Source organism: Ranitomeya imitator, chromosome 1 (assembly GCF_032444005.1).
Source record: "Ranitomeya imitator isolate aRanImi1 chromosome 1, aRanImi1.pri, whole genome shotgun sequence".
In the NCBI taxonomy this organism is placed as follows: domain Eukaryota; kingdom Metazoa; phylum Chordata; class Amphibia; order Anura; family Dendrobatidae; genus Ranitomeya; species Ranitomeya imitator.
The window spans coordinates 627,964-681,142 of record NC_091282.1 but is presented as its reverse complement, the minus strand read 5'-3'; the positions used below and the strand labels follow the sequence as shown (position 1 = coordinate 681,142).

Below are 53,179 nucleotides of genomic sequence, written 5' to 3'. Positions count from 1 at the left end.
TGCGGGTGCCGGGCTCAGGCGTGTGGGTGCGCTCCATCCCCGGCATCCTGCACCGCTCTCAGCGCGTGCTGGAGCATTTCCGGGTGCAGTGACATAAGGGGGCGGGGTTAGCGGCCGCTTCCGGGTCGCCGGACGTCTGCGCATGCGCAGTCGTTCCAAGATGGCGGCGCCCATCGCGTCTGTGTGCCGGTTTTGACCGCAAGATCTCCTGCCCTCTGCTGTATTCTGGACCAATAGGGACAGCGCTGGCCCATCTGCTGACCGGATCCAAGGGGTATTTATGCATGTGGAGATGTTAGATCCCTGCTTTTGGTCGCATTTCGTCATGGAGAGTGGTGGTGAGCAGCAGCAGCTGCCAGACGAGGTACGTCAGAAGCCCAAACAGAGAGGCGACTGTTAAAAATCGTTATTTAGCAAAAATATCTAATCAAGACTTAAGCAGGTGCATTATTCTTAAAAGAAAAATGTCATGATATTCTGACAAAAGTATAGTGGTTTATTGAGTTATCCACCATCGCAGCAAAAACATAAAAGGTAGATGAAACAATTACAAACAGAGTGTCCATGTGTAAATATCAGCGCTTGTCTTGTTACTCATCATTCCCAAGGTCCTGAATGGTAAAAGTCATCTGTCTGTGTGAAGTCTGAATTCATCATGGCATGGAGTAGCTAACAACTGTTGTTCCTCGTGTCTTGTCTCATGTCCATGGAGAATGATGGTGAAGGAAGGGAGGTGACCGTCCCACGTGACAAAAGCCCCCACGCCCTCCTAAGAGACGTTTATATATGTTCAACACTGATCACGTGTCCTCTGTATATGGAGTTAACGTATACTCTGAGCTACATACACAGAAATAGCTTTTCATAGTGTCAGCAAGAAGCAATGTGCTCGGTACAGAATAAAAATAAGAATAATTAATATTTAACAATTCCCCCTTTTGAGGGTGACAGACATTGATTGGAACCCTCAAATTAAAAATATTAATTAGATCTACTTTCTTCTTTAGCAAAATGATATAATAAATAATATCAATAATAATATTGTTTTATGTTCTCAATAATATAATGATATGTAAATTCATGTTATAGTAAGCCGTGATTAATATTTATATAAAATATATATATTATACTTCCCTATATCTACTTGAAGCATCTCAGGTCTGATGTCATCTGGTCTTCATATTGATGTCTTCTTGGTTCTTTTAAAACAATCTTTATTATAAGTCTTTTGAAATAGATGATAGCATGTAGATATGTAGAGACTGTGTGTCGTGTCAATCAAAGTCCATAAAATCAAATGTTGATAAGAAAACAAAGTCCATAGATGAAATGTCGCTTTAATATCTGTGCAGTGTCACCTTTAGAGACCTGGACTTACATTGGCTCGCCTTGGAAATCATCTGGAATCCTCATATCATCCGCACTGGTCTTGGGACACGTGTGACGTCTTTGGTCAGCACAGCAAGGGTTACATTGACTCTTCCTTGCTAAACATAGCACCATAACCAGTCCTTAGTGCACAGGACACATGTCAGGGTTATTACCTGAGTGTTCACCAGCTTTCATGGAAGTCTTATAGGTGATAGGAAACCACTGGATCGTGATAAGAACGTAATAACACAGTTCATCTTTGATACTGTACTCATAGTCAGTGATGGATGCTGTAGTTGTGAATGGTGACATGAATTGTATTTGACACAGTCTATTATTACTCAGAAATCAGAGCATTGTTACCTTGTGGAACTTCTGGATAACGGCTTTTCTTCTTGTAACTTTTAAGAATCAATTGAATTTAGAAAAATATAAAATCTTTATTAACGTCTTTAGTATCTTGATTGAAGTCTTCATTCCCTATTCTATACCAAATCTGGTAATTTCCCTAACTTATAATATCACAGCATACCATAGCAATCAATAATATCCATATAATTATTAAATGATATTAAAATGGAGTTTATATTTGGAAAAATAATAATAATAATAAATGATAGTATATTATTAACCATATTCTTCATGTGATTGGACATTTTTATGTCATAGGTGTAATTTCTTTTTGAACCCATAGATGTCAGTATGTCTTTTATGTAACAAGTGCTGATATTTAGTATTAAAACTTTATTAATTTATGTTCAGTAGACCAATAATATGTAAGTATGTATAGCCATGAACCAAAATAAGTATATATATATATATATATATATATGAATGAGTGAAAGAATTGTTGTATTTAACTCAGAATTGAAATTTTCTTATATAATGAAACCATATGATCACTATATTTGATAAAGCAATATGCTTGTAGACATTACTCTATTAAATATTGATTTTTCCTTGATGAAAAATAAGAATGAAAAATAAAAATTGAAAGAAAAGTGGAAAAAATGAAAAATAAAAATGAGAATAAAAAATAAAAATAAGGCCTTTATATGTTGATGACAAATGCTGAGATTATGTTTCAGTAACACATTCCCTTAATACTTCCTCATGTAGATGTTGTCATAACCTTGGATCACCAAAATATTGAAATTATGCAACTTTGCATATAATACCCTTCATAAGAGAAAAAAAATGACTTTTATAATATTTATTGTTATTGTACCCAATAATACCTTATTAATATTTCTTCTTTATTAAAATGTGTGAAGAAGAGGTATTGATGAAATGTGATGATGTGATCAAGATCAAAAACACATTTCCCCCTTAATATCAAAAAATATTATTTTATGAAAAAATTAATTTGTAAAAACCCAAGTGAAAAATCATTATTTTTATAACTGTGATATCAGCTTTATGACTTATATTTGTTTGAAGATGTGTACTCATCTATGTAACTATTAAAAAACACTGAATATCATAAAATTATCATTTGGGAAATGTTATTGTACTTATTCACTAATAATCACTAAAGAAATATATGTTGAATAATAATATTTAAATATATCTTAATATTCTAATAATTTAACTGAATCTTATTTTCTCATTAACACAAGGTGTTTTTTTTTTTTCTTTTTCTTTCAAACATACCATAAATCATGAGGCCTCAGTCAAACTGTGCATCCACATTCCACGCTCTGGTCACTCTTACATTACACACTTAGCAGCTGCCCATATTCTCTGTTACCTGTCACTCAAACTGTGACACACATAGACGTTCACAATACATTTCACATACAAAGAATAAAAAACATGTATATTAACCCAAAATATTGTATCCTAATTATCAATCAATGCGCATTATAATCTATTAAATTTAGTATTCTAATATTCCTTTGAATATTCCCCAAATATTATCTAACAGTATGTTTTAACCTATAGAAAGGACTGGACCCATTTACAAGAAACCCGAGTTGAATGTTCCAACGCTATTTCGGTACAGGAATCCATTTGCAAGTAAAGCTGAGGAAAATTCCTAAAACTAAAAAACAAGGCTATATGATATCCCTTAACTCACAGCTGTCACGTCATGCACCATGCAGTGGAAAAACATAATGTTACAGAAAAACTTGTAGTACACACATTTTTAGGTTATTAGATATATTATTTATTTTTAAGTGTTAAATATATATATATATATATATATATATATATATATCATGCAGTTAATATAGCTTCCTGTGTGAATAGGACATAAATTCATGAAACAGGTGTTTTTTTGTTCAATCCTTGCTTTGAAAGTAAAATTCTAAGGGAAAATGAAAGATAAAGGTTAATTTTATATTTATTTCAAAACAAAATAATTTAGATATCTTATACATATGTATATATTTAATAAATGTATTTAAAATGTAATTCTAAATATTTTTTACTGGAGTAAATTTTAATTATTTCACTATATATATAAAAATGCAGTTAATATAATCTCTACTTATACAAATATGCTACAGTATTTACTGTATATTATATTAATATATGTAACTGCAGAATTATATAGAATAAAATAATTACATTAATAAATAATACATTGTATAACTCATCATATAATATACCAGTAATTACATTTTTAGCCAATCCATATCCCAAAATTTACCTCTCTGTTGATAATTTGTTGAAAACCTAAAACTGCCATTTTTAGTCTTATGAGCTGTGAAAACGGAGTGTTCAGCTCGCTCCCTATGCTGTTGCACACCTGCTTCCATCTGTCAATTTCCGACAGATCTGAGCCTTCAGATTTTAACCCTTTCAAAGGAATTTCTTTAATAGATTCCTGAATCGTTTCATAGGGTTTGTAGCAAATATGTAATTTTCTTCGTACTTCATAGATTTGATTTTGGATCAGATTTGAAGATTTTGATTTTGGCTTTTGATAAGATTGAATTCTGCCTGGTTTCAAAAACTTAGTAAAATGTGTTTTCCTTTCAAGATTCTCGTGTTTTCTAGAAAAATCAAGGGATTTTGCGCATTCGTATAAAGAATCTTTCTGTGAAGCAATTATACGAGATACAGGATTTAAGAATTTAAACTTGTTTACAAAACAATTTATCATGGATTGTTGATTCAAATTCGTACAGACCAATTTATAAATCCTTTCAAAAATGGCCATAAAAGTAAACGTACATTCTTCCCGGCCAATCTTCAATTTTAGAAGAATATCAAGATCTGGATAATTTTCTTTCAATCCACAGAAAATCAAAATTCTTAATCTTTCTACATCAGTCATCTTTTCGTGGAACTCATCAGTCTGAATTTTTAATGAGTCTTCTGGAGAAGATTACCGGAAGCCAAATTTTAAACAAATTATTTCTCTGCACATTAGTCAAATCAAACTTATCAGCAAAACTCTCAAATATCTCTGAATTTCTGCACACATGGATTTTGTCATCATATGCAGGAATGATTTTGCATAATTTTAGCAGGATTTTCCTAGATTTAAGTTGGAGTTGGGCCTCTGAGTCGTCTATTTTTAGTGGCCCTTGTATATCTGTCCCTCGTAGATCATCTTTGTCAATTGTCATGACTTCTACACTTCCTCCATCTTGTTTTTCATCTTGTGTCACAAAGTCAATGTCACTTTGGGTGGTCATCGTCATTACAGATACGTGTGTCACATCTTCCTCACTCTTCCCATTACAGTCAATCTTGGGAACATCATTAGTTTCCTTAGAAATTCTTTCTACACTGTCTTTTTTGGACTTCTCTGTCACAAACTCGTTAAATACATAAACCATATGTAAAATATTTTTCAGTTGCTCTTTTTCTTTTTTCTTAGACATTAGCTTAGAATCTAATTTCAAATTCGCTATTCTGCATTCTGCAAATAAATTAGACCAAAATATTTCTAAGCTAGATCCGTACAAACTTACAAATTCTATCTGACTTGATTTAGCATATGAATTAATCAAATCCATTTGTCTTACCTTGAAATCTCAGCTTGTAATCCCTTTGCTTTTACAACGCTGGGCTCCGGACTTCAGCACGGCTATTTTCAGCACATCTATCTTCAGCACTACCAGTGCTTGCTGTCAATCTGTCTGACACCTGTTAAAGTCTCCGTAATTCGTAGGTTCTTGTATGAGTTCTTTGTGACTTGAAGTTTTGAAGTGGAATTCCTGAATACTTGCACAATCTAGCGGAACTCTTCTGTCTTCCCCCGTGTGCAAGAAGAAGGAAATTCACGCAAAAATGGCACAAAAAATCAAAACTGGCTGGCTAGGCCAATGTTAAAAATCGTTATTTAGCAAAAATATCTAATCAAGACTTAACCAGGTGCATTATTCTTAAAAGAAAAATGTCATGATATTCTGACGAAAGTATAGTGGTTTATTGAGTTATCCATCATCGCAGCAAAAACATAAAAGGTAGATGAAACAATTACAAACAGAGTGTCCATGTGTAAATATCAGCGCTTGTCTTGTTACTCATCTTTCCCAAGGTCCTGAATGGTAAAAGTCATCTGTCTGTGTGAAGTCTGAATTCATCATGGCATGGAGTAGCTAACAACTGTTGTTCCTCGTGTCTTGTCTCATGTCCATGGAGAATGATGGTGAAGGAAGGGAGGTGACCGTCCCACGTGACAAAAGCCCCCACACCCTCCTAAGAGACGTTTATATATGTTCAACACAGATCACGTGTCTTCTGTATATGGAGTTAACTTATACTCTGAGCTACATACACAGAAATAGCTTTTGATAGTGTCAGCAAGAAACCATGTGCTCGGTACAGAATAAAAATAAGAATAATTAATATTTAACAGCGACCAGCCCAGTCGTAAGAGCTCTTCCGAACAAGGATCCAGAGCTTCGACTAGCAAAGAACCCCCTCGGATTCCGGTACTTTACTTTGGCGCACGGGTAAGTGATCTACGTGAAAGTTCACTCTGTGACGCGGGCCCCTTATACTTTATCATTCCAGGGGAAGTAGAGTACGGGAAAGTCAAAACATAAGGAATGTGCCCTCTGTGGAGTCCCTCTACCTGACTCTTGTTCAAAAAAATTATGTGCCCCCTGTATACAGCAGACGGTGAGGTCTACAGGAGCGGGTTGGTGGTAGTGACATTAGGTCAGATATTAGTTATCTCCTATATTGTCCTCCCCTAGGTAGCAGAAGAGTCCGTAACTCCGGCAAATCTGAGGGAAATGATCCGGCTGGAAGTAAGGGAATCACTTCGGTCCCTATCCCAAGCGGAAGGCTCAAAGCATAGGACTCTCTTGGACTCTACTTCTTCAGAGGAAGAAAGAGAGGAAAATTCCTATCTCTCCAGTCCTCTCTCCTCTTCATCAGATGAGGAGTCAGGACGATTCTGTCTACCCTTGGATAAAATCGACAAAGTTGTCAAATCAGTTAGAGGCACCATGGGTATAGATGAACCTAAATCACAACCCTCAAAACAGGAGATGATGTTTAGCGGTCTTGATCGTAAAAAACATAGATCTTTTCCGGTAAACGAAAAGATTCAGGACTTGATCCTTAGAGAATGGAAGAAACCAGAAAAAAAAGGGGGCCTTACCACCAGCATTAAAACGCAGGTATCCCTTTGACGATCCGGTTGTGGATACATGGGATAAAGCTCCTAAATTGGACGCGGCTGTTGCAAAGGCGTCAAAGAAAGCCTCATTACCCTTTGAGGATATGGGGACCCTCAAGGATCCTCTGGACAGAAAGGCAGATATATTCCTTAAAGGTACCTGGGAGATGGCGGCTGGATCTCTCAGACCAGCCGTGGCGGCACTATTCTGAAGGCTCTACCGACCATCCAGAATGCCGCAGCCTTCCTATCGGACGCATCTGTGGACTCTGTCAGAATGGCGGCTAGAGCGGCAGGACTATCCAACGCGGCTCGCAGAGCCTTGTGGCTGAAATGTTGGTCAGGTGACATTCAGTCTAGAACCAAGCTCTGCCCCATTCCGTGTGAAGGACAATACCTCTTCGGTCCAACTCTGGACGAGTTATTGGAAAAAGCAGGGGATGACAAAAAGAAATTCCCCAATCTATATTCATCTTACCGCCGGCCCTTCAATCGAAGGAGGTTTGGTCGCGGGAAGAAACGCGGTTCCTCTCCCACTAGAGAAAGTTTCAGATGGGAAGACAGACGCGGTAGAGGTAACATAGTAACATAGTAACATAGTTAGTAAGGCCGAAAAAAGACATTTGTCCATCCAGTTCAGCCTATATTCCATCATAATAAATACCCAGATCTACGTCCTTCTACAGAACCTAATAATTGTATGATACAATATTGTTCTGCTCCAGGAAGACATCCAGGCCTCTCTTGAACCCCTCGACTGAGTTCGCCATCACCACCTCCTCAGGCAAGCAATTCCAGATTCTCACTGCCCTAACAGTAAAGAATCCTCTTCTATGTTGGTGGAAAAACCTTCTCTCCTCCAGACGCAAAGAATGCCCCCTTGTGCCCGTCACCTTCCTTGGTATAAACAGATCCTCAGCGAGATATTTGTATTGTCCCCTTATATACTTATACATGGTTATTAGATCTCCCCTCAGTCGTCTTTTTTCTAGACTAAATAATCCTAATTTCGCTAATCTATCTGGGTATTGTAGTTCTCCCATCCCCTTTATTAATTTTGTTGCCCTCCTTTGTACTCTCTCTAGTTCCATTATATCCTTCCTGAGCACCGGTGCCCAAAACTGGACACAGTACTCCATGTGCGGTCTCACTAGGGATTTGTACAGAGGCAGTATAATGCTCTCATCATGTGTATCCAGACCTCTTTTAATGCACCCCATGATCCTGTTTGCCTTGGCAGCTGCTGCCTGGCACTGGCTGCTCCAGGTAAGTTTATCATTAACTAGGATCCCCAAGTCCTTCTCCCTGTCAGATTTACCCAGTGGTTTCCCGTTCAGTGTGTAATGGTGACATTGATTCCTTCTTCCCATGTGTATAACCTTACATTTATCATTGTTAAACCTCATCTGCCACCTTTCAGCCCAAGTTTCCAACTTATCTAGATCCATCTGTAGCAGAATACTATCTTCTCTTGTATTAACTGCTTTACATAGTTTTGTATCATCTGCAAATATCGATATTTTACTGTGTAAACCTTCTACCAGATCATTAATGAATATGTTGAAGAGAACAGGTCCCAATACTGACCCCTGCGGTACCCCACTGGTCACAGCGACCCAGTTAGAGACTATACCATTTATAACCACCCTCTGCTTTCTATCACTAAGCCAGTTACTAACCCATTTACACACATTTTCCCCCAGACCAAGCATTCTCATTTTGTGTACCAACCTCTTGTGCGGCACGGTATCAAACGCTTTGGAAAAATCGAGATATACCATGTCCAATGACTCACCGTGGTCCAGTCTATAGCTTACCTCTTCATAAAAACTGATTAGATTGGTTTGACAGGAGCGATTTCTCATAAACCCATGCTGATATGGAGTTAAACAGTTATTCTCATTGAGATAATCCAGAATAACATCCCTCAGAAACCCTTCAAATATTTTACCAACAATAGAGGTTAGACTTACTGGCCTATAATTTCCAGGTTCACTTTTAGAGCCCTTTTTGAATATTGGCACCACATTTGCTATGCGCCAGTCCTGCGGAACAGACCCTGTCGCTATAGAGTCACTAAAAATAAGAAATAATGGTTTATCTATTACATTACTTAGTTCCCTTAGTACTCGTGGGTGTATGCCATCCGGACCCGGAGATTTATCTATTTTAATCTTATTTAGCCGGTTTCGCACCTCTTCTTGGGTTAGATTGGTGACCCTTAATATAGGGTTTTCATTGTTTCTTGGGATTTCACCTAGCATTTCATTTTCCACCGTGAATACCGTGGAGAAGAAGGTGTTTAATATGTTAGCTTTTTCCTCGTCATCTACAACCATTCTTTCCTCACTATTTTTTAAGGGGCCTACATTTTCAGTTTTTATTCTTTTACTATTGATATAGTTGAAGAACAGTTTGGGATTAGTTTTACTCTCCTTAGCAATGTGCTTCTCTGTTTCCTTTTTGGCAGCTTTAATTAGTTTTTTAGATAAAGTATTTTTCTCCCTATAGTTTTTTAGAGCTTCAATGGTGCCATCCTGCTTTAGTAGTGCAAATGCTTTCTTTTTACTGTTAATTGCCTGTCTTACTTCTTTGTTTAGCCACATTGGGTTTTTCCTATTTCTAGTCCTTTTATTCCCACAAGGTATAAACCGCTTACACTGCCTATTTAGGATGTTCTTAAACATTTCCCATTTATTATCTGTATTCTTATTTCTGAGGATATTGTCCCAGTCTACCAGATTAAGGGCATCTCTAAGCTGTTCAAACTTTGCCTTCCTAAAGTTCAATGTTTTTGTGACTCCCTGACAAGTCCCCCTAGTGAAAGACAGGTGAAACTGCACAATATTGTGGTCGCTATTTCCTAGATGCCCGACCACCTGCAGATTTGTTATTCTGTCAGGTCTATTAGATAGTATTAGGTCTAAAAGTGCTGCTCCTCTGGTTGGATTCTGCACCAATTGTGAAAGATAATTTTTCTTGGTTATTAGCAGAAACCTGTTGCCTTTATGGGTTTCACAGGTTTCTGTTTCCCAGTTAATATCCGGGTAGTTAAAGTCCCCCATAACCAGGACCTCATTATGGGTTGCAGCTTCATCTATCTGCTTTAGAAGTAGACTTTCCATGCTTTCTGTTATATTTGGGGGTTTGTAACAGACCCCAATGAGAATTTTGTTACCATTTTTCCCTCCATGAATTTCAACCCATATGGACTCGACATCCTCATTCCCTTCGCTAATATCCTCCCTTAAAGTGGACTTTAGACAAGACTTTACATAGAGACAAACCCCTCCTCCTCTCCGATTTTTACGATCCTTTCTAAACAGACTGTAACCCTGTAAGTTAACTGCCCAGTCATAGCTTTCATCTAACCATGTCTCGGTTATTCCCACTATGTCAAAGTTACTTGTAGATATTTCTGCTTCTAGTTCTTCCATCTTGTTTGTCAGGCTTCTGGCGTTTGCGAGCATGCAGTTTAGAGGATTTTGTTTTGTTCCAATCTCCTCACTGTGGATTGTTTTAGAAATGTTCTTACCTCCCTTCTGAGTATGTTTTCCTGGGTCGTCTTTGTTCGAGTCTAATGTTTTTCTTCCCGTCCCCTCTTCTTCTAGTTTAACGCCCTCCTGATGAGTGTAGCGAGTCTTCTGGCGAATGTGTGTTTCCCAGGTTTGTTGAGGTGTAGTCCGTCTCTGGCGAGGAGTCCATCATACCAGTAATTCACACCGTGGTCCAGGAATCCAAATCCTTGTTGTCTGCACCATCGTCTTAGCCAGTTGTTTGCATCAAGGATCCTGTTCCATCTCCTGGTGCCATGCCCGTCTACTGGAAGGATAGAAGAAAAAACTACCTGTGCATCCAGTTCCTTTACTTTCTTCCCCAACTCTTCAAAGTCCTTGCAGATTGTCGGTAGGTCCTTCCTTGCCGTGTCATTGGTGCCAACATGTATAAGAAGAAATGGGTGGACGTCCTTGGAGCTGAAGAGCTTTGGTATCCTATCGGTCACATCCTTGATCATCGCACCTGGAAGGCAGCATACTTCTCTTGCAGTTATGTCCGGTCTGCAGATGGCTGCTTCGGTGTCTCTCAGTAGTGAGTCTCCCACCACCACCACTCTTCGTTGCTTCTTGGCTGTACTTTTTGCTGTCACTTGTTGCTGTGTGCCCTTTTCTTTTTTGCTTGCTGATATTGCTTCATTCTTAGGTGTGCCATCTTCATCCTCTACAAAGATTTGATATCGGTTCTTCAGTTGTGTGGTTGGTGATTTCTCCATGGTCTTCTTGCTTCTTTTGGTCACATGCTTCCACTCATCTGCTTTTGGAGGTTCTCTGACACTTTTTGCACCTTCTGTGACCAGTAGAGATGCTTCTGTTCTGTCTAGAAAGTCTTCATTCTCTTTGATGAGTTTCAAAGTTGCTATTCTTTCTTCCAGACCCCGCACCTTTTCTTCTAAAAGGGCCACTAGTCTACACTTCTGACAGGTGAAATTGGATTCTTCTTCTGGTCGATCTGTGAACATGTAGCACATGCTGCAGCTAACCATGTAGGTTGTCACATCTGCCATGTTGCTCCTAGATCCTGCTGACTTGCTGTGTGTTTGACTTCTTGTGTAATCTACTCAGCCAAGCTCTCTTGCAATAATGTCCTACAGGCAAAAATTCACCGTAAGGCGCGCGGTTTGGTGATGCTTTCGAAGCAGCTGGTCCCGGCTGTACCCAACGATCTTCTAGCTTAGGGAGACTTCGCTTCTCCCAGAAGGCACCTGGAATATGCAAATTAGCCTCCTGAAGCTTGAATCCCTGGTTTGGTGATGCTTTCGAAGCAGCTGGTCCCGGCTGTACCCAACGATCTAGCTTAGGGAGACTTCGCTTCTCCCAGAAGGCACCTGGAATATGCAAATTAGCCTCCTGAAGCTTGAATCCCTGGTTTGGTGATGCTTTCGAAGCAGCTGGTCCCGGCTGTACCCAACGATCTTCTAGCTTAGGGAGACTTCGCTTCTCCCAGAAGGCACCTGGAATATGCAAATTAGCCTCCTGAAGCTTGAATCCCTGGTACGGGCTATATGTTTCGCCGTTCCTCAAAGGATCAGAAAAATCCGGACCAATGACTAGCGATCCCTGTGGGGGGTAGACTGTCAGCATTCTCTTCAGCTTGGCTGGACATTACAAACAGTAAATGGGTCAGAGGCATCATTACTGAAGGTCTAAAACTGGACTTCAATCACTGGCCTCGTGAAAAATGTAAATTAACCCCTTTACGTTCCTCCCCCCTTGAGCAAACAGCCCTGGAAGCAGAGGTTATCAACTTATGTTCCAAGAACGTGCTGATTGAAATTCCGGAATTAGAAAGAGGAAGGAGATTTTATTCTCTTTTTCTGATTAAGAAACCAGACGGATCCTTTAGAACGATCATTAATCTCAAATGTCTTAATGAGTTCCTGGTCAATGAATCATTTAAAATGGAAACAATCAATTCAGCAATAAAAATGTTGTTTAATCACTGTTTCATGGTAGTTGTAGATCTAAAAGATGCATACTATCATGTTCCAATACATGAACACTTCCAGAGATTCCTGAGAGTAGCTGTGTCAATGGGGGCCAGATTCGCCATTTCCAGTTCAGAGCTCTTCCCTTCGGCTTATCAGCAGCTCCTAGGGTGTTTACAAAGTTAGTGGCCGAAGTCATGGCGCACTTACGAGAGTCTGACATCCTAATTATTCCCTACTTGGATGACTTTCTTATAGTAGGGAGCTCTGCAGACCATTGCCGTTCTCAGCTAGAGACAGCCACATCCAAACTTGAGCATCTGGGGTGGATCGTAAATTATGAAAAATCTCGTTTACAGCCCCAGAAAATACAAAGATTTTTGGGACTATTGTTAAACTCAGAATCCCAACAGTGTTGTCTTCCACCCGACAAGTTGTTACATATCCAACAACAGGTGTCTAGGGCAATTGATAAACCATCCATGACCCTTAGACAGGCTATGTCACTATTGGGTTCTTTAACCTCTTGCATTCCCGCTGTCCGTTGGGCCCAATTCCACACCAGACCGTTACAATCTGAGGTGCTGGTTAATGATAGAATCTTACAAGGGTCCCTGCAGAATCAGATTACCTTAGGTCCAAAAGCACTCACATCTCTTAGGTGGTGGCTAGACAGTGAAAACTTATCAGCGGGAGTCCCCTCAACATGTACGGCCAGATCATTAATGGTCTGGCTAGATCAGTTAGAATCTCAGCTTAAGGACGGTGCATCCAGGGGGTGTCACAGGTAACACGTGTTGTAACAACGGATGCTAGCCCTTCGGGTTGGGGAGCACACATGGATGACATGATGGTTCAGGGTCTATAGTCCCCTCCCCTAACATCAGCCTCCTCCAACCAGAAAGAGTTAATGGCAGTAGAGCTTTCAGTGAAAAAATTCCTCATATCTGCAGGGTCATCATGTCAAGATCCTATCGGACAACCAGGTGGCAGTCGCATACATAAATCATCAGGGTGGAACTCATTCCGAGTCACTGATGAGAGTGGCGGATCGTCTGTTCCAGACAGCAGAAAATCACTTCTTATCCCTAACCGCTCTACACATAAGAGGAAAAGAAAACATCAAGGCGGACTTTCTAAGCCGCAACACCTTGAGACAAGGGGAGTGGTCCCTAAACAATTGCGTGTTCGATCAGATCGTCCACAAATGGGGACATCCAGAAGTAGATTTATTTGCTACCAGGGACAACCGGAAGACAACAAAATTTTGTTCCCTAAATCCCAGGGAAGATCCTCTGACGGTAGACGCCTTTCTGATCAAATGGGATTTTCAACTGACGTATGCATTTCCTCCACTAGGCCTGTTACCCTTAGTAGTCAGGAAGATAAGGGAAGATCGAGCCAGAGTTATATTGATTGCCCCATTCTGGCCCAGAAGGGCCTGGTTCACTTGGCTCAGGATCATGTCAGTGGAGGACCCCTGGGTACTTCCGGACATTCCAGATCTGCTCTACCAGGGTCCGAACAGTCATCCTCAAGTAAAGAATCTCCATTTAACGGCATGGATTTTGAAAGGGCGTTGCTAAAAAGCAAAGGGTTCTCCCCGAGTCTAATTGAAACCCTTATGAAAAGTAGAAAGCAAATAACCACAACAATTTACGCTAGAACCTGGCGGAAATTTCTGGCCTCTTCTGATTTTAATTTAGAAGAGGGATTACCTATAAAACAAATCTTAGAATTTCTGCAAAAAGGCTTAGAGCTAGATCTATCCACTAGTACTCTAAGGGTACAGGTCTCGGCCCTAGGGGCTCTATTTTCATGTAACATCGCCAATAATTATTGGATCTCAAGGTTCATTAAAGCATCTATTAGATCTAGACCCATACATAAAGATAGATCTATGCCTTGGGATCTCAACCTAGTATTGTCAGCATTGACTAGAGAGCCGTTTGAACCATTACAATCAGCTTCAATTAAGGACCTATCTCCTAAGACAGCTTTTCTTGTGGCAATTACATCTGCCCGTAGAGTGGGGGACATACAAGCGCTCTCCAGGGTATCCCCTTATACAGAATTTCTACCAGACAGAGTAATCCTCAGACCGGACCCAGCCTATTTACCAAAAGTGTCATCACGGTTTCACAGGACACAGGAGATAGTTTTACCATCCTTCCTTCCCAATCCCTCCAACCCTAAAGAAGAACTACTCCATACATTAGACGTTAGGAGATGCCTGCTAGAATACATCTCTATTACTGACACATGGAAGAAAGATGATGCGTTGTTTTTATCTTTCCAAAACCCTAGAAAGGGACTTAGGGTATCAAAGTACACACTAGCAAAGTGGATTAGGGAGGCTATCTCTTTGGCTTACACTGCAGGTGGAGGTCCGGCTCCGCAGAATCTGAGGGCGCATTCCACCAGGGCCATGGCTACATCCTGGGCGGAAAAGTCTGGAGTATCAATCGACCAGATATGTAAGGCGGCCACATGGTCATCCCCGTCCACCTTCTTTAAGCACTATAGGTTGGATTTGGGGGCTTCCTCTGATCTCACATTCGGGTTAAGGGTGCTACAGGCCATAGTCCCTCCCTAAGGTAGCTTACATCTCTGTAATTCTCTCGTTGTGCTGTCATGGGAGTCCGAGTAAAGCATTAAGCTACTTACTGGTAGCGGCATTTCTCGGAGGCCCATGACAGCACCCTTAGTTCCCTCCCTATTCACTGGGGGTTGCACTTCCTATAAATGTATATATTTCACAATACGATACCAGTTCCAATAGATGTCTGATATTTTGTACATAATCTGTATATAGTGTATATTTTTGTGTACCACTAACCGCGGTAGTCCTCTCAAGACTCTGAAATACAACTGAGGCAAGGGAGAGGTACCGCCCTTTTGTATCTGTAGGTTTCCTGTTCCTAATGGGCGGATCCCCTCTCTCGTCGTGCTGTCATGGGCCTCCGAGAAATGCCGCTACCAATAAGTAGCTTAATGCTTTTCGTGATCTGGAGTCAGGTGAGGGCTTATTTATTACGTGCTGAGCTGATGTTTTTAGTGATACCATTTTGGTGCAGATACATTCATTTGATCGCCCGTTATTACATTTTAATGCAATGTCGCAGAGACCAAAAAAAGTCATTCTGGCGTTTTGAATTTTTTTCTCGCTATGTTGTTTAGTGATCAGGTTAATGCTTTTTTTTATTGATAGATCGGGCGATTCTGATCGCGGCGATACAAAATATGTGTATATTTGATTTTTTTTTTTTATTGTTTTATTTTGAATGGGCCGAAAGGGGGGTGATTTAAACTTTTTTATTTTTTTCATATTTTTTAAAACCTTTTTTTCCATTCATTTTTGCCATGCTTTAATAGTCTCCACGGTAAGCTAGAAGCTGCCATAGCCTGATCGGCTCTGCTACATAGGAGCGAAGCTCAGATCGCTCCTATGTAGTAGAATTGCTGCATTGCTATGAGCGCCGACCACAGGGTGGCTCTCACAGCAATCCGGCATCAACAACCATAGAGGTCTTCAATAGACCTCTGGTTGTCATGCCGACGCATCGCTGACCCCTGATCACGTGACGGGGGTCGGCGATGAGCGCATTTCCGGCCCGGTTTATGGCCGGAAGTGCTAGTTAAATGCCGCTTTCAGCGTTTGACAGCGGCATTTAACTAGTTAATAGCGGCGGGTGAATCGTCATTCCACCCACCGCTATTGCGGGCACATGTCAGGTGTACAAAACAGCTGACATGTCCTGGCTTTGATGCGGGCTCATCGCTGGAGCTCGCATCAAAGCAGGGGATCTGACCTTGGACTTAGTATCCCGTCCGAGGTCAGAAAGGGGTTAAGTCGTAATCCGTTCCTCCGTTTCTGCTAGGCGCTGCTCTTAGAAAACACTGGGTGATGGCCCGGCCAATGCAGAGGCCAAAAATGTATTTGTCCTGCTTCCAGACCTAAGCTGCGCAATTATATACCAGTTTAAGAGAACATAGGGAATTCCCCCCCACCGTGCTCTTACACAAAGCGGAGAAGGCCTGCTCCCAGCACACTGGTTTCACATTACAGCTGTAATGGAGGAAGGGGGTCGGAAAAGCCCACAGCGTGTGTCTGTACTCAGCTCTTGGATGTAGCAGAGCTCAGTGTGCGTGATAATAGACAATCAATACATCATATTCCTGACACCATAGTACCAGTGTACTGTATGCATGTGAATCAAGATAACGAAGTGCAGTTTATAATTATTAGTGCCTAGGGTGGATCTCAATAAAGTCAATAGATATAAATACAAGTTTAAAGGAATTAGTTTTACCTAGAAGGGCATCCACAGATAACGAAAGTCTTGCATCCCTCCACCCCGACAAGTGTTTCGCTCTGCTTTTTCTGGGGGCATCATTATGGTCATTATGTATTAATTTTTGATGAAGTGTTACCCTCCGATTGGTTTGGGTTTTCTTTAGAGAGTTCTGATTATTAACCCCTCTGTGACCTTAGACGTACTATCCCGTCGAGGTGCCCTGGGCTTATCTGACCCTGGACGGGATAGTACGTCATAGCCGATCGGCCGCGCTCACGGGGGGAGCGCGGCCGATCGCGGCCGGGTGTCAGCTGCTTATCGCAGCTGACATCCGGCACTATGTGCCAGGAGCGGTCACGGACCGCCCCCGGCACATTAACCCCTGGCACACCGCGATCAAAGATGATCGCGATGTGCCGGCGGTACAGGGAAGCACCGCGCAGGGAGGGGGCTCCCTGCGGGCTTCCCTGAGCCCCCCGCAGCAACGCGATGTGATCGCGTTGCTGCGAGGGTCTCCTCACCTCCCTCCCTGCTCGAGCCCCGGATCCAAGATGGCCGCGGATCCGGGTCCTGCAGGGAGGGAGGTGGCTTCACAGAGCCTGCTTAGAGCAGGCACTGTGAAGGCTGCAGCGCTGCATGTCAGATCAGTGATCTGACAGAGTGCTGTGCAAACTGTCAGATCACTGATCTGTGATGTCCCCCCCTGGGACAAAGTAAAAAAGTTAAAAAAAAAATTTCCAAATGTGTAAAAAAAATTAAAAAAAATATTCCAAAATAATGAAAAAAAAAAAAAAATATTATTCCCATAAATACATTTCTTCATCTAAATAAAAAAAAAAAAACAATAAAAGTACACATATTTAGTATCGCCGCGTCCGTAACGACCCGACCTATAAAACTGTCCCACTAGTTAACCCCTTCAGTAAACACCGTAAGAAAAAAAAAAAAAAAACGAGGCAAAAAACAACGCTTTATTATCATACCGCCGAACAAAAAGTGGAATAACACGCGATCAAAAGGACAGATATAAATAACCATGGTACCGCTGAAAGCGTCATATTGTCCCGCAAAAAAAGAGCCGCCATACAGCATCATCAGCAAAAAAATAAAAAAGTTATAGTCCTGAGAATAAAGCGATGCAAAAATAATTATTTTTTCTGTAAAATAGTTTTTATCGTATAAAAGCACCAAACCATAAAAAAATGATATAAATGAGGTATCGCTGTAATCGTACTGACCCGAAGAATAAAACTGATTTATCAATTTTACCAAACGCGGAACGGTATAAACGCCTCCCCCAATAGAAATTCATGAATAGCTGGCTTTTGGTCATTCTTCCTCACAAAAATCGGAATAAAAAGCGATAAAAAAAGTCACGTGCCCAAAAATGTTTTCAATAAAAACGTCATCTCGTCCCGCAAAAAACAAGACCTCACATGACTCTGTGGACCAAAATATGGAAAAATTATAGCTCTCAAAATGTGGTATTGCAAAAAATATTTTTTGCAATAAAAAGGGTCTTTCAGTGTGTGACGGCTGCCAATCATAAAAATCCGCTAAAAAACTCGCTATAAAAGTAAATCAAACCCCCCTTCATCACCCCCTTAGTTAGGGAAAAATAAAAAAAAATGTATTTATTTCCATTTTCCCATTAGGGCTAGGGTTAGGGCTAGGGCTAGGGTTAGGGCTAGGGTTAGGGCTAGGGCTAGGGTTAGGGCTAGGGTTAGGGCTAGGGCTAGGGTTAGGGTTAGGGCTAGGGTTAGGGCTAGGGTTAGGGCTAGGGTTAGGGTTAGGGTTGGGGCTACAGTTAGGGTTGGGGCTAAAGTTAGGGTTAGGGTTTAGATTACATTTACAGTTGGGAATAGGGTTGGGATTAGGGTTAGGGGTGTGTCAGGGTTAGAGGTGTGGTTAGGGTTACCGTTGGAATTAGGGTTAGGGGTGTGTTTAGATTAGGGTTTCAGTTATAATTGGGGGGTTTCCACTGTTTCGGCACATCAGGGGCTCTCCAAACACGACATGGCGTCCGATCTCAATTCCAGCCAATTCTGCGTTGAAAAAGTAAAACAGTGCTCCTTCCCTTCCGAGCTCTCCTGTGTGCCCAAACAGGGGTTTACCCCAACATATGGGGTATCAGCGTACTCAGGACAAATTGGACAACAACTTTTGTGGACCAATTTCTCCTGTTACCCTTGGGAAAATACAAAACTGGGGGCTAAAAAATAATTTTTGTGGGAAAACAAAAAGATTTTTTATTTTCACGGCTCTGCGTTATAAACTGTAGTGAAACACTTGGGGGTTCAAAGTTCTCACAACACATCTAGATAAGTTCATTGAGGGGTCTAGTTTCCAATATGGGGTCACTTGTGGGGGGTTTCTACTGTTTAGGTACATTAGGGGCTCTGCAAACGCAATGTGACGCCTGCAGACCAATCCATCTAAGTCTGCATTCCAAATGATGCTCCTTCCCTTCCGACCCCTCCCATGCGCCCAAACGGTGGTTCCCCCCCACATATCGGGTATCAGCGTACTCAGGACAAATTGGACAACAACATTTAGGGTCCAATTTCTCCTGCTAACCTTGGAAAAATACAAAACTGGGGGCTAAAATATAATTTTTGTGGAAAAAAAAATATTTTTTATTTGCATGGCTCTGCGTTATAAACTGTAGTGAAATACTTGGGGGTTCAAAGCTCTCACAACACATCAAGATGAGTTCCTTAGGGGGTCTACTTTCCAAAATGGTGTCACTTGTGGGGGGTTTCTACTGTTTAGGTACATTAGGGGCTCTGCAAACGCAATGTGACGCCTGCAGACCATTCCATCTAAGTCTGCATTCCAAATGGCGCTCCTTCCCTTCCGAACCCTCCCATGCGCCCAAACGGTGGTTCCCCCCCACATATGGGGTATCAGCGTACTCAGGACAAATTGGACAACAACTTTTGGGGTCCAATTTCTCCTGTTACCCTAGGGAAAATACAAAACTGGGGGCTAAAAAATAATTTTTGTGGGAAAAAAATTTTGTTTTATTTTTATGGCTCTGCATTATAAACTTCTGTGAAGCCCTTGGTGGGTCAAAGTGCTCACCACACATCCAGATAAGTTCCTTAGGGGGTCTACTTTCCAAAATGGTGTCACTTGTGGGGGGTTTCAATGTTTAGGCACATCAGGGGCTCTCCAAACGCAACATGGCGTCCCATCTCAATTCCTGTCAATTTTGCATTGAAAAGTCAAACGGCGCTCCTTCCCTTCCGAGCTCTCCCATGCGCCCAAACAGTGGTTTACTGCCACATATGGGGTATCAGCGTACTCGGGACAAATTGGACAACAACTTTTGAGGTCCAATTTCTTCTCTTACCCTTGGAAAAATAAAAAATTGGGGGCAAAAATATAATTTTTGTGAAAAAATATGATTTTTTATTTTTACGGTTCTGCATTATAAACTTCTGTGAAGCACTTGGTGGGTCAAAGTGCTCACCACACCTCTAGATAAGTTCCTTAGGGGGTCTACTTTCCAAAATGGTGTCACTTGTGGGGGGTTTCAATGTTTAGGCACATCAGTGGCTCTCCAAACGCAACATGGCGTCCCATCTCAATTTCTGTCAATTTTGCATTGAAAAGTCAAATAGCGCTCCTTCCCTTCCGAGCTCTCCCATGCGCCCAAACAGTGGTTTACTGCCACATATGGGGTATCAGCGTACTCAGGACAAATTGGACAACAACTTTTGAGGTCCAATTTCTTCTCTTACCCTTGGAAAAATAAAAAATTGGGGGCAAAAATATAATTTTTGTGAAAAAATATGATTTTTTATTTTTACGGTTCTGCATTATAAACTTCTGTGAAGCATTTGGTGGGTCAAAGTGCTCACCACACATCCAGATAAGTTCCTTAGGGGGTCTACTTTCCAAAATGGTGTCACTTGTGGGGGGTTTCAATGTTTAGGCACATCAGTGGCTCTCCAAACGCAACATGGCGTCCCATCTCAATTCCTGTCAATTTTGCATTGAAAAGTCAAATAGCGCTCCTTCCCTTCCGAGCTCTCCCATGCGCCCAAACAGTGGTTTACTGCCACATATGGGGTATCAGCGTACTCAGGACAAATTGGACAACAACTTTTTGGGTCCAATTTCTCCTGTTACCCTTGGTAAAATATAACAAATTGGAGCTGAAGTAAATTTTTTGTGTAAAAAAGTTAAATGTTCATTTTTATTTAAACATTCCAAAAATTCCTATTAAACACCTGAAGGGTTAATAAACTTCTTGAATGTGGTTTTGAGCACCTTGAGGGGTGCAGTTTTTAGAATGGTGTCACACTTGGGCATTTTCTATCATATAGACCCCTCAAAATGACTTCAAATGAGACGTGGTCCCTAAAAAAAAATGGTGTTGTAAAAATGAGAAATTGCTGGTCAACTTTTCACCCTTATAACTCCCTAACAAAAAAAAAAATTGGTTCCAAAATTATGCTGATGTAAAGTAGACATGTGGGAAATGTTACTTATTAAGTATTTTGTGTGACATATCTCTGTGATTTAATTGCATAAAAATTCAAAGTTTGAAAATTGCGAAATTTTCAAAATTTTCGCCAAATTTCCGTTTTTTTCACAAATAAACACAGGTACTATCAAAGAAATTTTACCACTATCATGAAGTACAATATGTCACGAGAAAACAATGTCAGAATCACCAGGATCCGTTGAAGCGTTTCGGAGTTATAACCTCATAAAGGGACAGTGGTCAGAATTGTAAAAATTGGCCTGGTCATTAACGTGCAAACCACCCTTGGGGGTAAAGGGGTTAATTATATATAATTTAGATTGTGAGCCCCATTGGGGACAGCGATGATAATGTGTGTAAAGAGCTGCGGAATAAGATCGCGCCATATAACAAAAGCATAGTAATAAATCAAATCTTGTTAGACAAGAGAAGTCACACAGGCAAGAAACTGTAGTTATGTTCACTGTGCTTCATAAACTTTAATAAACCGTGTTAGGCATAAATGAGTACACCCACTGTGATAAGTACGATTTTAATACCTCACTGAACACTTTCTACAATGCTGCCAGTACGGAGTAGAACATTTTTATTAACCAATAACATGAAAGTTTAATCATATAACTCTCATTACAGAATCTTCAGTTTTACTCCAATAAGTTGATGCAAACAGGAGTCCACCCCACATCAATCACTGCTACAGCTAGTATTTTGTATGGCCGCCATGATTTTTAACCCCTTCATGACCAGAGGTATTTTAGTTTTTGCTATTCGCTCCCTTTTGTCCCATAGAAATAACTTTTCTATTTTTCCGTCACTATGGCCATGTGAGGTCTTTTTTGCGGTACAAGTTGTGCTTTTGAACGACATCATTGTTTTTAACATATCGTTTACTGGAAAAGGGGAAAAAATTCCAAGTGCGGTGAAACTGCCAAAAAAAAGTGCAATTCCACAGGTTTTTTTATTTATATTTTTACCATGTTCACTAGATGCTACATCTGACCTGCCATTGTGATTCTCCAGGTCATAGACACCAAACATGTCTAGGTTCTTTTATATTTAAGCGGTGAAAAAAAATTCCAAACTTTTCTAAAAAAAAAAAAAAGCGCCATTTCCCGAGACCTGTAACGTCTCCATTTTTCATGATCTTGGGCTGGGTGAGGGCTTATTTTTTGCGTGCGGAGCTGGCGTTTTTATTGATAGGTGTGTAGCAACTGGATAAAAAATAACCTTTAATGGATATATATAAAAAGCCCTAAGGCCTATGAATAAAAAACACTATACACACCAACAAAAAAAATGCAAACCTAGTGTGATTTGAGCCCTATACCAACACAGAATGGAGAACCACATACAAGACACACAACATACAATATCTTGGCCAGCACTGACAGTGTTGGTATTGCTGACAAACTAAATGTTTGTATTGACCCAAATGGGTATATACAACCCAGTAATAAGACCCTAGAAGAGTATGGGTGCATCGGTGTATGTTTCACCCATTGGCATATGTTCACAATCTACAATTCAGTCTTACCAACTTCATGTGTACCTACTTAGGTTTATGAGTTTTTTAGGCAACAAATCTGTGAGTGCCTACCCATTAATGCTCTTCTGTTCATGTGACCCATCCAAAAGTCACCAATATGTGCTTTGGAGCTCTGTCAGTGCAAGCACACAGCACCTATCTAGCGTTCCACAATGCCACATGCATATACATATCCATCCATGTAGCTCTGGGATACAGTTTGCTCATTTACATCATATGAGTGTTCCCCATGGATTCAATTATGGCATATTATATTCAAAGGCCAACCACAATGGGTTAATACATTTGGAAGCTGCGATACTTGAGACCAAATATATTATATGCTCTGGTGCATTTGGATAGATCTCACCACGTTATGGTCATCATCAGCCATTCCTCTGTCTCTGTACCCTCTGAGCCGTGCCCTTGTATGGAAGCTTGGTGCTGTGGAAAGCGTCTCCCGACGCGTTTCTTCCTCATGGATTCATCAGGGGAGAATGCTAGTCCTGTCCGCTGCTATCGCGGGTCGCCCCCCTCTGTGGTGTTTATAGATTCCGCTCGGTGCTGCGTTGAATAAGCTCCACCCCTTGGCGTGTGACGCGCACCATGAGCTTACACTCCACTTCCGGTCCCATGGAGACGCTCTCTAGACCAGGGGTGTCAAACTGCATTCCTCGAGGGCTGCAAGCAGGTCATGTTTTCAGGATTTCGTTGTACTGCACAGGTGATAATTTAATCACCAACTCATTATCTGTGTAGGTGATTAAATTATCACCTGTGCAGTACAAGGAAATCCTGAAAACATGACCTGTTTGCAGCCCTCGAGGAATGCAGTTTGACACCTCTGATCTAGACCTTTCAAGCGCTGGGATTCCCTACCATGTGGCGCATGCGCCCCACACTCCTGGGACATAGCGCAATACTAGACATATGAGCTAACTCCTACCGGACATCATCAAATAACGGGGCGCGAATACATCTGTGGATGCACAAGCGTCCCCCCAAAAGTCTTGCTGCTGCGGCCCAAGTTTGTTTATTGTGCTGCATATACAACAGACCTCCTGGAAACAGGGAAGTTGGTATAATTCCAACATGATCCTGCTCACTAATTGGTATGATTCATAAATCTCTCAGCACAATATCAAGACCACCTGTGTGGTATCACCGAGACCAGTTATTATCCTGCCATGACTCGACAGATTACCCGTATGTTGATAGAGCGAGGAGAGCGAACAGGGACAAGAGAGACATGGGAAAATAATGGTACTTATGGGAAAAGGAATAGAGTTCCAATATGCGGGACAGCACATTACACCATAAACGTGGGAAACAGTGACCCTATGGATGCCCTACTTACAAAAGTATATACTCTCTTTTTACCTACCTATCGCGGAGGTTGGCGCCCTAAGGAGAATCGGGTGCAAGTGGCGCCCCCACTCAACGTAGGCTGTCCCTACATGGCTTTCCCTATTAAATCCTCAAACCTACAAAGGACAGCTAGAAAAAAAGCCTTATATACAAAAGCTGGAGTTGGATAAATGATCAAAATGGATAGGGATGGTCTTAGTTAATCAACAAAATGTATGTCCCTGTTTGGGTAATCCTGCCTGTCGTGGGGGTTGGCGCCCTGAAATCCTGCGCCCATGGCGCCCCCACTCAACGGAGGCTATCCCTGAAAAACACACACGAAATTTCAGCTCACCCTTCTTGAATAATCTCCATGGGTTTTAATCAATCCGAGCACGGAAAGGGCTTCTGCCAAAGCTCTCTGGGAACGGTGAAAGTAGGAAAAGAATCCAGCTCAGGAAAATGTATAAAATCGAAAATTCTTTATTCCAAATAATTTTTAAAATGAGAAGAAACACTGCATGTCAAAGATCAACAATATCCAAAAAATGGAAGGACAACCATGGTACAGCTGAACGCGTTTCGAACACTAAGGGTATGTGCACACGATGCAGATTTAGTGCAGAAAAATCTGCAGTTCTGCACTAAATCTGCATCTCCTGGCAGAATCTACAGGTGCGTTTTTGATGCGTTTATTGAGCACAAATCTGCACAAAAAACGCATGAAAAATGCATCAAAAACGCATGAAAAACGCATCAAAAACGCACCTGCAGATTTCTATAATGGAGGGGTGCAGAAACGCTGCAGAACTGCACTCCTTTGAAAACTGCAGCGTTTCTGCGCAGATTTTTCTGCACCATGTGCACTGCTTTTTTTTTTTTCACATTGATTTATAATGTACTGTGATCACAGTGCAGTTCTGCAGCGTTTCTGCTGCAGAAAAATCTGCAGTTCTGCACTAAATCTGCATCGTGTGCACATACCCTTAGTGTTCTTAGTCCACAGCAAGTGATCCAAGTGAGCGCTTCGTATATAAAAGCATCCATCACAGGTGAAATGAATACAAGATATAATTAGAGAAACCGCACCTACTGCAATACAGAAAATTGTATATATGATACAAAAAAATACAAATAAATGACAATCACAAAAGCAGATATGGATGTAATGTGATATAACTAAAAATTATATATATAATACAAAAAAAAAGCAAAGAAAAAAATATAATTAAGCGACATACAATCACAAAAGCGAAAATAAACATGATATATTATGACTATAAATATGACTATATAAACACATAAATATAACTGTAACTTAGATGAAAAATAAATATATCAACATAATTTCTCTTTTAAGGTTTAAACCCATAGGAGTACGTGTGTCAAGTAAATAAATCCAGAATGCTTCTTTGTCTCGCAGTTTTTTTCCCTATCTCCTCCTCGTATATCCCTATGGACTTGTTCAATGGCATATACTCTTAAATGTGTAGTTTGTCTATTATGTACATTGATAAAATGATGTGAAACATTAGAAATATGACGTAAAGTAGGCTGAACAATGTCATTAAGATGCTCCCGAAATCTTTCTTTTAAATTTCTAATAGTGGAACCAACATACAACAAACTGCAGTGTATGCATTCAATGATATAGACCACATGATCAGAGTTGCAATTCATAAAATTCTTTATGGAGAAAATCCTTGAGTCATTAGAACCGCAAAATGTTGATGTTTTTTTCACATATGTACATGTTTTACAAGGATATGTACCACATTTGAAAAAAACCTTTTGTAAGTAACCAATTTGAAGAATTTGCATATTTTTTAGAATGCACAAAATTCGGAGAAAGAATATTGCCCAAAGTTGGAGCACGTCTCGGTACAATGCGGACCCCGTTTTGAAGAATTGTGTCCATAATGTGATCATCACGTAAAATATTGAGATTTTTTGACACTTTGAGACAGAGTTGAAGTGAGTGCTATATGTAAGCACTAATACTGGTTTATCCAAAGCATTGCGATCTGAATTTTGTGATGTATAGTTGAAATGAGGTGACTAAATAAGATCTAATCTAGACCTGTTGTGCGCTATATCAAAATGTCCATTCCACCCCAGATTGCATTGCATGCAGTACACCATCATCTCAAAAATTATAGTTCCTGTTCGAATGATTTAGTCTTTCATTATTTCAGTTCTATCTTTTTTGTTGTCACATAATTATTTCATGTTTGAAAACAAATTTTTTTTGCAAAAAAGTGGAGTTTCAATGGGGGCCAAATTCTCACCTTCTGTAGCCAACTTAGTTATGTCTTGGTGGGAAGAACAATATATTTTTTGTGCAGATAATCCTTTTTCTAAACATATTCAATTATTCTTTAGATATATTGATGATTTACTACTGGTGTGGAATGGAGATCAGGATTCTATTGTACAATTTTTATCTTACATGAATAATAATCCCTTTAATCTTAAATTCACTTTTTTTCTGATTATAATTCTATATCTTTTTTAGATTTAATTCTTACGGGATTACCACATCAAATTGTTCAAAGTCGCACATACCGCAAACCGGGTGCTGGGAATACTATCCTACATGCTCAGAGTTTCCACCCATCCCACACAATTCATGCTATAACAGTGGGAGAGGCTATTAGAGCCAGAAGAAACTGCAGCAATGATTTAGCATTTGAACAGGAAAAACATGTCATTAAAAAACGTTTGAGAAACAGAAACTATCCAAATTGGTCTCTGGACCGAGCTTTTGATATAGCGCACAACAGGTCTAGATTAGATCTTATTCAGTCCCCTCATTTCAACTATACATCTGCATAGAAAAATTATTCTACAAGTTCTGCACAATAAACCACAAGCCACCCCTTTTTTGGACCAGACTGAGCAGAATGTATTTCAAGATCTCATGGATTTGCTCAACGAAGGACAGAGTGCCACAGGTAGGTCCAAATTCCGCATAGGAACAAATCTCTTGTCTCGCCACCTCTCTCTATTGTCCCTGCGGTCAGGATATTCTTTGAAATGACCAAAAGGGACATTGAGGCATTGCCTGCCAAGATCCCTGTGATTAGCAACCTGACATTGCTTGAGAAACGTGCCTTATCTGATCTTAAAGCCAATAACGAGTTTTTGATTTGTGAGGCTGACAAGGGGGCAAACATTGTCCTCTGGCCCCACGACCTCTATGTGGAAGAAGCATGCAGACAATTGGATAATACAAGATATTATCACAAACTTCCATCAGACCCTACGGGTGTTTACTCGACCAAATTGAGAGCGTTAATTGATAGAGCCCTGGAATTGGGTATCATCAATACAGGAGAACAGGACTTTATTTGGGTTAAACAGCCTACCACGTCAACGTTCTATATGTTGCCCAAATTGCACAAAGACATCCACAAGCCACCCGGACGCCCTATTGTTTCCAGCATAGGGAGCCTGTGCGAGAAAGCTTGTACATACATTGACTTTTTTTACAGCCCTTGGTTTTGGAACTCCCTTCGACCACCCTGGCCCAAGGTGAAATCATGGTCACATGTGATGTTGAGTCTCTATACTCAAATATTGACCATGATCATGGCCTACAAGCTGTCTTGTTTTTCCTAGATCTAAAACAACATTCAGACAGGTTGCACGACTCCTTCATTGTGGATTTGCTTGACTTCATTCTCAAGCATAATTTCTTCTTATTTGACAGAAATTTTTACCTCCAAGTCTCCGGTGTGGCAATGGGGGCCCGCTGTGCCCCAGTTCTGGCTAATCTTTTTCTAGGGTGGTGGGAGTCTACGATCGTCTACAATTCCACGTGGTTTAAATCTAAGGTACGCTGTTGGTACAGATATATTGACGACGTGTTTTTTATCTGGTCAGGCTCCCAGGAGGAAGTTGGGACCTTTATAAACTCGCTCAACGACAATCTGTTCAACATTTTCTTGACCTTTTCGTATTCTCCCTCCTCGGTGAGTTTCCTGGACCTCAACGTCATGTGTCATAATGGCAATTTGACAACTTGCCTATATCGCAAACCCACAGCCACTAATAATCTTTTGGAATTCCGCAGTTTCCATCCATTCCACACCAAAAAGGGGGTCCCCATTGGGCAGTTCCTTAGATCCAGGAGGAACTGCACACTCGATGATGACTTTCAAAAAGAAGCACAAGATCTGACCAGAAGATTTAAAAGAAGGACTTATCCCAAAAGATGTATTTCTCAAGCGTACCGGAGAGCCAAGTGTCAGTCGCAGGTTTCCCTGTTGGAGCCAAAGAAGAAACCACCGGACAAATTCATCCATTTCATTACTGGATACAACACCCATTGGTCCAAGGTAAGAGACATCTTACAGAAATACTGGGGCATCCTCACTACAGATTTAGTAACATCGCAAATTGTCAGCGAACGGCCACTAATCACTGCGAGGAGGGCACCGAATCTGAGAGATATTCTCACACGGAGCCATTACACCAGGCCTACTACCAGACTAAATCGCGGCATCATATTGAGGGGCTCCTTCCCGTGTGGAGATTGCAACATCTGCCAATATATGCATCCAGTCAGAGATTGTTTCTGTAACCCTACTGACGGCATTAAGCATGGGCTAAAATCATACATTAACTGTAAGACTACCAATGTCATATATGCAATCGTCTGCCCATGCCCACTCATATATGTGGGACAAACATCCCAAGAGCTGCGCCGACGCATGCAGAAACATCTACCATCAATACTGCGTCGGCTGATGCTCGTAGGGAGAAACTTCTCACTACAGTGGCTTCTCATTTTTTATCACACCATGCAGGCAGACATACAGGCACCAAGATTGTGGGTTTGGAACATGTCAGGAGTTCGGGCAGAGGGGAATCCCTTGAACGAAAACTTTTGCAAGCTGAAGCCCGTTGGATTTTCCTACTACACTCTGCTGCACCTCTAGGTATTAATGAGGACCTCCTCTTTACGGGCTTCTTAGGCTGAACAACTCTGTTACCATATGTTTTGTATGTCCTCTTCCAGGTTGGTCCAGCATTACTTGGTTATTTATATGCCTTTTGGACAATATACAGCAGTTTCGAAATAGGGACTCAAGCATGATCTGGTTTTTACATACACGCTTCAACATTTATCTTTGCCAATTTGGAGAGAGGACCATCGGTGATGAGGAATTATGAAGATATGGACCAAATACCAAACGTCTGTACATTGCGAATGGATACACCAGCCGGACTACGTATGCCTACTTTATGTAGAGCCTCATTAGCAAGGAGACATTCTGTCGCCCCACTCGGTGTAACATGGATTTATGTGCGCTATAAATATTGTACAACTGTCTCTTTTTAAGTACATTAATCCCATTGAGCTCTATTGTCAGAACTTTCTAAGGTAGCTGGCGATTCACAACTATTACACTGTTATAGGACCTCTGTATATTTCTTCAATTTTGGTGCCCCTGTTATAAGTGCCCACTTATCCATTACCTCTATGGATCATTACTATTTTTCTCTTGCATTGTCTATCTTCCATAGCCCTGTCTCTGTAGGTCAGTACCTGTATGTCTCAGCTTGGTGCTATCGGTTTCGGTATGCAGGATTCGTGAAATTATTCCTTGGACTCGTATGCCTTTATTGTTCTGCTTATCACTATTTAGATATACCTGGTCGAATCTTCCCCAGACCGTTTTTACGCTTTGGTCAACATCATTAGCCATTGGGAATTGGATTAAGTTGTGAGACAGGTCCTTTTTATCTTATCAGATATATATATCTGTACGACTAGTAATGTCTCTCCTTTCATGCATTCCTCTGTCCTTTGAACCTTCTAGGTATGTTGCTAATCAATAAACATATTTTTCAGTAGGCATGGTGGTTTTGTTGTTTATTTAAGCTGCTTTACCTTATAGCTTTTTTCATTCACAGATCCTATTGTCCGTTGTCCTTATCTTCTATCCCTTTTGTGTCCATTCATGTTTATTTATGTTTGTCTGCTGTTACTTTAGACTGTCAGGTTTTCCTGTAGTGGCTGTGAGTGGGGTACATCCCCTTCATATACCACATCCATTGGTGTACATATTTTTCCATCCGTGGCTCCTTGTTTTATTGTGCACAATGCGCTGCACTGTAAATTTCGGGCGCATGCGCATTGCGCAGTATTGGCAGAGACGTCTGCCGTTCATGTTCTTCCGCCCTCATCGTGCGTCAGTTCCGGTCTCCGGCGTTCCTCGCCCAATTCCTGTCACAACTAAAAGGTATTTAAGCGGACATTGATGGTTGGTTCAGCACCCTTCCCCTGACGAAGCCGTCCCTGTAACGGCGATACGTGTGGGGTCTCTCCCCGCTCTGATCCCTGCCTCCTCACACATTGTTTTCCTGGCGGTTTTGCTCTGATAGCTCCGTATGGCTGGGCCTAGGACCTTCATGTATATTTCGGGTATATGGCCATTGCAGCCCCAGATGTAGAGTACCTGGCACATCCGCCTTTTCCTCTTGTACCCTGTTCTTTGACTTTGGTCGATTGGACTTTTTGCTGACATACAGGTATTGATCATTTCTGCCATCTTTTTCTATACCTTTGGATAGGGTCTGTGTTCTTACCCGGACGTTTATGAACATTACATATATTTTCCATTCAGGGAACTTTGTGTTCATCTAAGAGGCGCAGCTATACAGGGCCACCCTTATGCTTTGTATTTAGTGTATGTTCATTATATTGACTTGTTATTTAGATATACATATTGCTTAGGTTATGTGATACTTTACCTCTGCATTACTTGCAGGGTATATGCCCCTGTTTGGCCACCGCTACTTTTACGGATCATTGTGGGGACTTTTCGGTGTGTTCACTTGTTTTTAATGTTTTTATCTTTGCATCAATAAAGTTTGGCTTTTTTATATATTTCAATACCCATTGTGGTGTGCAGTGTTTTAGAGTGGTTCTTTTTTCCTCTTTTTTCTTCATTGTCATTATATTACCACTCTTCTGTACCCCTCTTTATTCGATGCACAGTATTAGTAGTGCGCTGGTGCCCTAAATTCTGTCAAGTTGTACTTTTGAACGACATCATTGGTTTTAGCATGCCATGTACTAGAAAACGGGAAAAAAATTCCAAGTGCGGTGAAATTGCAAAGAAAGTGCAATCCCACACTGGTTTTGTGTTTGGCTTTTTTGCTAGGTTCATTAAATGCTAAAACTGAGCGGCCATTTTGATTCTCCAGGTCATTACAAGTTCATAGACCCAAACATGACTAGGTTACATTTTATCTAAGTGGTGAAAAAAAATTACAAAATTTTTCGTGATCTGGAGTCAGGTGAGGGCTTATTTATTGCGTGCTGAGCTGACGTTTTTAGTGATACTATTTTGGTGCAGATACGTTCATTTGATCGCCCGTTATTGCATTTTAATGCAATGTCGCGGAGACCAAAAAACGTAATTCTGGCGTTTTGAATTTTTTTCTTGCTATGTTGTTTACTGATCAGGTTGATCCTTTTTTTTATTGATAGATCGGGCAATTCTGAACGCGGCTATACAATATACGTGTATATTTTATTTATTTTTTTTATTGTTTTATTTTGAATGGGCCGAAACGAGGGTGATTTAAACTTTTATATATATTTTTTTTTTTTCATATTTTTTAAAACATTTTTATTTTATTTTTGCCATGCTTCAATAGTCTCCATGGGAGGCTAGAAGCTGGCATAGCCTGATCGGCTCTGCTACATAGGAGCGAAGCTCAGATCACTCCTATGTAGTAGAATTGCTGCATTGCTATGAGCCCCGACCACAGGGTGGCTCTCACAGCAATCCGGCATCAACACCCATAGAGGTCTTCAATAGACCTCTGGTTGTCATGCCGACGCATCGCTGACCCCCGATCACGTGATGGGGTCAGCGATGCGCGCATTTCCGGCCGATGGCCGGAAGCGCTAGTTAAATGCCGTTGTCAGCGTTTGACAGCGGCATTTAACTAGTTAATAGCAGCGGATGAATCACGATTCCACCCACCGCTATTGCGGGCACATGTCAGCTTTTCAAAACAGCTGACATGTCCTGGCTTTGATGCGGGCTCACCGCTGGAGCTCGCATCAAAGCAGGGGATCTGACCTTGGACGTAGTATCCCATCCGAGGTCAGAAAGGGGTTAAGTCGTAATCCGTTCCTCCGTTTCTGCTAGGCGCTGCTCTTAGAAAACACACTGAGTGATGGCCCGGCCAATGCAAAGGCCAAAAATGTATTTGTCCTGCTTCCAGACCTAAGCTGCGCAATTATATACCAGTTTAAGAGAACATAGGGAATTCCCCCCACCGTGCTCTTACACAAAGCGGAGTAGGCCTGCTCCCAGCACACTGGTTTCACATTACAGCTGTATTGGAGGAAGGGGGTCGGAAAAGCCCACAGCGTGTGTCTGTACTCAGCTCTTGGATGTAGCAGAGCTCAGTGTGCGTGATAATAGACAATCAATACATCATATTCCTGATACCATAGTACCAGTGTACTGTATGCATGTGAATCAAGATAACGAAGTGCAGTTTATAATTATTAGTGCCTAGGGTGGATCTCAATAAAGTCAATAGATATAAATACAAGTTTAAAGGAATTCGTTTTACCTAGAAGGGCATCCACAGGTAACGAAAGTCTTGCATCCCTCCACCCCGACAAGCGTTTCGCTCTGCTTTTTCCGGGGGCATCATTATGGTCATGTATTAATTTTTGATGAAGTGTTACCCTCCGATTGGTTTTGGTTTTCTTTAGAGAGTTCTGATTATTAATTATATATAATTTAGATTGTGAGCCCCATTGGGGACAGCGATTATAATGTGTGTAAAGAGCTGCGGAATAAGATCGCACTATATAAGAAAAGCTTAGTAATAAATCAAATCTTGTTAGACATGAGAAGTCATACAGGAAAGAAACTGTAGTTATGTTCACTGTGCTTTATAAACTTTAATAAACCGTGTTAGGCATAAATGAGTACACCCACTGTGATAAGTACGATTTTAATACCTCATTGAACACTGAAAATCTCTGCAGGGGAGCCTGCTCATCTTCTCTCCAAATCACACCTCACCACTTGTGCAAAGCTAACAGACAATTCTCTATACTCCTCCTCCTAGACCTGTCCTCTGCCTTCGACACAGTTGACCACTGCCTCCTACTACAGATCCTCTCTTCCTTTGGGGTCAAAGACCTTGCCCTATCCTGGATCTCCTCATACCTTGCCAACCGCACATTTAGCGTTTCCTACTCCCATACTACCTCTTCATCTCGCCCCCTCTCTGTTGGTGTCCCCCAAGGCTCTGTCCTAGGACCCTTACTCTTCTCAATCTATACACTCGGCCTGGGACAACTCATAAGGTCCTATGACTTCCAGTACCATCTATATGTTGATGATACTCAGATCTACCTCTCTGGCTCAGATGTCACCGCTCTGCTGTCCAGAATCCCAGAGTGTCTATCAGCCATATCCTCCTTCTCCTCTCGCTTCCTCAAGCTCAGTGGTTCAAGAGGGGTTCAGGAGAGGCCTGGATGTCTTCCTGGAGCAGAACAATATTGTATCATACAATTATTAGTTTCTGTAGAAGGAAGTAGATCTGGGGATTTATTATGATGGAATATAGGCTGAACTGGATGGACAAATGTCTTTTTTCGGCCTTACTAACTATGTTAATGTGGACAAATCTGAACTCATTATCTTTCCTCCATCATGCATATCTTCCTTACCTGATCTATCTATTAAAATAAATGAAATCACACTTTCCCCTGTCCCCAAAATCCGCTACCTCGGAGTAACCCTGGACTCTGCCCTGTCCTTCAAACCGCACATCCAAGCTCTCGCCACCTCCTGCCGCCTCCAGCTCAAAAATATTTCCAGAATCCGTCCTTTCCTTAACCCACACTACCAAGGTGCTCGTGCATGCCCTAATGATCTCCCGCCTTGACTACTGCAACATACTTCTCTGTGGCCTACCTGCCACGTCACCGCTCTGCTTTCCGGCCGCTGTGCTCACAGCCAGAGCAGAGAAGCAGAGCGCCGGGAGCAGACAGCGGTAGGTAAGTATGTAGTGTTTGTTTTTTTAACTTTTACGATAGTAACCAGGGTAAACATCGGGTTACTAAGCGCGGCCCTGCGCTTAGTAACCCGATGTTTACCCTGGTTACCAGCGAAGACATCGCTGAATCGGCGTCACACACGCCGATTCAGCGATGTCAGCGGGAGATCCAGCGACCAAATAAAGTGCTGGCCTTCTAGCCCCGACCAGCGACATCACAGCAGGATCCTGATCGCTGCTGCGTGTCACACTGAACGATATCGCTAGCCAGGACGCTGCAACGTCACGGATCGCTAGCGATATCGTTTAGTGTGAAGGTACCTTTAGGTAATACATATATTAGCGCTTTTACGGCTACATAAAACAAAAAGCAAAGCAACAAAATTTGCATACAAGTCTGTAAAATACCAAAAAAATCCATCCCCCTAGGCCGCTAAGCCAATTGGCTGGATTTTAAAAGGAGTCTCTATTGTATTAGTCTCATTAAGAGCCTTAAGGAACCTAGAAAATCTGAGTCCAAGTCTCATTGTCAGAGCAGTGTGGTGCTAATACCTTCCTTGGCTCCAGGGGTAAAGGCTAAGTACAGCATAGTCCTTGCAGATACTAGGCTGTGTGTTCAGATCCAACAGTCCAGCAGTTTTGTCCTTCCGCGTCTTTTATAAGAAAAGCAAGATGTTGAATAAGTTTGATGTCCTTGTCAACATTTAAAAGTTCATCCAGTGTCTCTGTAAGGTGCAAACATCCTACCACTGCCAGCACGGTGATTAGGAGAATCGTCATTCTGCTGGTGAAAAGATCTTTTTGCAGTGACTGACATGGATCCAGGTGGGCTTTCCCTCAGGTTTCACTGAGGTGAATGTAACATAGTAACATAGTAACATAGTTAGTAAGGCCGAAAAAAGACATTTGTCCATCCAGTTCAGCCTATATTCCATCATAATAAGTACCCAGATCTACGTCCTTCTACAGAACCTAATAATTGTATGATACAATATTGTTCTGCTCCAGGAAGACATCCAGGCCTCTCTTGAACCCCTCGACTGAGTTCGCCATCACCACCTCCTCAGGCAAGCAATTCCAGATTCTCACTGCCCTAACAGTAAAGAATCCTCTTCTATGTTGGTGGAAAAACCTTCTCTCCTCCAGACGCAAAGAATGCCCCCTTGTGCCCGTCACCTTCCTTGGTATAAACAGATCCTCAGCGAGATATTTGTATTGTCCCCTTATATACTTATACATGGTTATTAGATCGCCCCTCAGTCGTCTTTTTTCTAGACTAAATAATCCTAATTTCGCTAATCTATCTGGGTATTGTAGTTCTCCCATCCCCTTTATTAATTTTGTTGCCCTCCTTTGTACTCTCTCTAGTTCCATTATATCCTTCCTGAGCACCGGTGCCCAAAACTGGACACAGTACTCCATGTGCGGTCTAACTAGGGATTTGTACAGAGGCAGTATAATGCTCTCATCATGTGTATCCAGACCTCTTTTAATGCACCCCATGATCCTGTTTGCCTTGGCAGCTGCTGCCTGGCACTGGCTGCTCCAGGTAAGTTTATCATTAACTAGGATCCCCAAGTCCTTCTCCCTGTCAGATTTACCCAGTGGTTTCCCGTTCAGTGTGTAATGGTGATATTGATTCCCTCTTCCCATGTGTATAACCTTACATTTATCATTGTTAAACCTCATCTGCCACCTTTCAGCCCAAGTTTCCAACTTATCCAGATCCATCTGTAGCAGAATACTATCTTCTCTTGTATTAACTGCTTTACATAGTTTTGTATCATCTGCAAATATCGATATTTTACTGTGTAAACCTTCTACCAGATCATTAATGAATATGTTGAAGAGAACAGGTCCCAATACTGACCCCTGCGGTACCCCACTGGTCACAGCGACCCAGTTAGAGACTATACCATTTATAACCACCCTCTGCTTTCTATCACTAAGCCAGTTACTAACCCATTTACACACATTTTCCCCCAGACCAAGCATTCTCATTTTGTGTACCAACCTCTTGTGCGGCACGGTATCAAACGCTTTGGAAAAATCGAGATATACCACGTCCAATGACTCACCGTGGTCCAGTCTATAGCTTACCTCTTCATAAAAACTGATTAGATTGGTTTGACAGGAGCGATTTCTCATAAACCCATGCTGATATGGAGTTAAACAGTTATTCTCATTGAGATAATCCAGAATAACATCCCTCAGAAACCCTTCAAATATTTTACCAACAATAGAGGTTAGACTTACTGGCCTATAATTTCCAGGTTCACTTTTAGAGCCCTTTTTGAATATTGGCACCACATTTGCTATGCGCCAGTCCTGCGGAACAGACCCTGTCGCTATAGAGTCACTAAAAATAAGAAATAATGGTTTATCTATTACATTACTTAGTTCTCTTAGTACTCGTGGGTGTATGCCATCCGGACCCGGAGATTTATCTATTTTAATCTTATTTAGCCGGTTTCGCACCTCTGTGGTCAGCTGGACTTTAAACCGGACCATCAAACTGTGGGTCTAGGCTCCTCACGTGTCTGTGTATGACCACCAATCACCTGGATTCAGCTGATGTACGTCTGTGTATGACCACCAATCACCTGGATTCAGCTGATGCACGTCTGTGTATGACCACCAATCACCTGGATTCAGCTGATGCACGTCTGTGTATGACCACCAATCACCTGGATTCAGCTGATGTACGTCTGTGTATGACCACCAATCACCTGGATACAGCTGATGTACGTCTGTGTATGTCCACCAATCACCTGGATTCAGCTGATGCACGTCTGTGTATGACCACCCAATCACCTGGATTCAGCTGATGTACGTCTGTGTATGACCACCAATCACCTGGATTCAGCTGATGCACGTCTGTGTATGACCACCCAATCACCTGGATTCAGCTGATGTACGTCTGTGTATGTCCACCAATCACCTGGATTCAGCTGATGCACGTCTGTGTATGACCACCCAATCACCTGGATTCAGCTGATGTACGTCTGTGTATGACCACCAATCACCTGGATTCAGCTGATGTACGTCTGTGTATGACCACCAATCACCTGGATTCAGCTGATGTACGTCTGTGTATGACCACCAATCACCTGGATTCAGCTGATGTACGTCTGTGTATGACCACCAATCACCTGGATTCAGCTGATGTACGTCTGTGTATGACCACCAATCACCTGGATTCAGCTGATGTACGTCTGTGTATGACCACCAATCACCTGGATTCAGCTGATGCACGTCTGTGTATGACCACCAATCACCTGGATACAGCTGATGCACGTCTGTGTATGATCACCAATCACCTGGATTCAGCTGATGTACGTCTGTGTATGTCCACCAATCACCTGGATTCAGCTGATGTACGTCTGTGTATGACCACCAATCACCTGGATTCAGCTGATGTACGTCTGTGTATGACCACCAATCACCTGGATTCAGCTGATGCACGTCTGTGTATGACCACCAATCACCTGGATACAGCTGATATACATCTGCACTGGCATTAGGATCTGGAATTGATGAAAACACATGTTTATGCACCACATTAAGTCTTTTCTGTAAGGCCTGGACATGGGCTGTCATAGCACCGTGTTGCATTTGTAGCACCTGTGGGAAGTACAGACCAGTCTTTGGGGCACTACCAAACAGGAGTTCAGAAGGAGACAAGCCTGTCCTTCTATTTGGAGTGTGTCGTGCAAGAGACAAACACTCTACCCCGCTCTTTCCTTTGTCTGCTGTGGCCTTTGGTTTTCCAGGTTAAGTGTCCCGTTTAGTCTCTCCACTTTCCCACTACTTTGTGGTCTATATGGTGCATGATATGCTTGCTGTACTCCCAGGACCTGCATGACTTCCCTCATTATTTTTCCCGTGAAGTGTGTCCCTATCGCTCTCTATGGTTTCTAGGACACCACATACCTGCAGATCAGTTCTTTCATCAGTTTGTCTGCAGTCGTTTTAGCATTTGCACATTTTATCGGTTAGGCTTCTGGCCAACCAGAGAAGAGATACGATACGATACGATACACTTTATTGATCCCGTGGGAAATTATGGTATCACAGCAGCACAACTTAAATCATAAAAATCATAAAGGAATGACATAGTTGACATGACAGTGGAGTTGACAGAAGAACATTATACATTAGAATAGGACATACACAACGAGTGAACTGAAATGCAGAGAAATAAGTAGACATTCACCATGGTGGTTTAACCCTAATGTTATTGTTGTACATTCCCATGACAGTTGGCACAAACGATTTCCTATATTTTTCCTTCTTACACCTCAGAAGTATTAGCCGGTTGCTGAAGGTGCTCTTCTGTCTCATGAATAGCTCATATAGTGGATGTGCATTATTGTTCATAATTGCCATACACTTCCTCAGAGTTCTTCTCTCCACTACCTCCCCAAGAGTCCAGATTACAGCCCACAGCAGAACTTGCCTTCTTAATAATCTTATTCAGCTTATTAGCATCAGAGGCCTCACACTACTACCCCAGCATGTGATTGCAAAAAAGATGGCACTTGCCACCACCAACTGGTAGAACATTTCTAACATTTTGCTGCACACATTAAAAGACCTCAGTTTTCTTAGGAAATACAATCTGCTCATCCCCATCTTGTAGACAAACTCTGAGTGGCATCTCCAGTCCAGTTTGCTATCCAAATGGACCCCCAAATATTTGTACCTCTCCACCTGCTCTACCTCCTGACCAGCAATAGTGATCGGTAAGCATTCCATCTTTATCCTGCTATAGTTGGCCACCAACTCCTTGGTTTTCTTAACATTTAGTTGTAGATAGTTAACTTAGGGTTAGGAGGAGTGGTTCCTTCTAATAATTTATCATGACAGGGGGAATGGGCAGCCGACCCATATCAGATTTTCCCCTTGCCCAAACGGTGTCTGGTACCTGACTCTTTTCCCTGTCCTCAGACATTCTGGTGTCAGGTGTTACTTTCACTACTCTTGCCATATACACCGTTTCTGCCATATTACACAAGTGTTTATATAAGTCACACATTAATGTCCAAATATTATTTATACCTGTATTTGATTGGGTAGAGAACCCCTTAAGAACTAAATTTGATTCACAAAATATGTTACCAAAAGAAAATTATATACATTAAAATATATATATAATTACGAAAGATACTGAAACATAAAACGGGGGAGCACAATGCCATAGGCCACAGCAAAGCACAAGCTTATTCTAAGAAAGTAGCAGCCCTATATAAATCCATAACCAACAGTTCCAAATAGAAAAAGGGATTTGAAAAATACGAAATATCAATGCCAGTTGCTTGCGATAAGGTATAAGAAGTGGAAAAGACAAATAAACAGTGACTATGGTTTGAGCCAATATATTGAATGGCTAAAAAACTATATATCATATGAAGACAACCTCGAAATAGACGGTAACTATACCATCTTGTGTAAGGAAACTACTAACCTGGCAAATTAATGGAATTAAGTGTAACTATAATAGGGCATGATTTACCTGTGGTATAATGTGCACGTGGAAGACCCTGGCGTCCCTCTACCCCAAGTGTTTATATGAAAGGGGACTTGTGACTGTTAGGCCGGCCTCACACTTGCGAGTTTTACGGACGTAAGAGCGCAGAAACTACGTCCGTAAAACTCACAAAACATACGGCACAATTATTCTCTATGCCCCTGCTCCTATCTGCCGTATTAAACTGATCAGTATTATACGGCTTTCTACGGCCGTAGAAAATGGCAGCATGCTGCGTTTGTCACCGTATTGCGCAAATAAAACGTCAATGGAAGTCTATGGAAGCCCCAAAAATACGGATTACACACGGACAAGCAGTGTGACTTGCGAGAAATACGCAGCGGTGTTAGCGAGAAAAGCCGGTAATTCAGTGCGGTGTACAGTAAAATCACACTGACAGCTTACAGTAGAATAAATGTGTACACATAGAATATATATATATATATATATATGTCAGTAGACACATATATATAAATATATATATATATATATAATTATTATTTCCTCCAGCGCGATATAGCAGAAAGTCGGTAATTCAATTACCGGCTTTTGCTCTCTCCTTCCTAAACCCGACATGATATGAGACATGATTACATACAGTAAACCATCTCATATCACCATTTTTTTTTGCATATTCGACACTACTAATGTCAGTAGTGTGTATGTGCAAAATTTGTCCGTTCTAGCTAGTAAATTAAAGGGTTAAATGGCGGAAAAAATTGGCGTGGGCTCCCGCACAATTTTCTCCGCCAGAGTAGTAAAGCCAGTGACTGAGGGCAGATATTAATAGCCTGGAGAGGGTCCACGGTTATTGGGCCCCCCCCGGCTAAAAACATCTGCCCCCAGCCACCCCAGAACAGGCACATCTGGAAGATGCGCCTATTCTGGCACTTGGCCACTCTCTTCCCACTCCCTTGTAGCGGTGGGATATGGGGTAATGAAGGGTTAATGCCACCTTGCTATTGTAAGGTGACATTAAGCCAAATTAATAATGGAGAGGCATCAATTATGACACCTATCCATATTTAATCCAATACTAGTAAAGGGTTAAAAAAGACACAAACACCTTATTAAAAATTAATTTAATGAAAAAAATCACAAAGGTTGTATTAATTTATTCTACTCTCAATCCACTCACTGAAGACCCTCAATCTGTAAATAAAAAAAAATAAAAAAAAACAACAATATACATACCTTCCGAGGATCTGTCACGTCCAACGATGTAAATCCATCTGAAGGGGTTAAAATATTTTGCAGCCACGAGCTTTGCTAATGCAGCTGCTCATGTCTGCAAAACCCCGGAGAATGTAGGTAAAGTAGGTCAATGACCTATATTTACCTGCATTTGCGGTGAGACGCCCTCTGCTGGCTGTTCCTAGATCGTGGGAACTTTCCTAGAAAGCTCCCAGGCTCGAGATCATAAGAGGCGCCCTCTGCTGGTTGTCCTCATATGAACTCGAGCCAGGGAGCTTTCTAGGAAAGTTCCCACGATCTAGGAACAGCCAGCAGAGGGTGTCTCACCGCAAATGCAGGTAAATATAGGTCAATGACCTACTTTACCTACATTCTCCGGGGTTTTGCAGACATGAGCAGCTGCATTAGCAAAGCTCGTGGCTGCAAAATATTTTAACCCCTTCAGATGGATTTACATCGTTGGACGTGACAGATCCTCGGAAGGTATGTATATTGTTGGTTTATTATTTTTTATTTATTTACAGATCGAGGGTCTTCAGTGAGTGGATTGAGAGTAGAATAAATTAATGCAACAACCTTTGTTTTTATTTCATTAAATTAATTTTTAATAATGTGGGTTTTTTTTTAACCCTTTACTAGTATTGGATTAATAATGGATAGGTGTCATAATTGACGCCTCTCCATTATTAATTAGGCTTAATGTCACCTTACAATAGCAAGGTGGCATTAACCCTTCATTACCCCATATCCCACCGCTACACGGGAATGGGAAGAGAGTGGCCAAGTGCCAGAATAGGCGCATCTTCCAGATGTGCCTTTTCTGGGGTGGCTGGGGGCAGGTGTTTTTAGTTTTTAGCCAGGGGGGGGGGGCAATAACCATGGACCCTCTCCAGGCTATTAATATCTGCCCTCAGTCACTGGCTTTACTACTCTGGCGGAGAAAATTGTGCAGGAGCCCACGCCAATTTTTTCCGCCATTTAACCCTTTAATTTACTAGCTTGAACGGCCAAATTTTGCATAGACACACTACTGACATTAGTAGTGTGGAATATGCAAAAAAAAGGGGGATATGAGATGGTTTACTGTATGTAACCATGAGAGAGAGCAAAAGCCGGTAATTGAATTACCGGCTTTCTGCTATATCGCGCTGGATGAAATATTAATATATATACATATATGTGTCTACTGACATATATATATATATATATATATATATATGTATACATTATATATGTTTGATTGTTTTTTTTTTACACATGGATCCCTTGTATAGCCGTATGTCGGTTGTGCAAGCCTGCGAGAAAAACACGCAGTACGGATGACATACGGATTACATACGGAGGATGCCATGCGCAAAAAACGCTGAAGCACCCTGCCTACGGAGGAGCTACGGACCACTATTTTCGGGACTTTTCAGCGTATTACGGCCGTAATATACGGACCGTATTTTCATACGCTGAGTGTGAAGCCGGCCTAATACTGTATACTGTAATACAGGAGAGTACTGTATAGTGGCCTAGACAGCACTCAACTCTGCTCCCAGCAATTCATAGGGGTATTATCACTAACAATAAGTTTGTAAGCACCTCTTGGCTGTCTCGTGACTCTAGTCTTTTTTGTTTAGTCATAGGGGCTTCAGTCGCTTGTCCTTCTACCCTCACACATTCCACAGTCTCGTCAGTAATCATGTCTGGCATTATCAAGTCTTTTTGTACCACAGTTCCGGCAGCCCCAGTGTCAATCAAGAATTCTGTCTCTTTCCCTCCCGGCATTGGTATGGTGGTCATCAAGGCAGGACCAGGTCCGGAGGGGACAGGGCACACATTTGTCACTGGGTTGTCAGTTTCCTAGTCTGAAGGTGAAGGAGGTGGAAGATTGGTCTGAGTGTCCATTTTCTCCACAATTCCAGCACTTCACTGTTTCTAAGTCCTTAGGTCCCTTACTATGTCTCTACTGTTTTCCTTGTGCTCCAGCATACATGACACATCGTCTTATTGTCCTAGTTTGTTCAACTCCTTTAGCAACCTTCAGTAGGTCTTACATTTCTCCATTCAGGTCTGGCTGTCTGTACTGTGTCTCATAAGCCTTTGGTCATACCGTCAATAAATGTATTTACCAATATTTTAACATTGAGTGGGTTTATGGGACTGTACCCCATGTCTACCCATTTCAGCTGTAACCGTCCAGAGTACATCTCTACACTCTCTCCTTTTGTCACATCTGTAAAAGTCTTAATTTGTGTTCTAGTACGTCACCTGCTTTTGTGCTCACCAAACTCTCTAGGTCTGCCCAAGTATACTTATACGTCCATCATATTGTCTTTGACTGTAAAATGGGAAAGGTTGGTTCTCAGGGTCAGCCAATTGTTTTAGCGTAGCTAGCTAGTCAGAGGGCCTCCAGGGATAATACTCCTGTATCTGTCTTACCCTACCTGATGTGGTTGGTTCTCTGGTGGTGGGGGTGACTAGATGTCCGGTTGGGGGTGACATGACATGCTGGTCTACAGCTCCTTCCGAAAAGGATTACTGTCAGCTTGCTCCCAAAAAGTCAATGTCCCCACTACCCACTAACCACTATCCTGTGTCAGCTTCTTATGTCACTACATGTGATCTTGTCTGGACAGGATTCAGTGCAATTCACTTAGGTCGAGTTGCAGCACAGATCATACAAGTATTTCTCCAGTCTGGGTTTATCTGACCACAGTGTTTCCAAGTCCATCTGTCTTGTCTGGGTCTCTGGTTATACAAAGGTATGACCGCAGCAATAATGTGTCGGTCATAGTCAGACTTTTGAGCATCAAAACATTCATAATACACCTTACTTCCGTCCTGCTGCACTCTCTCAGACGCTATTTATTCACTTGCTATTTTCTTCCCTTGTCTGTGCCTTTTTGTACATCCAAACATCCACACTCTGGCATTTTTGCCTTTTTCAATATTGGTCCCACATCTTTCACTGCTTCCTTTTTCAATCTGTATAGCGGTTCTGGATCCCATTGGGGCCCTGACTGCACACACAGAACAAGTTGCCCATGGCTTCAACTTATTCGCTCAGGCAACTCACCTTTATTCTGCAAATGCCCTTTTTAGTGTGTCTTACCATCTACGGGCGGCCACACGTAGTAAGTCAGAGCAAGTGTCAAGATTTAGCGGGAAGATTACACCACCTATTACCCGGTAGACCAGTTGGCTAGCTTAGCTCCATGGAATGGCAAGGTTAAAACCACCTCTGAGCCGTAACAAAAACAAGCTGACTGTAGCAGGAAGGCCCTGTTGTGTTAGGCGTCTCACCTACTACATCAGCCGTGCAGTTGGCTACCTCCTCTGTTGATCCTCAATTTGCTGTATATTAATCACTCAACTTGAAGCAGGCCCAACCAAACAAGTAGGCCAAATGCAGTTTAATATCCGAAACAGAATGAAAAATGATGCTCATCTTTGTTCAGTGGAGGAGAACAACAAACAGCGGCAGACACCGTTAGTAGGCCCAACCAAACAAGTAGGCCAAATGCAGTTTAATATTCAAAACAGGATGAAAATTTGAGGACCACCTTTGTTCAGTGGAGAACAACAAGCAGCGGCAGACACCGTTAGTAGTCCCAACTAAACAAGTAGGCCAAATGCAGTTGAATATCTGAAACAGGATGAAAATTGAGGCTCAGCTTTGTTCAGTGGAAGAGAACAACAAGCAGCGGCAGACACCGTTAGTAGGCCCAACCAAACACGTAGGCCAAATGCAGTTTAATATTCTAAACAGGATGAAAATTGAGGCTCCGCTTTGTTCACTGGAGGAGAAAAGCAAGGAGCGGCAGACAGTTAGTAGGCTCAACCAAACAAGTAGGCCAAATGCAGTTTAATATTCTAAACAGGATGAAAATTGAGGCTCAGCTTTGTTCAGTGGAGGACAGCTGTAATGAGGGGCAGACACAGTTAGTAGGCCCAAATAAGTAAGTAGGCTAAATGCAGTTCAAAACTGTTAACTGGAGTCCACAGGCGGCATAGCTTTGTTCAATGGAGGACAGCTGTAATGAGTGGCTCAGACAGACACAGGGAGTAGGCCTAAAATAAAAAAGTAGGCTAACTGCAGTTCAAAATTGGTAACAGGAGTAAACAGGCGGCATAGCTTTGTTCAATGGAGGACAGCTGTAATGAGTGGCGCAGACACAGTTTATAGGCCAACATTAAAAAAGTAGGCTCCAAGCAGTTCAAAAATGGTAACAGGAGTAAACAGGCAGCATAGCTTTGTTCAATGGAGGACAGCTGTATTGAGTGGCGCAGACAGACTTAGTAGGCCTAAAATAAAAAAGTAGGCTCAAAGCAGTTCCAAAGTGGAAACAGGAGTACACAGGCTGCATTGCTTTGTTCAGTGGAAGACAACTGTATTAAGTGGCGCAGACAGACTTAGTAGGCCTAAAATAAAAAAGTAGGCTCAAAGCAGTTCCAAAGTGGAAACAGGAGTACACCGGCGACATAGCTTTGTTCAGTGGAGGACAGCTGTAATGAGTGGCGCAGACACAGTTTGTAGGCCCACATTAAAAAAGTAGGCTCAAAGCAGTTCAAAAATGGTAACAGGAGTAAACAGGCGGCATAGCTTTGTTCAATGGAGGACAGCTGTAACGAGCGGCGCAGACAGACTTAGTAGGCCTAAAATAAAAAAGTTGGCTAAATGCAGTTCAAAATTGGTAACAGGAGTACACAGGCGGCATAGCTTAGTTCAGTGGAGGACAACTGGAAGGAGTGGCTGACACAGTAGGTCAAATTAGTAAAGTGTGCTAAATGTGTGCCAAAACAATGTTCATAAATAAACAGGTGGCATAGCTAGGTACAGGGGTGTGCTCCTCTGCTTAAAAGCAGACAGTGGTAGTTCGCGCAAAGTATTAACTGGTCTAAATGGAGGCCAGGGCCCCTGTATATTTTAACTGTCATCTATCATTTCAACAAATTTGTATTGGCAGTGCCATTAACAGCACAGACTAAACAGTGATTGAGCAGTGAGAGGTAAGTTTTGCAAGTGGTAGAGCACTGTTTGAGCTGGGGGGAACACTCGCTCATGGGCAGCGGTACTGGCACAGGGTCCCTCATATTACGACGGTGTGTCTGACATTGGGTGTGCACCACCAGCGTCAGAGACACTTCATTGTACTATGAGGGACCCTGTGCCAGTGCCGTCACCCAAGAGTGGGCACACCCACCTGTCCAGGCAAACGGCACTCGCATGGGTGCTTGCACCAAGTGGTGACCACGGCCCTGTGGGGGGAGTCAGCCCATTTAGGGAGGTTTAAAAATGGCCTATGGTGGACATTCAGCAGCTGCAAATGGAGGAATTGGAGCAGTCAGTAAGAGGAGGCCAAAAGCAAGACATTTTCCAGTCAAGCTTCGTGTCAGCAGGGGAAGGTGGGGCAAAATAATTTGAAATCCATGATTGGTTCATTTGTGCTGGGTTGAGGAGCACTTTCTTGCAAATCAACATCACTTGTCTCCCGCAAAAACCCTGTACCTGACCGTGCAACGCCACCAGTTTCTATTGCCCCTTGAGAAGCATCCTCCTCCCATAAATATTTATCCCCATCATCCTCCTCCTCCTCGTTCGCCACCTCGTCCAGGAGAGTTCCCTGAGCAGACAATGGCTGACTGTCATCAAGGCTTCCCTCCTCCTCGGCTGCAGACGCCTGCTCCTTAATGTGCATCAAACTTTGCATCAGCAGACGCATTAGTGGGATGCTCATGTGTTATGGACCTGGTGGTTAGGAGCACCCGAAATGACCTGATGGATAAACTGAAACAGGACAAGCTCTGGGAAGTGGGAACTCTGCTGACCGCAAGCCCTGATCCTATCACACACACTAGAAATAGCCGTGGAGTGTACCTAACAGGCCTAGACGCCTCGGCACAGCCTAAGAACTAGCTAGCCCTAGAGATAGAAAATAAAGCCTACCTTGCCTCAGAGAAATTTCCCAAAGGAAAAGGCAGCCCCCCACAAATATTAACTGTGAGTAAGATGAAAGTCACAAACACAGAAATGAAACAGGTTTCAGCAAAGGGAGGCCAGACTAACTAAATAGACAGAGGATAGGAAAGGTATCTTTGCGGTCAGCACAAAAACTACAAAAGACCACGCAGAGTGTGCAAAAAGACCCCCGCACCGACTCACGGTGCGGAGGTGCCACCCTGCATCCCAGAGCTTCCAGCTAGCAAGGCACAATGATGAAAGCAAGCTGGACAAGAAAATCAAATAACAGAAAATAACAATCAGGGACTTAGCTTCTTGCTGAGTAGACAGGTAACCAGAAAGATCCAGGAGCGAACAGAGCCAGTACTGAAACATTGACAGGTGGCATGGAGTAACGATCAAGGTGGAGTTAAATAGAGCAGCCAGTCTCAGAACAAATCAGGTCACCTGTGGAAGGAATCTCAGAACCAGCAGCTCCACTCACAGCCACCAGAGGGAGTCCAAGGACAGAACTCGCCGAAGTACCATTCATGACCACAGGAGGGAGCCCTAAAACAGAATTCACAACAGTACCCCCCTTGAGGAGGGGTCACCGAACCCTCACCAGAACCCCCAGGCCGATCAGGACGAGCCAAATGAAAGGCACGAACCAGATCAGCAGCATGAACATCAGAGGCAACAACCCAGGAATTATCTTCCTGACCATAACCCTTCCACTTGACCAGGTACTGGAGTTTCCGTCTCGAAATACAAGAATCCAAAATCTTCTCCACCACATACTCCAACTCCCGCTCGACCAACACCGGGGCAGGAGGGTCGACGGAGGGAACCATAGGCGCCACGTATCTCCGCAACAACGACCTATGGAACACATTATGGATGGGAAAAGAAGCTGGAAGGGCCAAACGAAATGACACAGGATTAAGAACCTCAGAAATCTTATAAGGACCAATGAAACGAGGCTTAAACTTAGGAGAGGAAACCTTCATAGGAACATAACGAGATGACAACCAAACCAAATCCCCAACACGAAGTCGGGGACCAACACGGCGACGGCGGTTAGCGAAACGTTGAGCCTTCTCCTGGGACAATGTCAAATTGTCCACTACATGAGTCCAAATTTGCTGCAACCTGTCCACCACAGAATCCACACCAGGACAGTCCGAAGGCTCAACGTGCCCTGAAGAAAAACGAGGATGGAAACCAGAATTACAGAAAAAAGGTGACACCAAAGTAGCCGAGCTGGCCCGATTATTAAGGGCGAACTCAGCCAAAGGCAAGAAAGACACCCAATCATCCTGATCAGCAGAAACAAAGCATCTCAGATATGTTTCCAAAGTCTGATTGGTTCGTTCGGTCTGGCCATTCGTCTGAGGATGGAAAGCCGAAGAAAAAGACAAATCAATGCCCATCTTAGCACAAAAGGACCGCCAAAACCTCGAAACAAACTGGGAACCTCTGTCCGAGACGATGTTCTCCGGAATGCCATGCAAACGAACCACATGCTGGAAAAATAATGGCACCAAGTCAGAGGAGGAAGGCAATTTAGGCAAAGGTACCAAATGGACCATTTTAGAGAACCGTTCACAAACCACCCAGATGACCGACATCCTTTGAGAGATAGGGAGGTCTGAAATAAAATCCATGGAAATATGCGTCCAGGGCCTCTTCGGGACCGGCAAGGGCAAAAGCAACCCACTGGCACGAGAACAGCAGGGCTTAGCCCGAGCACAAGTCCCACAGGACTGTACAAAAGAACGCACATCCCGTGACAAGGAAGGCCACCAAAAGGATCTAGCCACCTGTACTGTTATGGACCTGGTGGATAGGAGCACCCGAAATGACCTGATGGATAAACCGAAACAGGACAAGCTCTGGGAAGTGGGAACTCTGCTGACCGCAAGCCCTGATCCTATCACACACTAGAAATAGCCGTGGAGCGTACCTAACAGGCCTAGATGCCTTGACACAGCCTAAGAACTAGCTAGCCCTAGAGATAGAAAATAAAGCCTACCTTGCCTCAGAGAAATTTCCCAAAGGAAAAGGCAGCCCCCCACAAATATTAACTGTGAGTAAGATGAAAGTCACAAACACAGAAATGAAACAGGTTTCAGCAAAGGGAGGCCAGACTAACTAAATAGACAGAGGATAGGAAAGGTATCTTTGCGGTCAGCACAAAAACTACAAAAGACCACGCAGTGTGCAAAAAGACCCCCGCACCGACTCACGGTGCGGAGGTGCCACCCTGCATCCCAGAGCTTCCAGCTAGCAAGGCACAATGATGAAAGCAAGCTGGACAAGAAAATCAAATAACAGAAAATAACAATCAGGGACTTAGCTTCTTGCTGAGTAGACAGGTAACCAGAAAGATCCAGGAGCGAACAGAGCCAGTACTGAAACATTGACAGGTGGCATGGAGTAACGATCAAGGTGGAGTTAAATAGAGCAGCCAGTCTCAGAACAAATCAGGTCACCTGTGGAAGGAATCTCAGAACCAGCAGCTCCACTCACAGCCACCAGAGGGAGTCCAAGGACAGAACTCGCCGAAGTACCATTCATGACCACAGGAGGGAGCCCCAAAACAGAATTCACAACACTCATGCTTATGATGGCGTCATCTGCACTTACCAGCTGTGCGCATTCCTCAAAACATTGAAGGACTTGACAGAGGTCTTGTAGCTTCGACCACTGCACACCAGACAACTCCATGTCTGCCATCCAACTGCCTGCCCATGTATGTGTATCCTCCCACAAATACATTACAGCACGCTTCTGTTCGCACAGCCTCTGAAGCATGTGCAGTGTGGAGTTCCACCTTGTTGCAACGTCGATTATTAGGAGGTGCTGGGGAAGCTTCAGCGATCGCTGATGGTTCAGCATACGGCTGGAGTGTACGGGTGACCGGCGGATGTGCGACCAAAGTCTTCGCACCTTCAGGAGCAGGGCTGGTAACCCCGGATAATTTTTCAAGAAGCACTGCACCACCAGGTTCAAGGTGTGAGCCAGGCAAGGTATGTGTTTCAGTTCTGAAATGGCTATGGCAGCCATAAAATTCCTTCCGTTATCACTGACTACCTTGCCTGCCTCAAGATGTACACTGCCCAGCCATGACTGAGTTTCTTGCTGCAAGTACTCGGCCAGTACTTCCGCGGTGTCTGTTGTCGCCCAAACACTTAATTTCCAACACAGCCTGCTGACGCTTACCACTAGCTGTTCCATAATGGGACACCTCGTGTGCAACACTGGCAGCTGTGGATGGAGTGGTCGTGCGACTGTGCTCTGTGGACGAGCTTTCGCTTCTGGAGGAGGAGGAGGGGTGGCGAACGCCTACAGCCAACTGTTTCCTAGACCGTGGGCTAGGCAGAACTGTCCCACTAAGGCTGTCCCCTGTGGACCCTGCATCCACCACATTAACCCAGTGCGCCGTGATGGACACGTAACGTCCCTGGCCATACCTACTGGTCCATGCATCTGTTGTGAGGTGCACCTTTCCACTGACTGATTGCCTCAGTGCATGGACAATGCGGTCTTTGACATGCTGGTGGAGGGCTGGGATGGCTTTTCTCGCAAAGCAGTGTCGACTGGGTAGGTCATAGCGTGGTACTGCATAGGCCATCAGGGCTTTGAAAGCTTCGCTTTCAACCAACCGGTAGGGCATCATCTCTAACGAGATTAGTCTAGCAATGTGGGTGTTCAAACCCTGTGTACGCGGATGAGAGGATGAGTACTTCCTTTTTCTAACGAGAGTCTCTTGTAGGGTGAGCTGGACTGGAGAGCTGCATATGGTGGAACTAGCGGGGGTGGTGGTGGACATGGCAGATTAAGAGAGGGTTGGTTTTCTACCAAGAACCTTGTGATTCCCTGACTGCTTTGGCCTTGCGACGATACCTCCACATTTGCTGCTGGCGGTGTCCTAACTGGTGGGCTTACAGTGAGGGAAGCAATGTAGCGTTGCTGACTACCTTCATTCTGAGCGGGTGCACCAACGGTACGGGATGTTTGGTAGTTAGTCCAGGCTTGCAAGTGCATGCTGGTTAAATGTCTAAGCATGCACGTTGTATTTAAATTTTGAAGATTCTTTCCTCTGCTAAAGGTCTTTGAGCATTTCTTACAGATAACTTTGCACTGATCATTCGGATCTTGGTTAAAAAATTGCCACACTGCACTCTTCCTAATACCGAATACCTTTTCAGGCATTGCACCCTGTGCTACTTTCACCGGATGGCCACGCTGTCCTAAAACTCTTTTTGTTTTTGACAAACGTGTTTGGCCTGATACGTGCCTGCCAGATGACAGCTGTTGCGATGTAGATGGCTGCTGCGGATCCTCCTCCGCTTCTGAGCTACTGGCAGCGGCACCCTCTTCCCCCGATGGCTGCCAATCTGGGTCAACAACTGGGTCATCTATCACCTCCTCTTCAATGTCATGTGCACCTTCCTCTGTGTCACCGTGTAAGGTGCTATAGCGTTCGTGACAGGCCACCAGTCTCATCAGGGTCAGATTCTGGCTCAGTACACTGCGAGGGCAATGTAGTGATCTGAGTCAATGGAACAGCATAATAATCTAGCTGTGGCTGTGCATCAGTGCACTCCATGTCCGATTCATCTTGTAATGGGCTGTTAACAATTTCCCTTTGTAACCCAAACACGGTATGTGTAAAGAGCTCCATGGAGTAAAGTGTAGTGTCGCCTGCCGCATCCTTTACTTTAGCTTTGGGTGAAGGACACAAGGCAGCGACTTGTTCCTGACCAGGAGCATCCACTGACGACATTTTGAACTTTCTGAAGAGGAGGCGAAAGAGCTAGAGGCTGAGTCAGCAAGGAAAGCCAAAACTTTTTCCTGTTGCTCCGGCTTTAAAAGCGGTTTTCCTACTCCCAGATAAGTGAGACTTCAAGGCCTTGTGTAGCCAGACGATGACGCTGGCTCAACACCTCCAGCCTTAGGTGCTATTTTGCTTTTCCCTCTACCACCAGATGCTCCACTACCACCACCATAATTACCAGCTGGCAACGACCGCCCACGGCCTCTTCCACCAGACTTCCTCATTTTTGGGAAAATGTAACCAAAATAACAACCGTTATATGCTACTGTAAAACAAGGTAGAAGGTGTATATAAGCTTGTTGAGAATTTAAATCTCCCTTTTTTGGGGGGGAGACTGCAGCCAAACTCAGGCCCAGTGTATTACACTACACAATGTAAGTGGCAGAATGTGGCTGGCAGATATACGACAAACAGAACTGACATAGATCCACTTAGTGGCAATTTAAATCTCCCTTTTTTGGGGGGAGACTGCAGCAAAACTCAGGCCCTGTGTATTACACTACACAATGCAAGTGGCAGAACATGGCTGGCAGATGTATCAAAAAATACAAGGACTGTACTACAAGTTCAATCTCCCTACAATGATCTAAGGACAAGTATGGCAGCAATAAAAAGGACTGCTGCACACAAAAGTGTGGACAAATAAACTAGATAACTGTGCAGAAAGGAGCAACAGGATTTTTACTCCTTTAAAAAGCAGTTGGTTTGCACAGCGGCGTACACACAGCAATGCAGCTATCAGGGAGCCTTATAAGGCCTAATAAGCTACAGAGCTGATGCACAAAAATCTAGTCTCCACTGTCCCTGCAAAGAAAAGGTGGTGTTAGACAGTGGAAATCGCTACAGCACAAACAGTTTGGGGGTTAATGTTCCCTCCCTAACGTTATCCCTGCTTCTGATGACGCTGCAGCAACCTCTCCCTATGCTGAGATCGGCAGAAGATGGCGGTCGGCGTGCACACCCCTTTATAGCCCCTGTGACGCTGCAGAAAGCAAGCCAATCCCTGTCATGCCCTTCTCTAAGATGGTGGGGACTGAGACCTATGTCATCACGCTGCCCACACTCTGCGTCCACCTTCATTGGCTGAGAAATGGCGCTGAAAGCGTCATACGAAACGCCACTTTGGCGCGAAGATCGCCAACCTCATGGTCGATTCCACATTGGGATCGGGTCGGATTTCATGAAACCCGACTTTGCCGAAAGTCGGCCATTTTTGAAATTGCCCGATCCGTTTCGCTCAACCCTAATTGCAAGCTGTCAAAGAATTTTTTCATTTTTTTACTTTAAAGGCGAGGCTGTCAATACCCGGTGGAGATCTATTAGAGATCGGTTTGTACGGGACTTCCGCAACAGCCAAAACACCCCCAGTGGATCTGGTGGCAAACGGGTCACCCCTTATTTGCATTATGAGCAATTGCTGTTTCTACAAAAAACGTCACAGCGCTCGTAAGTAAAAAGCTTCGGTGTGAGAGACGAACTAGAATAAATTAAAAAAATTATTTTTACTTTTTTGTTTATAGAACGA

The 53,179-nt window shown here is 42.7% G+C and overlaps 1 long non-coding RNA gene across 1 annotated transcript; it reads left to right on the top strand.

The window, feature by feature from the left end:
* The first annotated feature begins 27,757 nt into the window (after nt 1-27,757).
* On the top strand, nt 27,758-30,925 carry LOC138657660 (uncharacterized). Its single transcript, XR_011317119.1, has 4 exons — nt 27,758-28,082; nt 28,184-28,448; nt 28,920-29,051; nt 29,132-30,925. It is a non-coding gene; the product is annotated as an uncharacterized lncRNA (long non-coding RNA).
* Nucleotides 30,926-53,179: the final 22,254 nt, after the last annotated feature.